We start from the raw sequence: 72,089 nt of genomic DNA, 5'->3' as shown, positions 1-72,089 counted from the left end.
TCCAGGGCGTGAGTCTCTGTATCGGAAATTCTAAAGATATGCTCGTTTTAAAACTATTTTGCGATATTGCTGTTGCACTGGATCTTATGTTTTAAGTGCGAGGAACATGATATTTAATAAAGAAAGTAACATACAAAATGTTAAAAAACGCCCCTTTGGACGTAATTTAAAATCTGAAACATTTCAGATTTTTTTTTTTTTTTAGTCCAAAGGGATTTGAATCCCGAAGGATTATTAGTTTCGTTTTTGCATTTTGCGTCGGACTCATAAATGTCGGTTCACTTTTCAAACTGTTGCCATAAAATGTTAGAGCCCTGCATTATATTTGAAGAAATTAAATAATGAAAAATCTGCATAAATGTATGTATATTTCTCGTATTGTGAGAAAACAACGGTACATAGAGTCATCGAATTTTGAATAACGTAATCCGCCAACGAATATGAGCATGTGGAAGACCAAATTTGAAATTTGAAATTTGTTTTATGATCGATTTCCTATTTTTTAAAACTTTGACGAATTTTTGATTAACAAACTCAAGGATTTCAAAGCGAGCAATGGCAACGTTGTGCAGAAAAAACATTTTTATCTCCAGCGCGTGAGTCTCTGTATCGGAAATTCTAAAGATATGCTCGTTTTAAAATTATTTTGCGATATTGCTGTTGCACTGGATCTTATGGTTTAAGTGCGAGGAACATGATATTTAATAAAGAAAGGTAACACACAAAATGTTAAAAAACGCTCCTTTGGACGTAATTTTAAATCTGAAACATTTCAGATTTTTTTTTTTTTTTTTTTTTAGTCCAAAGGGATTTGAATCCCGAAAGATTATTAGTTTCGTTTTGGCATTTTGCGTCGGACTCATAAATGTCGGTTCACTTTTCAAACTGTTGCCATAAAATGTTAGAGTCCTGCATTATATTTGAAGAAATTAAATAAAGAAAATCTGCGTAAATGTATGTATATTTCTCGCATTGTCATAAAATAACGGTACATAGAGTCATCGAATTTTGAATAACGTAATCCTCCAACGAATATGAGCATGTGGAAGACCAAATTTGAAATTTGAAATTTGTTTTATGATCGATTTCCTATTTTTTAAAACTTTGACGAATTTTTAATTAACAAACTTAAGGATTTCAAAGCGAGCAATGGCAACGTTGTGCAGAAAAACATTTTTATCTCCAGCGCGTGAGTCTCTGTATCGGAAATTCTAAAGATATGCTCGTTTTAAAACTATTTTGCGATATTGCTGTTGCACTGAATCTTATGTTTTAAGTGCGAGGAAAATGATATTTATTAAAGAAAGTAACATACAAAATGTTAAAAAACGCCCCTTTGGACGTAATTGAAAATCTGAAACATTTCAGATTTTTTTTTTTTTTTTAGTCCAAAGAGATTTGAATCCCGAAGGACTATTAGTTTCGTTTTGGCATTTTTCGTCGGACGGATAAATGTCGGTTCACTTTTCAAACTGTTGCCATAAAATGTTAGAGTCCTGCATTATATTTGAAGAAATTAAATAATGAAAATCTGCGTAAATGTATGTATATTTCTCGCATTGTCATAAAATAACGGTACATAGAGTCATCGAATTTTGAATAACGTAATCCTCCAACGAATATGAGCATGTGGAAGACCAAATTTGAAATTTGAAATTTGTTTTATGATCGATTTCTTATTTTTTAAAACTTTGACGAATTTTTGATTAACAAACTCAATGATTTCAAAGCGAGCAATGGCAACGTTGTGCAGAAAAAACATTTTTATCTCCAGCACGTGAGTCTCTGTATCGGAAATTCTAAAGATATGCTCGTTTTAAAATTATTTTGGGATATTGCTGTTGCACTGGATCTTATGGTTTAAGTGCGAGGAACATGATATTTAATAAAGAAAGGTAATATACAAAATGTTAAAAAACGCCCTTTGGACATAATTTAAAATCTGAAATATTTCAGATTTTTTTTTTTTTTTAGTCCAATGGGATTTGAATCCCGAAGAATTATTAGTTTCGTTTTGGCATTTTGCGTCGGACTCATAAATGTCGGATCACTTTTCAAACTGTTGCCATAAAATGTTAGAGTCCTGCATTATATTTGAAGAAATTAAATAATGAAAATCTGCGTAAATGTATGTATATTTCTCGCATTGTCATAAAATAACGGTACATAGAGACATCGAATTTTGAATAACGTAATCCTCCAACGAATATGAGCATGTGGAAGACCAAATTTGAAATTTGAAATTTGTTTTATGATCGATTTCCTATTTTTTAAAACTTTGACGAATTTTTAATTAACAAACTTAAGGATTTCAAAGCGAGCAATGGCAACGTTGTGCAGAAAAACATTTTTATCTCCAGCGCGTGAGTCTCTGTATCGGAAATTCTAAAGATATGCTCGTTTTAAAACTATTTTGCGATATTGCTGTTGCACTGAATCTTATGTTTTAAGTGCGAGGAAAATGATATTTATTAAAGAAAGTAACATACAAAATGTTAAAAAACGCCCCTTTGGACGTAATTGAAAATCTGAAACATTTCAGATTTTTTTTTTTTTTTAGTCCAAAGAGATTTGAATCCCGAAGGACTATTAGTTTCGTTTTGGCATTTTTCGTCGGACGGATAAATGTCGGTTCACTTTTCAAACTGTTGCCATAAAATGTTAGAGTCCTGCATTATATTTGAAGAAATTAAATAATGAAAATCTGCGTAAATGTATGTATATTTCTCGCATTGTCATAAAATAACGGTACATAGAGTCATCGAATTTTGAATAACGTAATCCTCCAACGAATATGAGCATGTGGAAGACCAAATTTGAAATTTGAAATTTGTTTTATGATCGATTTCTTATTTTTTAAAACTTTGACGAATTTTTGATTAACAAACTCAATGATTTCAAAGCGAGCAATGGCAACGTTGTGCAGAAAAAACATTTTTATCTCCAGCACGTGAGTCTCTGTATCGGAAATTCTAAAGATATGCTCGTTTTAAAATTATTTTGGGATATTGCTGTTGCACTGGATCTTATGGTTTAAGTGCGAGGAACATGATATTTAATAAAGAAAGGTAATATACAAAATGTTAAAAAACGCCCCTTTGGACATAATTTAAAATCTGAAATATTTCAGATTTTTTTTTTTTTTTTTTTTATTCCAAAGGGATTTGTATCCCGAAGGATTATTAGACTCGTTTTGGCATTTTGCGTCGGACTCATAAATGTCGGTTCACTTTTCAAACTGTTGCAATAACATGTTAGAGTCCTGCATTATATTTGAAGAAATTAAATAATGAAAATCTGCGTAAATGTATGTATATTTCTCAGATTGTCATAAAATAACGGTACAAAGAGTCATCGAATTTTGAATAACGTAATCCTCCAACGAATATGAGCATGTGGAAGACCAAATTTGAAATTTGTTTTATCATCGATTTCCTATTTTTTAAAACTTTGACGAATTTTTGATTAACAAACTCAGATTTCAAAGCGAGCAATGGCAACGTTGTGCAGAAAAAACATTTTTATCTCCAGCACGTGAATCTCTGTATCGGAAATTCTAAAGATATGCTCGTTTTAAAATTATTTTGGGATATTGCTGTTGCACTGGATCTTATGGTTTAAGTGCGAGGAACATGATATTTAATAAAGAAAGGTAACACACAAAATGTTAAAAAAACGCCCCTTTGGACGTAATTTAAAATCTGAAATATTTCAAATTTTTTTTTTTTTTTAGTCCAAAGGGATTTGAATCCCGAAGGATTATTAGTTTCGTTTTGGCATTTTGCGTCGGACTCATAAATGTCGGATCACTTTTCAAACTGTTGCCATAAAATGTTAGAGTCCTGCATTATATTTGAAGAAATTAAATAATGAAAATCTGCGTAAATGTATGTATATTTCTCGCATTGTCATAAAATAACGGTACATAGAGACATCGAATTTTGAATAACGTAATCCTCCAACGAATATGAGCATGTGGAAGACCAAATTTGAAATTTGAAATTTGTTTTATGATCGATTTCCTATTTTTTAAAACTTTGACGAATTTTTAATTAACAAACTTAAGGATTTCAAAGCGAGCAATGGCAACGTTGTGCAGAAAAACATTTTTATCTCCAGCGCGTGAGTCTCTGTATCGGAAATTCTAAAGATATGCTCGTTTTAAAACTATTTTGCGATATTGCTGTTGCACTGAATCTTATGTTTTAAGTGCGAGGAAAATGATATTTATTAAAGAAAGTAACATACAAAATGTTAAAAAACGCCCCTTTGGACGTAATTGAAAATCTGAAACATTTCAGATTTTTTTTTTTTTTTAGTCCAAAGAGATTTGAATCCCGAAGGACTATTAGTTTCGTTTTGGCATTTTGCGTCGGACGGATAAATGTCGGTTCACTTTTCAAACTGTTGCCATAAAATGTTAGAGTCCTGCGTTATATTTGAAGAAATTAAATAATGAAAATCTGCGTAAATGTATGTATATTTCTCGCATTGTCATAAAATAACGGTACATAGAGTCATCGAATTTTGAATAACGTAATCCTCCAACGAATATGAGCATGTGGAAGACCAAATTTGAAATTTGTTTTATCATCGATTTCCTATTTTTTAAAACTTTGACGAATTTTTAATTAACAAACTTAAGGATTTCAAAGCGAGCAATGGCAACGTTGTGCAGAAAAAACATTTTTATCTCCAGGGCGTGAGTCTCTGTATCGGAAATTCTAAAGATATGCTCGTTTTAAAACTATTTTGCGATATTGCTGTTGCACTGGATCTTATGTTTTAAGTGCGAGGAACATGATATTTAATAAAGAAAGTAACATACAAAATGTTAAAAAACGCCCCTTTGGACGTAATTTAAAATCTGAAACATTTCAGATTTTTTTTTTTTTTTAGTCCAAAGGGATTTGAATCCCGAAGGATTATTAGTTTCGTTTTTGCATTTTGCGTCGGACTCATAAATGTCGGTTCACTTTTCAAACTGTTGCCATAAAATGTTAGAGCCCTGCATTATATTTGAAGAAATTAAATAATGAAAAATCTGCATAAATGTATGTATATTTCTCGTATTGTGAGAAAACAACGGTACATAGAGTCATCGAATTTTGAATAACGTAATCCGCCAACGAATATGAGCATGTGGAAGACCAAATTTGAAATTTGAAATTTGTTTTATGATCGATTTCCTATTTTTTAAAACTTTGACGAATTTTTGATTAACAAACTCAAGGATTTCAAAGCGAGCAATGGCAACGTTGTGCAGAAAAAACATTTTTATCTCCAGCGCGTGAGTCTCTGTATCGGAAATTCTAAAGATATGCTCGTTTTAAAATTATTTTGCGATATTGCTGTTGCACTGGATCTTATGGTTTAAGTGCGAGGAACATGATATTTAATAAAGAAAGGTAACACACAAAATGTTAAAAAACGCTCCTTTGGACGTAATTTTAAATCTGAAACATTTCAGATTTTTTTTTTTTTTTTTTTTTAGTCCAAAGGGATTTGAATCCCGAAAGATTATTAGTTTCGTTTTGGCATTTTGCGTCGGACTCATAAATGTCGGTTCACTTTTCAAACTGTTGCCATAAAATGTTAGAGTCCTGCATTATATTTGAAGAAATTAAATAAAGAAAATCTGCGTAAATGTATGTATATTTCTCGCATTGTCATAAAATAACGGTACATAGAGTCATCGAATTTTGAATAACGTAATCCTCCAACGAATATGAGCATGTGGAAGACCAAATTTGAAATTTGAAATTTGTTTTATGATCGATTTCCTATTTTTTAAAACTTTGACGAATTTTTAATTAACAAACTTAAGGATTTCAAAGCGAGCAATGGCAACGTTGTGCAGAAAAACATTTTTATCTCCAGCGCGTGAGTCTCTGTATCGGAAATTCTAAAGATATGCTCGTTTTAAAACTATTTTGCGATATTGCTGTTGCACTGAATCTTATGTTTTAAGTGCGAGGAAAATGATATTTATTAAAGAAAGTAACATACAAAATGTTAAAAAACGCCCCTTTGGACGTAATTGAAAATCTGAAACATTTCAGATTTTTTTTTTTTTTTTAGTCCAAAGAGATTTGAATCCCGAAGGACTATTAGTTTCGTTTTGGCATTTTTCGTCGGACGGATAAATGTCGGTTCACTTTTCAAACTGTTGCCATAAAATGTTAGAGTCCTGCATTATATTTGAAGAAATTAAATAATGAAAATCTGCGTAAATGTATGTATATTTCTCGCATTGTCATAAAATAACGGTACATAGAGTCATCGAATTTTGAATAACGTAATCCTCCAACGAATATGAGCATGTGGAAGACCAAATTTGAAATTTGAAATTTGTTTTATGATCGATTTCTTATTTTTTAAAACTTTGACGAATTTTTGATTAACAAACTCAATGATTTCAAAGCGAGCAATGGCAACGTTGTGCAGAAAAAACATTTTTATCTCCAGCACGTGAGTCTCTGTATCGGAAATTCTAAAGATATGCTCGTTTTAAAATTATTTTGGGATATTGCTGTTGCACTGGATCTTATGGTTTAAGTGCGAGGAACATGATATTTAATAAAGAAAGGTAATATACAAAATGTTAAAAAACGCCCTTTGGACATAATTTAAAATCTGAAATATTTCAGATTTTTTTTTTTTTTTAGTCCAATGGGATTTGAATCCCGAAGAATTATTAGTTTCGTTTTGGCATTTTGCGTCGGACTCATAAATGTCGGATCACTTTTCAAACTGTTGCCATAAAATGTTAGAGTCCTGCATTATATTTGAAGAAATTAAATAATGAAAATCTGCGTAAATGTATGTATATTTCTCGCATTGTCATAAAATAACGGTACATAGAGACATCGAATTTTGAATAACGTAATCCTCCAACGAATATGAGCATGTGGAAGACCAAATTTGAAATTTGAAATTTGTTTTATGATCGATTTCCTATTTTTTAAAACTTTGACGAATTTTTAATTAACAAACTTAAGGATTTCAAAGCGAGCAATGGCAACGTTGTGCAGAAAAACATTTTTATCTCCAGCGCGTGAGTCTCTGTATCGGAAATTCTAAAGATATGCTCGTTTTAAAACTATTTTGCGATATTGCTGTTGCACTGAATCTTATGTTTTAAGTGCGAGGAAAATGATATTTATTAAAGAAAGTAACATACAAAATGTTAAAAAACGCCCCTTTGGACGTAATTGAAAATCTGAAACATTTCAGATTTTTTTTTTTTTTTAGTCCAAAGAGATTTGAATCCCGAAGGACTATTAGTTTCGTTTTGGCATTTTTCGTCGGACGGATAAATGTCGGTTCACTTTTCAAACTGTTGCCATAAAATGTTAGAGTCCTGCATTATATTTGAAGAAATTAAATAATGAAAATCTGCGTAAATGTATGTATATTTCTCGCATTGTCATAAAATAACGGTACATAGAGTCATCGAATTTTGAATAACGTAATCCTCCAACGAATATGAGCATGTGGAAGACCAAATTTGAAATTTGAAATTTGTTTTATGATCGATTTCTTATTTTTTAAAACTTTGACGAATTTTTGATTAACAAACTCAATGATTTCAAAGCGAGCAATGGCAACGTTGTGCAGAAAAAACATTTTTATCTCCAGCACGTGAGTCTCTGTATCGGAAATTCTAAAGATATGCTCGTTTTAAAATTATTTTGGGATATTGCTGTTGCACTGGATCTTATGGTTTAAGTGCGAGGAACATGATATTTAATAAAGAAAGGTAATATACAAAATGTTAAAAAACGCCCCTTTGGACATAATTTAAAATCTGAAATATTTCAGATTTTTTTTTTTTTTTTTTTTATTCCAAAGGGATTTGAATCCCGAAGGATTATTAGACTCGTTTTGGCATTTTGCGTCGGACTCATAAATGTCGGTTCACTTTTCAAACTGTTGCAATAACATGTTAGAGTCCTGCATTATATTTGAAGAAATTAAATAATGAAAATCTGCGTAAATGTATGTATATTTCTCAGATTGTCATAAAATAACGGTACAAAGAGTCATCGAATTTTGAATAACGTAATCCTCCAACGAATATGAGCATGTGGAAGACCAAATTTGAAATTTGTTTTATCATCGATTTCCTATTTTTTAAAACTTTGACGAATTTTTGATTAACAAACTCAGATTTCAAAGCGAGCAATGGCAACGTTGTGCAGAAAAAACATTTTTATCTCCAGCACGTGAATCTCTGTATCGGAAATTCTAAAGATATGCTCGTTTTAAAATTATTTTGGGATATTGCTGTTGCACTGGATCTTATGGTTTAAGTGCGAGGAACATGATATTTAATAAAGAAAGGTAACACACAAAATGTTAAAAAAACGCCCCTTTGGACGTAATTTAAAATCTGAAATATTTCAAATTTTTTTTTTTTTTAGTCCAAAGGGATTTGAATCCCGAAGGATTATTAGTTTCGTTTTGGCATTTTGCGTCGGACTCATAAATGTCGGATCACTTTTCAAACTGTTGCCATAAAATGTTAGAGTCCTGCATTATATTTGAAGAAATTAAATAATGAAAATCTGCGTAAATGTATGTATATTTCTCGCATTGTCATAAAATAACGGTACATAGAGACATCGAATTTTGAAAAACGTAATCCTCCAACGAATATGAGCATGTGGAAGACCAAATTTGAAATTTGTTTTATCATCGATTTCCTATTTTTTAAAACTTTGACGAATTTTTAATTAACAAACTTAAGGATTTCAAAGCGAGCAATGGCAACGTTGTGCAGAAAAAACATTTTTATCTCCAGGGCGTGAGTCTCTGTATCGGAAATTCTAAAGATATGCTCGTTTTAAAACTATTTTGCGATATTGCTGTTGCACTGGATCTTATGTTTTAAGTGCGAGGAACATGATATTTAATAAAGAAAGTAACATACAAAATGTTAAAAAACGCCCCTTTGGACGTAATTTAAAATCTGAAACATTTCAGATTTTTTTTTTTTTTTTTAGTCCAAAGGGATTTGAATCCCGAAGGATTATTAGTTTCGTTTTTGCATTTTGCGTCGGACTCATAAATGTCGGTTCACTTTTCAAACTGTTGCCATAAAATGTTAGAGCCCTGCATTATATTTGAAGAAATTAAATAATGAAAAATCTGCATAAATGTATGTATATTTCTCGTATTGTGAGAAAACAACGGTACATAGAGTCATCGAATTTTGAATAACGTAATCCGCCAACGAATATGAGCATGTGGAAGACCAAATTTGAAATTTGAAATTTGTTTTATGATCGATTTCCTATTTTTTAAAACTTTGACGAATTTTTGATTAACAAACTCAAGGATTTCAAAGCGAGCAATGGCAACGTTGTGCAGAAAAAACATTTTTATCTCCAGCGCGTGAGTCTCTGTATCGGAAATTCTAAAGATATGCTCGTTTTAAAATTATTTTGCGATATTGCTGTTGCACTGGATCTTATGGTTTAAGTGCGAGGAACATGATATTTAATAAAGAAAGGTAACACACAAAATGTTAAAAAACGCTCCTTTGGACGTAATTTTAAATCTGAAACATTTCAGATTTTTTTTTTTTTTTTTTTTTAGTCCAAAGGGATTTGAATCCCGAAAGATTATTAGTTTCGTTTTGGCATTTTGCGTCGGACTCATAAATGTCGGTTCACTTTTCAAACTGTTGCCATAAAATGTTAGAGTCCTGCATTATATTTGAAGAAATTAAATAAAGAAAATCTGCGTAAATGTATGTATATTTCTCGCATTGTCATAAAATAACGGTACATAGAGTCATCGAATTTTGAATAACGTAATCCTCCAACGAATATGAGCATGTGGAAGACCAAATTTGAAATTTGAAATTTGTTTTATGATCGATTTCTTATTTTTTAAAACTTTGACGAATTTTTGATTAACAAACTCAATGATTTCAAAGCGAGCAATGGCAACGTTGTGCAGAAAAAACATTTTTATCTCCAGCACGTGAGTCTCTGTATCGGAAATTCTAAAGATATGCTCGTTTTAAAATTATTTTGGGATATTGCTGTTGCACTGGATCTTATGGTTTAAGTGCGAGGAACATGATATTTAATAAAGAAAGGTAATATACAAAATGTTAAAAAACGCCCCTTTGGACATAATTTAAAATCTGAAATATTTCAGATTTTTTTTTTTTTTTTTTATTCCAAAGGGATTTGAATCCCGAAGGATTATTAGACTCGTTTTGGCATTTTGCGTCGGACTCATAAATGTCGGTTCACTTTTCAAACTGTTGCAATAACATGTTAGAGTCCTGCATTATATTTGAAGAAATTAAATAATGAAAATCTGCGTAAATGTATGTATATTTCTCAGATTGTCATAAAATAACGGTACAAAGAGTCATCGAATTTTGAATAACGTAATCCTCCAACGAATATGAGCATGTGGAAGACCAAATTTGAAATTTGTTTTATCATCGATTTCCTATTTTTTAAAACTTTGACGAATTTTTGATTAACAAACTCAATGATTTCAAAGCGAGCAATGGCAATGTTGTGCAGAAAAAACATTTTTATCTCCAGCACGTGAGTCTCTGTATCGGAAATTCTAAAGATATGCTCGTTTTAAAATTATTTTGGGATATTGCTGTTGCACTGGATCTTATGGTTTAAGTGCGAGGAACATGATATTTAATAAAGAAAGGTAACACACAAAATGTTAAAAAAACGCCCCTTTGGACGTAATTTAAAATCTGAAATATTTCAAATTTTTTTTTTTTTTTTACTCCAAAGGGATTTGAATCCCGAAGGATTATTAGTTTCGTTTTGGCATTTTGCGTCGGACTCATAAATGTCGGATCACTTTTCAAACTGTTGCCATAAAATGTTAGAGTCCTGCATTATATTTGAAGAAATTAAATAATGAAAATCTGCGTAAATGTATGTATATTTCTCGCATTGTCATAAAATAACGGTACATAGAGACATCGAATTTTGAATAACGTAATCCTCCAACGAATATGAGCATGTGGAAGACCAAATTTGAAATTTGAAATTTGTTTTATGATCGATTTCCTATTTTTTAAAACTTTGACGAATTTTTAATTAACAAACTTAAGGATTTCAAAGCGAGCAATGGCAACGTTGTGCAGAAAAACATTTTTATCTCCAGCGCGTGAGTCTCTGTATCGGAAATTCTAAAGATATGCTCGTTTTAAAACTATTTTGCGATATTGCTGTTGCACTGAATCTTATGTTTTAAGTGCGAGGAACATGATATTTATTAAAGAAAGTAACATACAAAATGTTAAAAAACGCCCCTTTGGACGTAATTGAAAATCTGAAACATTTCAGATTTTTTTTTTTTTTTTAGTCCAAAGAGATTTGAATCCCGAAGGACTATTAGTTTCGTTTTGGCATTTTGCGTCGGACGGATAAATGTCGGTTCACTTTTCAAACTGTTGCCATAAAATGTTAGAGTCCTGCATTATATTTGAAGAAATTAAATAATGAAAATCTGCGTAAATGTATGTATATTTCTCAGATTGTCATAAAATAACGGTACATAGAGTCATCGAATTTTGAATAACGTAATCCTCCAACGAATATGAGCATGTGGAAGACCAAATTTGAAATTTGAAATTTGTTTTATGATCGATTTCCTATTTTTTAAAACTTTGACGAATTTTTAATTAACAAACTTAAGGATTTCAAAGCGAGCAATGGCAACGTTGTGCAGAAAAACATTTTTATCTCCAGCGCGTGAGTCTCTGTATCGGAAATTCTAAAGATATGCTCGTTTTAAAACTATTTTGCGATATTGCTGTTGCACTGAATCTTATGTTTTAAGTGCGAGGAACATGATATTTAATAAAGAAAGGTAATATACAAAATGTTAAAAAACGCCCCTTTGGACATAATTTAAAATCTGAAATATTTCAGATTTTTTTTTTTTTTTTTTTTTTTTTTAGTCCAAAGGGATTTGAATCCCGAAGGATTATTAGACTCGTTTTGGCATTTTGCGTCGGACTCATAAATGTCGGTTCACTTTTCAAACTGTTGCAATAACATGTTAGAGTCCTGCATTATATTTGAAGAAATTAAATAATGAAAATCTGCGTAAATGTATGTATATTTCTCGCATTGTCATAAAATAACGGTACATAGAGTCATCGAATTTTGAATAACGTAATCCTCCAACGAATATGAGCATGTGGAAGACCAAATTTGAAATTTGAAATTTGTTTTATGATCGATTTCTTATTTTTTAAAACTTTGACGAATTTTTGATTAACAAACTCAATGATTTCAAAGCGAGCAATGGCAACGTTGTGCAGAAAAAACATTTTTATCTCCAGCACGTGAGTCTCTGTATCGGAAATTCTAAAGATATGCTCGTTTTAAAATTATTTTGGGATATTGCTGTTGCACTGGATCTTATGGTTTAAGTGCGAGGAACATGATATTTAATAAAGAAAGGTAACACACAAAATGTTAAAAAACGCTCCTTTGGACGTAATTTTAAATCTGAAACATTTCAGATTTTTTTTTTTTTTTTTTTTTTTTTTTAGTCCAAAGGGATTTGAATCCCGAAGGATTATTAGACTCGTTTTGGCAATTTGCGTCGGACTCATAAATGTCGGTTCACTTTTCAAACTGTTGCAATAACATGTTAGATTCCTGCATTATATTTGAAGAAATTAAATAATGAAAATCTGCGTAAATGTATGTATATTTCTCAGATTGTCATAAAATAACGGTACATAGAGTCATCGAATTTTGAATAACGTAATCCTCCAACGAATATGAGCATGTGGAAGACCAAATTTGAAATTTGAAATTTGTTTTATGATCGATTTCCTATTTTTTAAAACTTTGACGAATTTTTAATTAACAAACTTAAGGATTTCAAAGCGAGCAATGGCAACGTTGTGCAGAAAAAACATTTTTATCTCCAGGGCGTGAATCTCTGTATCGGAAATTCTAAAGATATGCTCGTTTTAAAACTATTTTGCGATATTGCTGTTGCACTGGATCTTATGTTTTAAGTGCGAGGAACATGATATTTAATAAAGAAAGTAACATACAAAATGTTAAAAAACGCCCCTTTGGACGTAATTTAAAATCTGAAACATTTCAGATTTTTTTTTTTTTTAGTCCAAAGGGATTTGAATCCCGAAGGATTATTAGTTTCGTTTTTGCATTTTGCGTCGGACTCATAAATGTCGGTTCACTTTTCAAACTGTTGCCATAAAATGTTAGAGCCCTGCATTATATTTGAAGAAATTAAATAATGAAAAATCTGCATAAATGTATGTATATTTCTCGTATTGTGAGAAAACAACGGTACATAGAGTCATCGAATTTTGAATAACGTAATCCGCCAACGAATATGAGCATGTGGAAGACCAAATTTGAAATTTGAAATTTGTTTTATGATCGATTTCTTATTTTTTAAAACTTTGACGAATTTTTGATTAACAAACTCAATGATTTCAAAGCGAGCAATGGCAACGTTGTGCAGAAAAAACATTTTTATCTCCAGCACGTGAGTCTCTGTATCGGAAATTCTAAAGATATGCTCGTTTTAAAATTATTTTGGGATATTGCTGTTGCACTGGATCTTATGGTTTAAGTGCGAGGAACATGATATTTAATAAAGAAAGGTAACACACAAAATGTTAAAAAACGCTCCTTTGGACGTAATTTTAAATCTGAAACATTTCAGATTTTTTTTTTTTTTTTTTTTTTTTTTAGTCCAAAGGGATTTGAATCCCGAAGGATTATTAGACTCGTTTTGGCATTTTGCGTCGGACTCATAAATGTCGGTTCACTTTTCAAACTGTTGCAATAACATGTTAGAGTCCTGCATTATATTTGAAGAAATTAAATAATGAAAATCTGCGTAAATGTATGTATATTTCTCAGATTGTCATAAAATAACGGTACATAGAGTCATCGAATTTTGAATAACGTAATCCTCCAACGAATATGAGCATGTGGAAGACCAAATTTGAAATTTGAAATTTGTTTTATGATCGATTTCCTATTTTTTAAAACTTTGACGAATTTTTAATTAACAAACTTAAGGATTTCAAAGCGAGCAATGGCAACGTTGTGCAGAAAAAACATTTTTATCTCCAGGGCGTGAGTCTCTGTATCGGAAATTCTAAAGATATGCTCGTTTTAAAACTATTTTGCGATATTGCTGTTGCACTGGATCTTATGTTTTAAGTGCGAGGAACATGATATTTAATAAAGAAAGTAACATACAAAATGTTAAAAAACGCCCCTTTGGACGTAATTTAAAATCTGAAACATTTCAGGTTTTTTTTTTTTTTTAGTCCAAAGGGATTTGAATCCCGAAGGATTATTAGTTTCGTTTTTGCATTTTGCGTCGGACTCATAAATGTCGGTTCACTTTTCAAACTGTTGCCATAAAATGTTAGAGCCCTGCATTATATTTGAAGAAATTAAATAATGAAAAATCTGCATAAATGTATGTATATTTCTCGTATTGTGAGAAAACAACGGTACATAGAGTCATCGAATTTTGAATAACGTAATCCGCCAACGAATATGAGCATGTGGAAGACCAAATTTGAAATTTGAAATTTGTTTTATGATCGATTTCCTATTTTTTAAAACTTTGACGAATTTTTGATTAACAAACTCAAGGATTTCAAAGCGAGCAATGGCAACGTTGTGCAGAAAAAACATTTTTATCTCCAGCGCGTGAGTCTCTGTATCGGAAATTCTAAAGATATGCTCGTTTTAAAATTATTTTGCGATATTGCTGTTGCACTGGATCTTATGGTTTAAGTGCGAGGAACATGATATTTAATAAAGAAAGGTAATATACAAAATGTTAAAAAACGCCCCTTTGGACATAATTTAAAATCTGAAATATTTCAGATTTTTTTTTATTTTTTTTTATTCCAAAGGGATTTGAATCCCGAAGGATTATTAGACTCGTTTTGGCATTTTGCGTCGGACTCATAAATGTCGGTTCACTTTTCAAACTGTTGCAATAACATGTTAGAGTCCTGCATTATATTTGAAGAAATTAAATAATGAAAATCTGCGTAAATGTATGTATATTTCTCAGATTGTCATAAAATAACGGTACAAAGAGTCATCGAATTTTGAATAACGTAATCCTCCAACGAATATGAGCATGTGGAAGACCAAATTTGAAATTTGAAATTTGTTTTATGATCGATTTCTTATTTTTTAAAACTTTGACGAATTTTTGATTAACAAACTCAATGATTTCAAAGCGAGCAATGGCAACGTTGTGCAGAAAAAACATTTTTATCTCCAGCACGTGAGTCTCTGTATCGGAAATTCTAAAGATATGCTCGTTTTAAAATTATTTTGGGATATTGCTGTTGCACTGGATCTTATGGTTTAAGTGCGAGGAACATGATATTTAATAAAGAAAGGTAATATACAAAATGTTAAAAAACGCCCCTTTGGACATAATTTAAAATCTGAAATATTTCAGATTTTTTTTTTTTTTTTATTCCAAAGGGATTTGAATCCCGAAGGATTATTAGACTCGTTTTGGCATTTTGCGTCGGACTCATAAATGTCGGATCACTTTTCAAACTGTTGCCATAAAATGTTAGAGTCCTGCATTATATTTGAAGAAATTAAATAATGAAAATCTGCGTAAATGTATGTATATTTCTCGCATTGTCATAAAATAACGGTACATAGAGACATCGAATTTTGAATAACGTAATCCTCCAACGAATATGAGCATGTGGAAGACCAAATTTGAAATTTGAAATTTGTTTTATGATCGATTTCCTATTTTTTAAAACTTTGACGAATTTTTAATTAACAAACTTAAGGATTTCAAAGCGAGCAATGGCAACGTTGTGCAGAAAAACATTTTTATCTCCAGCGCGTGAGTCTCTGTATCGGAAATTGTAAAGATATGCTCGTTTTAAAACTATTTTGCGATATTGCTGTTGCACTGAATCTTATGTTTTAAGTGCGAGGAACATGATATTTATTAAAGAAAGTAACATACAAAATGTTAAAAAACGCCCCTTTGGACGTAATTGAAAATCTGAAACATTTCAGATTTTTTTTTTTTTTTAGTCCAAAGAGATTTGAATCCCGAAGGACTATTAGTTTCGTTTTGGCATTTTGCGTCGGACGGATAAATGTCGGTTCACTTTTCAAACTGTTGCCATAAAATGTTAGAGTCCTGCATTATATTTGAAGAAATTAAATAATGAAAACCTGCGTAAATGTATGTATATTTCTCAGATTGTCATAAAATAACGGTACATAGAGTCATCGAATTTTGAATAACGTAATCCTCCAACGAATATGAGCATGTGGAAGACCAAATTTGAAATTTGAAATTTGTTTTATGATCGATTTCCTATTTTTTAAAACTTTGACGAATTTTTAATTAACAAACTTAAGGATTTCAAAGCGAGCAATGGCAACGTTGTGCAGAAAAACATTTTTATCTCCAGCGCGTGAGTCTCTGTATCGGAAATTCTAAAGATATGCTCGTTTTAAAACTATTTTGCGATATTGCTGTTGCACTGAATCTTATGTTTTAAGTGCGAGGAACATGATATTTAATAAAGAAAGGTAATATACAAAATGTTAAAAAACGCCCCTTTGGACATAATTTAAAATCTGAAATATTTCAGATTTTTTTTTTTTTTTTTTTTTTTTTTTTTAGTCCAAAGGGATTTGAATCCCGAAGGATTATTAGACTCGTTTTGGCATTTTGCGTCGGACTCATAAATGTCGGTTCACTTTTCAAACTGTTGCAATAACATGTTAGAGTCCTGCATTATATTTGAAGAAATTAAATAATGAAAATCTGCGTAAATGTATGTATATTTCTCGCATTGTCATAAAATAACGGTACATAGAGTCATCGAATTTTGAATAACGTAATCCTCCAACGAATATGAGCATGTGGAAGACCAAATTTGAAATTTGAAATTTGTTTTATGATCGATTTCTTATTTTTTAAAACTTTGACGAATTTTTGATTAACAAACTCAATGATTTCAAAGCGAGCAATGGCAACGTTGTGCAGAAAAAACATTTTTATCTCCAGCACGTGAGTCTCTGTATCGGAAATTCTAAAGATATGCTCGTTTTAAAATTATTTTGGGATATTGCTGTTGCACTGGATCTTATGGTTTAAGTGCGAGGAACATGATATTTAATAAAGAAAGGTAACACACAAAATGTTAAAAAACGCTCCTTTGGACGTAATTTTAAATCTGAAACATTTCAGATTTTTTTTTTTTTTTTTTTTTTTTTAGTCCAAAGGGATTTGAATCCCGAAGGATTATTAGACTCGTTTTGGCATTTTGCGTCGGACTCATAAATGTCGGTTCACTTTTCAAACTGTTGCAATAACATGTTAGAGTCCTGCATTATATTTGAAGAAATTAAATAATGAAAATCTGCGTAAATGTATGTATATTTCTCAGATTGTCATAAAATAACGGTACATAGAGTCATCGAATTTTGAATAACGTAATCCTCCAACGAATATGAGCATGTGGAAGACCAAATTTGAAATTTGAAATTTGTTTTATGATCGATTTCCTATTTTTTAAAACTTTGACGAATTTTTAATTAACAAACTTAAGGATTTCAAAGCGAGCAATGGCAACGTTGTGCAGAAAAAACATTTTTATCTCCAGGGCGTGAGTCTCTGTATCGGAAATTCTAAAGATATGCTCGTTTTAAAACTATTTTGCGATATTGCTGTTGCACTGGATCTTATGTTTTAAGTGCGAGGAACATGATATTTAATAAAGAAAGTAACATACAAAATGTTAAAAAACGCCCCTTTGGACGTAATTTAAAATCTGAAACATTTCAGATTTTTTTTTTTTTTTAGTCCAAAGGGATTTGAATCCCGAAGGATTATTAGTTTCGTTTTTGCATTTTGCGTCGGACTCATAAATGTCGGTTCACTTTTCAAACTGTTGCCATAAAATGTTAGAGCCCTGCATTATATTTGAAGAAATTAAATAATGAAAAATCTGCATAAATGTATGTATATTTCTCGTATTGTGAGAAAACAACGGTACATAGAGTCATCGAATTTTGAATAACGTAATCCGCCAACGAATATGAGCATGTGGAAGACCAAATTTGAAATTTGAAATTTGTTTTATGATCGATTTCCTATTTTTTAAAACTTTGACGAATTTTTAATTAACAAACTTAAGGATTTCAAAGCGAGCAATGGCAACGTTGTGCAGAAAAAACATTTTTATCTCCAGGGCGTGAGTCTCTGTATCGGAAATTCTAAAGATATGCTCGTTTTAAAACTATTTTGCGATATTGCTGTTGCACTGGATCTTATGTTTTAAGTGCGAGGAACATGATATTTAATAAAGAAAGTAACATACAAAATGTTAAAAAACGCCCCTTTGGACGTAATTTAAAATCTGAAACATTTCAGGTTTTTTTTTTTTTTTAGTCCAAAGGGATTTGAATCCCGAAGGATTATTAGTTTCGTTTTTGCATTTTGCGTCGGACTCATAAATGTCGGTTCACTTTTCAAACTGTTGCCATAAAATGTTAGAGCCCTGCATTATATTTGAAGAAATTAAATAATGAAAAATCTGCATAAATATATGTATATTTCTCGTATTGTGAGAAAACAACGGTACATAGAGTCATCGAATTTTGAATAACGTAATCCGCCAACGAATATGAGCATGTGGAAGACCAAATTTGAAATTTGAAATTTGTTTTATGATCGATTTCCTATTTTTTAAAACTTTGACGAATTTTTGATTAACAAACTCAAGGATTTCAAAGCGAGCAATGGCAACGTTGTGCAGAAAAAACATTTTTATCTCCAGCGCGTGAGTCTCTGTATCGGAAATTCTAAAGATATGCTCGTTTTAAAATTATTTTGCGATATTGCTGTTGCACTGGATCTTATGGTTTAAGTGCGAGGAACATGATATTTAATAAAGAAAGGTAATATACAAAATGTTAAAAAACGCCCCTTTGGACATAATTTAAAATCTGAAATATTTCAGATTTTTTTTTATTTTTTTTTATTCCAAAGGGATTTGAATCCCGAAGGATTATTAGACTCGTTTTGGCATTTTGCGTCGGACTCATAAATGTCGGTTCACTTTTCAAACTGTTGCAATAACATGTTAGAGTCCTGCATTATATTTGAAGAAATTAAATAATGAAAATCTGCGTAAATGTATGTATATTTCTCAGATTGTCATAAAATAACGGTACAAAGAGTCATCGAATTTTGAATAACGTAATCCTCCAACGAATATGAGCATGTGGAAGACCAAATTTGAAATTTGAAATTTGTTTTATGATCGATTTCTTATTTTTTAAAACTTTGACGAATTTTTGATTAACAAACTCAATGATTTCAAAGCGAGCAATGGCAACGTTGTGCAGAAAAAACATTTTTATCTCCAGCACGTGAGTCTCTGTATCGGAAATTCTAAAGATATGCTCGTTTTAAAATTATTTTGGGATATTGCTGTTGCACTGGATCTTATGGTTTAAGTGCGAGGAACATGATATTTAATAAAGAAAGGTAATATACAAAATGTTAAAAAACGCCCCTTTGGACATAATTTAAAATCTGAAATATTTCAGATTTTTTTTTTTTTTTATTCCAAAGGGATTTGAATCCCGAAGGATTATTAGACTCGTTTTGGCATTTTGCGTCGGACTCATAAATGTCGGATCACTTTTCAAACTGTTGCCATAAAATGTTAGAGTCCTGCATTATATTTGAAGAAATTAAATAATGAAAATCTGCGTAAATGTATGTATATTTCTCGCATTGTCATAAAATAACGGTACATAGAGACATCGAATTTTGAATAACGTAATCCTCCAACGAATATGAGCATGTGGAAGACCAAATTTGAAATTTGAAATTTGTTTTATGATCGATTTCCTATTTTTTAAAACTTTGACGAATTTTTAATTAACAAACTTAAGGATTTCAAAGCGAGCAATGGCAACGTTGTGCAGAAAAACATTTTTATCTCCAGCGCGTGAGTCTCTGTATCGGAAATTGTAAAGATATGCTCGTTTTAAAACTATTTTGCGATATTGCTGTTGCACTGAATCTTATGTTTTAAGTGCGAGGAACATGATATTTATTAAAGAAAGTAACATACAAAATGTTAAAAAACGCCCCTTTGGACGTAATTGAAAATCTGAAACATTTCAGATTTTTTTTTTTTTTTAGTCCAAAGAGATTTGAATCCCGAAGGACTATTAGTTTCGTTTTGGCATTTTGCGTCGGACGGATAAATGTCGGTTCACTTTTCAAACTGTTGCCATAAAATGTTAGAGTCCTGCATTATATTTGAAGAAATTAAATAATGAAAACCTGCGTAAATGTATGTATATTTCTCAGATTGTCATAAAATAACGGTACATAGAGTCATCGAATTTTGAATAACGTAATCCTCCAACGGATATGAGCATGTGGAAGACCAAATTTGAAATTTGAAATTTGTTTTATGATCGATTTCCTATTTTTTAAAACTTTGACGAATTTTTAATTAACAAACTTAAGGATTTCAAAGCGAGCAATGGCAACGTTGTGCAGAAAAACATTTTTATCTCCAGCGCGTGAGTCTCTGTATCGGAAATTCTAAAGATATGCTCGTTTTAAAACTATTTTGCGATATTGCTGTTGCACTGAATCTTATGTTTTAAGTGCGAGGAACATGATATTTAATAAAGAAAGGTAATATACAAAATGTTAAAAAACGCCCCTTTGGACATAATTTAAAATCTGAAATATTTCAGATTTTTTTTTTTTTTTTTTTTTTTTTTTGTCCAAAGGGATTTGAATCCCGAAGGATTATTAGACTCGTTTTGGCATTTTGCGTCGGACTCATAAATGTCGGTTCACTTTTCAAACTGTTGCAATAACATGTTAGAGTCCTGCATTATATTTGAAGAAATTAAATAATGAAAATCTGCGTAAATGTATGTATATTTCTCGCATTGTCATAAAATAACGGTACATAGAGTCATCGAATTTTGAATAACGTAATCCTCCAACGAATATGAGCATGTGGAAGACCAAATTTGAAATTTGAAATTTGTTTTATGATCGATTTCTTATTTTTTAAAACTTTGACGAATTTTTGATTAACAAACTCAATGATTTCAAAGCGAGCAATGGCAACGTTGTGCAGAAAAAACATTTTTATCTCCAGCACGTGAGTCTCTGTATCGGAAATTCTAAAGATATGCTCGTTTTAAAATTATTTTGGGATATTGCTGTTGCACTGGATCTTATGGTTTAAGTGCGAGGAACATGATATTTAATAAAGAAAGGTAACACACAAAATGTTAAAAAACGCTCCTTTGGACGTAATTTTAAATCTGAAACATTTCAGATTTTTTTTTTTTTTTTTTTTTTTTTTAGTCCAAAGGGATTTGAATCCCGAAGGATTATTAGACTCGTTTTGGCATTTTGCGTCGGACTCATAAATGTCGGTTCACTTTTCAAACTGTTGCAATAACATGTTAGAGTCCTGCATTATATTTGAAGAAATTAAATAATGAAAATCTGCGTAAATGTATGTATATTTCTCAGATTGTCATAAAATAACGGTACATAGAGTCATCGAATTTTGAATAACGTAATCCTCCAACGAATATGAGCATGTGGAAGACCAAATTTGAAATTTGAAATTTGTTTTATGATCGATTTCCTATTTTTTAAAACTTTGACGAATTTTTAATTAACAAACTTAAGGATTTCAAAGCGAGCAATGGCAACGTTGTGCAGAAAAAACATTTTTATCTCCAGGGCGTGAGTCTCTGTATCGGAAATTCTAAAGATATGCTCGTTTTAAAACTATTTTGCGATATTGCTGTTGCACTGGATCTTATGTTTTAAGTGCGAGGAACATGATATTTAATAAAGAAAGTAACATACAAAATGTTAAAAAACGCCCCTTTGGACGTAATTTAAAATCTGAAACATTTCAGATTTTTTTTTTTTTTTAGTCCAAAGGGATTTGAATCCCGAAGGATTATTAGTTTCGTTTTTGCATTTTGCGTCGGACTCATAAATGTCGGTTCACTTTTCAAACTGTTGCCATAAAATGTTAGAGCCCTGCATTATATTTGAAGAAATTAAATAATGAAAAATCTGCATAAATGTATGTATATTTCTCGTATTGTGAGAAAACAACGGTACATAGAGTCATCGAATTTTGAATAACGTAATCCGCCAACGAATATGAGCATGTGGAAGACCAAATTTGAAATTTGAAATTTGTTTTATGATCGATTTCCTATTTTTTAAAACTTTGACGAATTTTTAATTAACAAACTTAAGGATTTCAAAGCGAGCAATGGCAACGTTGTGCAGAAAAAACATTTTTATCTCCAGGGCGTGAGTCTCTGTATCGGAAATTCTAAAGATATGCTCGTTTTAAAACTATTTTGCGATATTGCTGTTGCACTGGATCTTATGTTTTAAGTGCGAGGAACATGATATTTAATAAAGAAAGTAACATACAAAATGTTAAAAAACGCCCCTTTGGACGTAATTTAAAATCTGAAACATTTCAGATTTTTTTTTTTTTTTAGTCCAAAGGGATTTGAATCCCGAAGGATTATTAGTTTCGTTTTTGCATTTTGCGTCGGACTCATAAATGTCGGTTCACTTTTCAAACTGTTGCCATAAAATGTTAGAGCCCTGCATTATATTTGAAGAAATTAAATAATGAAAAATCTGCATAAATGTATGTATATTTCTCGTATTGTGAGAAAACAACGGTACATAGAGTCATCGAATTTTGAATAACGTAATCCGCCAACGAATATGAGCATGTGGAAGACCAAATTTGAAATTTGAAATTTGTTTTATGATCGATTTCCTATTTTTTAAAACTTTGACGAATTTTTAATTAACAAACTTAAGGATTTCAAAGCGAGCAATGGCAACGTTGTGCAGAAAAACATTTTTATCTCCAGCGCGTGAGTCTCTGTATCAGAAATTCTAAAGATATGCTCGTTTTAAAACTATTTTGCGATATTGCTGTTGCACTGAATCTTATGTTTTAAGTGCGAGGAACATGATATTTAATAAAGAAAGTAACATACAAAATGTTAAAAAACGCCCCTTTGGACGTAATTGAAAATCTGAAACATTTCAGATTTTTTTTTTTTTTTTTTAGTCCAAAGAGATTTGAATCCCGAAGGACTATTAGTTTCGTTTTGGCATTTTGCGTCGGACGGATAAATGTCGGTTCACTTTTCAAACTGTTGCAATAACATGTTAGAGTCCTGCATTATATTTGAAGAAATTAAATAATGAAAATCTGCGTAAATGTATGTATATTTCTCAGATTGTCATAAAATAACGGTACAAAGAGTCATCGAATTTTGAATAACGTAATCCTCCAACGAATATGAGCATGTGGAAGACCAAATTTGAAATTTGTTTTATCATCGATTTCCTATTTTTTAAAACTTTGACGAATTTTTGATTAACAAACTCAATGATTTCAAAGCGAGCAATGGCAACGTTGTGCAGAAAAAACATTTTTATCTCCAGCACGTGAGTCTCTGTATCGGAAATTCTAAAGATATGCTCGTTTTAAAATTATTTTGGGATATTGCTGTTGCACTGGATCTTATGGTTTAAGTGCGAGGAACATGATATTTAATAAAGAAAGGTAACACACAAAATGTTAAAAAAAACGCCCCTTTGGACGTAATTTAAAATCTGAAATATTTCAAATTTTTTTTTTTTTTTAGTCCAAAGGGATTTGAATCCCGAAGGATTATTAGTTTCGTTTTGGCATTTTGCGTCGGACTCATAAATGTCGGATCACTTTTCAAACTGTTGCCATAAAATGTTAGAGTCCTGCATTATATTTGAAGAAATTAAATAATGAAAATCTGCGTAAATGTATGTATATTTCTCGCATTGTCATAAAATAACGGTACATAGAGACATCGAATTTTGAATAACGTAATCCTCCAACGAATATGAGCATGTGGAAGACCAAATTTGAAATTTGAAATTTGTTTTATGATCGATTTCCTATTTTTTAAAACTTTGACGAATTTTTAATTAACAAACTTAAGGATTTCAAAGCGAGCAATGGCAACGTTGTGCAGAAAAACATTTTTATCTCCAGCGCGTGAGTCTCTGTATCGGAAATTCTAAAGATATGCTCGTTTTAAAACTATTTTGCGATATTGCTGTTGCACTGAATCTTATGTTTTAAGTGCGAGGAACATGATATTTAATAAAGAAAGTAACATACAAAATGTTAAAAAACGCCCCTTTGGACGTAATTTAAAATCTGAAACATTTCAGATTTTTTTTTTTTTTTAGTCCAAAGGGATTTGAATCCCGAAGGATTATTAGTTTCGTTTTTGCATTTTGCGTCGGACTCATAAATGTCGGTTCACTTTTCAAACTGTTGCCATAAAATGTTAGAGCCCTGCATTATATTTGAAGAAATTAAATAATGAAAAATCTGCATAAATGTATGTATATTTCTCGTATTGTGAGAAAACAACGGTACATAGAGTCATCGAATTTTGAATAACGTAATCCGCCAACGAATATGAGCATGTGGAAGACCAAATTTGAAATTTGAAATTTGTTTTATGATCGATTTCCTATTTTTAAAACTTTGACGAATTTTTAATTAACAAACTTAAGGATTTCAAAGCGAGCAATGGCAACGTTGTGCAGAAAAAACATTTTTATCTCCAGGGCGTGAGTCTCTGTATCGGAAATTCTAAAGATATGCTCGTTTTAAAACTATTTTGCGATATTGCTGTTGCACTGGATCTTATGTTTTAAGTGCGAGGAACATGATATTTAATAAAGAAAGTAACATACAAAATGTTAAAAAACGCCCCTTTGGACGTAATTTAAAATCTGAAACATTTCAGATTTTTTTTTTTTTTTAGTCCAAAGGGATTTGAATCCCGAAGGATTATTAGTTTCGTTTTTGCATTTTGCGTCGGACTCATAAATGTCGGTTCACTTTTCAAACTGTTGCCATAAAATGTTAGAGCCCTGCATTATATTTGAAGAAATTAAATAATGAAAAATCTGCATAAATGTATGTATATTTCTCGTATTGTGAGAAAACAACGGTACATAGAGTCATCGAATTTTGAATAACGTAATCCGCCAACGAATATGAGCATGTGGAAGACCAAATTTGAAATTTGAAATTTGTTTTATGATCGATTTCCTATTTTTTAAAACTTTGACGAATTTTTAATTAACAAACTTAAGGATTTCAAAGCGAGCAATGGCAACGTTGTGCAGAAAAACATTTTTATCTCCAGCGCGTGAGTCTCTGTATCAGAAATTCTAAAGATATGCTCGTTTTAAAACTATTTTGCGATATTGCTGTTGCACTGAATCTTATGTTTTAAGTGCGAGGAACATGATATTTAATAAAGAAAGTAACATACAAAATGTTAAAAAACGCCCCTTTGGACGTAATTGAAAATCTGAAACATTTCAGATTTTTTTTTTTTTTTTTTAGTCCAAAGAGATTTGAATCCCGAAGGACTATTAGTTTCGTTTTGGCATTTTGCGTCGGACGGATAAATGTCGGTTCACTTTTCAAACTGTTGCAATAACATGTTAGAGTCCTGCATTATATTTGAAGAAATTAAATAATGAAAATCTGCGTAAATGTATGTATATTTCTCAGATTGTCATAAAATAACGGTACAAAGAGTCATCGAATTTTGAATAACGTAATCCTCCAACGAATATGAGCATGTGGAAGACCAAATTTGAAATTTGTTTTATCATCGATTTCCTATTTTTTAAAACTTTGACGAATTTTTGATTAACAAACTCAATGATTTCAAAGCGAGCAATGGCAACGTTGTGCAGAAAAAACATTTTTATCTCCAGCACGTGAGTCTCTGTATCGGAAATTCTAAAGATATGCTCGTTTTAAAATTATTTTGGGATATTGCTGTTGCACTGGATCTTATGGTTTAAGTGCGAGGAACATGATATTTAATAAAGAAAGGTAACACACAAAATGTTAAAAAAACGCCCCTTTGGACGTAATTTAAAATCTGAAATATTTCAAATTTTTTTTTTTTTTTAGTCCAAAGGGATTTGAATCCCGAAGGATTATTAGTTTCGTTTTGGCATTTTGCGTCGGACTCATAAATGTCGGATCACTTTTCAAACTGTTGCCATAAAATGTTAGAGTCCTGCATTATATTTGAAGAAATTAAATAATGAAAATCTGCGTAAATGTATGTATATTTCTCGCATTGTCATAAAATAACGGTACATAGAGACATCGAATTTTGAATAACGTAATCCTCCAACGAATATGAGCATGTGGAAGACCAAATTTGAAATTTGAAATTTGTTTTATGATCGATTTCCTATTTTTTAAAACTTTGACGAATTTTTAATTAACAAACTTAAGGATTTCAAAGCGAGCAATGGCAACGTTGTGCAGAAAAACATTTTTATCTCCAGCGCGTGAGTCTCTGTATCGGAAATTCTAAAGATATGCTCGTTTTAAAACTATTTTGCGATATTGCTGTTGCACTGAATCTTATGTTTTAAGTGCGAGGAACATGATATTTATTAAAGAAAGTAACATACAAAATGTTAAAAAACGCCCCTTTGGACGTAATTGAAAATCTGAAACATTTCAGATTTTTTTTTTTTTTTAGTCCAAAGAGATTTGAATCCCGAAGGACTATTAGTTTCGTTTTGGCATTTTGCGTCGGACGGATAAATGTCGGTTCACTTTTCAAACTGTTGCCATAAAATGTTAGAGTCCTGCATTATATTTGAAGAAATTAAATAATGAAAATCTGCGTAAATGTATGTATATTTCTCAGATTGTCATAAAATAACGGTACATAGAGTCATCGAATTTTGAATAACGTAATCCTCCAACGAATATGAGCATGTGGAAGACCAAATTTGAAATTTGAAATTTGTTTTATGATCGATTTCCTATTTTTTAAAACTTTGACGAATTTTTAATTAACAAACTTAAGGATTTCAAAGCGAGCAATGGCAACGTTGTGCAGAAAAACATTTTTATCTCCAGCGCGTGAGTCTCTGTATCGGAAATTCTAAAGATATGCTCGTTTTAAAACTATTTTGCGATATTGCTGTTGCACTGAATCTTATGTTTTAAGTGCGAGGAACATGATATTTATTAAAGAAAGTAACATACAAAATGTTAAAAAACGCCCCTTTGGACGTAATTGAAAATCTGAAACATTTCAGATTTTTTTTTTTTTTTTTTAGTCCAAAGAGATTTGAATCCCGAAGGACTATTAGTTTCGTTTTGGCATTTTGCGTCGGACGGATAAATGTCGGTTCACTTTTCAAACTGTTGCCATAAAATGTTAGAGTCCTGCATTATATTTGAAGAAATTAAATAATGAAAATCTGCGTAAATGTATGTATATTTCTCAGATTGTCATAAAATAACGGTACATAGAGTCATCGAATTTTGAATAACGTAATCCTCCAACGAATATGAGCATGTGGAAGACCAAATTTGAAATTTGAAATTTGTTTTATGATCGATTTCCTATTTTTTAAAACTTTGACGAATTTTTAATTAACAAACTTAAGGATTTCAAAGCGAGCAATGGCAACGTTGTGCAGAAAAACATTTTTATCTCCAGCGCGTGAGTCTCTGTATCGGAAATTCTAAAGATATGCTCGTTTTAAAACTATTTTGCGATATTGCTGTTGCACTGAATCTTATGTTTTAAGTGCGAGGAACATGATATTTAATAAAGAAAGTAACATACAAAATGTTAAAAAACGCCCCTTTGGACGTAATTGAAAATCTGAAACATTTCAGATTTTTTTTTTTTTTTTTTTAGTCCAAAGAGATTTGAATCCCGAAGGACTATTAGTTTCGTTTTGGCATTTTGCGTCGGACGGATAAATGTCGGTTCACTTTTCAAACTGTTGCCATAAAATGTTAAAGTCCTGTATTATATTTGAAGAAATTAAACAATGAAAATCTGCGTAAATGTATGTATATTTCTCAGATTGTCATAAAATAACGGTACATAGAGTCATCGAATTTTGAATAACGTTATCCTCCAACGAATATGAGCATGTGGAAGACCAAATTTGAAATTTGTTTTATCATCGATTTCCTATTTTTTAAAACTTTGACGAATTTTTGATTAACAAACTCAAGGATTTGAAAGCGAGCAATGGCAACGTTGTGCAGAAAAACATTTTTATCTCCAGCGCGTGAGTCTCTGTATCGGAAATTCTAAAGATATGCTCGTTTTAAAACTATTTTGCAATATTGCTGTTGCACTGAATCTTATGTTTTAAGTGTGAGGAACATGATATTTAATAAAGAAAGGTAATATACAAAATGTTAAAAAACGCCCCTTTGGACATAATTTAAAATCTGAAATATTTCAGATTTTTTTTTTTTTTTTTTTTTTTTTTTTTTTTTTAGTCCAAAGGGATTTGAATCCCGAAGGATTATTAGACTCGTTTTGGCATTTTGCGTCGGACTCATAAATGTCGGTTCACTTTTCAAACTGTTGCAATAACATGTTAGAGTCCTGCATTATATTTGAAGAAATTAAATAATGAAAATCTGCGTAAATGTATGTATATTTCTCAGATTGTCATAAAATAACGGTACATAGAGTCATCGAATTTTGAATAACGTAATCCTCGAACGAATATGAGCATGCGGAAGACCAAATTTGAAATTTGTTTTATCATCGATTTCCTATTTTTTAAAACTTTGACGAATTTTTGATTAACAAACTCAAGGATTTGAAAGCGAGCAATGGCAACGTTGTGCAGAAAAACATTTTTATCTCCAGCGCGTGAGTCTCTGTATCGGAAATTCTAAAGATATGCTCGTTTTAAAACTATTTTGCAATATTGCTGTTGCACTGAATCTTATGTTTTAAGTGTGAGGAACATGATATTTAATAAAGAAAGTAACATACAAAATGTTAAAAAACGCCCCTTTGGACGTAATTGAAAATCTGAAACATTTCAGATTTTTTTTTTTTTTTTAGTCCAAAGAGATTTGAATCCCGAAGGACTATTAGTTTCGTTTTGGCATTTTGCGTCGGACGGATAAATGTCGGTTCACTTTTCAAACTGTTGCCATAAAATGTTAAAGTCCTGCATTATATTTGAAGAAATTAAACGATGAAAATCTGCGTAAATGTATGTATATTTCTCAGATTGTCATAAAATAACGGTACATAGAGTCATCGAATTTTGAATAACGTTATCCTCCAACGAATATGAGCATGTGGAAGACCAAATTTGAAATTTGTTTTATCATCGATTTCCTATTTTTTAAAACTTTGACGAATTTTTAATTAACAAACTTAAGGATTTCAAAGCGAGCAATGGCAACGTTGTGCAGAAAAACATTTTTATCTCCAGCGCGTGAGTCTCTGTATCGGAAATTCTAAAGATATGCTCGTTTTAAAACTATTTTGCAATATTGCTGTTGCACTGAATCTTATGTTTTAAGTGTGAGGAACATGATATTTAATAAAGAAAGGTAATATACAAAATGTTAAAAAACGCCCCTTTGGACATAATTTAAAATCTGAAATATTTCAGATTTTTTTTTTTTTTTTTTTTTTTTTTTAGTCCAAAGGGATTTGAATCCCGAAGGATTATTAGACTCGTTTTGGCATTTTGCGTCGGACTCATAAATGTCGGTTCACTTTTCAAACTGTTGCAATAACATGTTAGAGTCCTGCATTATATTTGAAGAAATTAAATAATGAAAATCTGCGTAAATGTATGTATATTTCTCAGATTGTCATAAAATAACGGTACATAGAGTCATCGAATTTTGAATAACGTAATCCTCGAACGAATATGAGCATGCGGAAGACCAAATTTGAAATTTGTTTTATCATCGATTTCCTATTTTTTAAAACTTTGACGAATTTTTGATTAACAAACTCAAGGATTTGAAAGCGAGCAATGGCAACGTTGTGCAGAAAAACATTTTTATCTCCAGCGCGTGAGTCTCTGTATCGGAAATTCTAAAGATATGCTCGTTTTAAAACTATTTTGCAATATTGCTGTTGCACTGAATCTTATGTTTTAAGTGTGAGGAACATGATATTTAATAAAGAAAGTAACATACAAAATGTTAAAAAACGCCCCTTTGGACGTAATTGAAAATCTGAAACATTTCAGATTTTTTTTTTTTTTTAGTCCAAAGAGATTTGAATCCCGAAGGACTATTAGTTTCGTTTTGGCATTTTGCGTCGGACGGATAAATGTCGGTTCACTTTTCAAACTGTTGCCATAAAATGTTAAAGTCCTGCATTATATTTGAAGAAATTAAACGATGAAAATCTGCGTAAATGTATGTATATTTCTCAGATTGTCATAAAATAACGGTACATAGAGTCATCGAATTTTGAATAACGTAATCCTCCAACGAATATGAGCACGTGGAAGACCAAATTTGAAATTTGATATTTGTTTTATGATCGATTCCCTATTTTTTAAAACTTTGACGAATTTTTAATTAACAAACTTAAGGATTTCCAAGCGAGCAATGGCTACGTTGTGCAGAAAAAACATTTTTATCTCCAGCGCGTGAGTCTCTGTATCGGAAATTCTAAAGATATGCTCGTTTTAAAATTATTTTGCGATATTGCTGTTGCACTGGATCTTATGTTTTAAGTGCGAGGAACATGATATTTAATAAAGAAAGTAACATACAAAATGTTAAAAAACGCCCCTTTGGACGTAATTTAAAATCTGAAACATTTCAGATTTTTTTTTTTTTTTAGTCCAAAGGGATTTGAATCCCGAAGGATTATTAGTTTCGTTTTTGCATTTTGCGTCGGACTCATAAATGTCGGTTCACTTTTCAAACTGTTGCCATAAAATGTTAGAGTCCTGCATTATATTTGAAGAAATTAAATAATGAAAAATCTGCATAAATGTATCTATATTTCTCGTATTGTGAGAAAACAACGGTACATAGAGTCATCGAATTTTGAATAACGTAATCCGCCAACGAATATGAGCATGTGGAAGACCAAATTTGAAATTTGAAATTTGTTTTATGATCGATTTCCTATTTTTTAAAACTTTGACGAATTTTTGATTAACAAACTCAAGGATTTCAAAGCGAGCAATGGCAACGTTGTGCAGAAAAAACATTTTTATCTCCAGCGCGTGAGTCTCTGTATCGGAAATTCTAAAGATATGCTCGTTTTAAAATTATTTTGCGATATTGCTGTTGCACTGGATCTTATGGTTTAAGTGCGAGGAACATGATATTTAATAAAGAAAGGTAACACACAAAATGTTAAAAAACGCTCCTTTGGACGTAATTTTAAATCTGAAACATTTCAGATTTTTTTTTTTTTTTTTTTTTTTTTTTTTTTTTAGTCCAAAGGGATTTGAATCCCGAAAGATTATTAGTTTCGTTTTGGCATTTTGCGTCGGACTCATAAATGTCGGTTCACTTTTCAAACTGTTGCCATAAAATGTTAGAGTCCTGCATTATATTTGAAGAAATATAATAATGAAAATCTGCGTAAATGTAAATATATTTCTCGCAATGTCATAAAATAACGGTACATAGCAGTCATCGAATTTTGAATAACGTAATCCTCCAACGAATATGAGCATGTGGAAGACCAAATTTGAAATTTGATATTTGTTTTATGATCGATTTCCTATTTTTTAAAACTTTGACGAATTTTCAATTAACAAACTTAAGGATTTCAAAGCGATCAATGGCAACGTTGTGCAGAAAAACATTTTTATCTCCAGCGCATGAGTCTCTGGATCGGAAATTCTAAAGATATGCTCGTTTTAAAACTATTTTGCGATATTGCTGTTGCACTGAATCTTATGTTTTAAGTGCGAGGAACATGATATTTAATAAAGAAAGTAACATACAAAATGTTAAAAAACGCCCCTTTGGACATAATTTAAAATCTGAAATATTTCAGATTTTTTTTTTTTTTTTTTTTTTTTTTTAGTCCAAAGGGATTTGAATCCCGAAGGATTATTAGACTCGTTTTGGCATTTTGCGTCGGACTCATAAATGTCGGTTCACTTTTCAAACTGTTGCAATAACATGTTAGAGTCCTGCATTATATTTGAAGAAATTAAATAATGAAAATCTGCGTAAATGTATGTATATTTCTCAGATTGTCATAAAATAACGGTACATAGAGTCATCGAATTTTGAATAACGTAATCCTCGAACGAATATGAGCATGCGGAAGACCAAATTTGAAATTTGTTTTATCATCGATTTCCTATTTTTTAAAACTTTGACGAATTTTTGATTAACAAACTCAAGGATTTGAAAGCGAGCAATGGCAACGTTGTGCAGAAAAACATTTTTATCTCCAGCGCGTGAGTCTCTGTATCAGAAATTCTAAAGATATGCTCGTTTTAAAACTATTTTGCGATATCGCTGTTGCACTGAATCTTATGTTTTAAGTGTGAGGAACATGATATTTAATAAAGAAAGGTAATATACAAAATGTTAAAAAACGCCCCTTTGGACATAATTTAAAATCTGAAATATTTCAGATTTTTTTTTTTTTTTTTTTTTTTTTTTAGTCCAAAGGGATTTGAATCCCGAAGGATTATTAGACTCGTTTTGGCATTTTGCGTCGGACTCATAAATGTCGGTTCACTTTTCAAACTGTTGCAATAACATGTTAGAGTCCTGCATTATATTTGAAGAAATTAAATAATGAAAATCTGCGTAAATGTATGTATATTTCTCAGATTGTCATAAAATAACGGTACATAGAGTCATCGAATTTTGAATAACGTAATCCTCGAACGAATATGAGCATGCGGAAGACCAAATTTGAAATTTGTTTTATCATCGATTTCCTATTTTTTAAAACTTTGACGAATTTTTGATTAACAAACTCAAGGATTTGAAAGCGAGCAATGGCAACGTTGTGCAGAAAAACATTTTTATCTCCAGCGCGTGAGTCTCTGTATCGGAAATTCTAAAGATATGCTCGTTTTAAAACTATTTTGCAATATTGCTGTTGCACTGAATCTTATGTTTTAAGTGTGAGGAACATGATATTTAATAAAGAAAGTAACATACAAAATGTTAAAAAACGCCCCTTTGGACGTAATTGAAAATCTGAAACATTTCAGATTTTTTTTTTTTTTTTAGTCCAAAGAGATTTGAATCCCGAAGGACTATTAGTTTCGTTTTGGCATTTTGCGTCGGACGGATAAATGTCGGTTCACTTTTCAAACTGTTGCCATAAAATGTTAAAGTCCTGCATTATATTTGAAGAAATTAAACGATGAAAATCTGCGTAAATGTATGTATATTTCTCAGATTGTCATAAAATAACGGTACATAGAGTCATCGAATTTTGAATAACGTAATCCTCCAACGAATATGAGCACGTGGAAGACCAAATTTGAAATTTGATATTTGTTTTATGATCGATTTCCTATTTTTTAAAACTTTGACGAATTTTTAATTAACAAACTTAAGGATTTCCAAGCGAGCAATGGCTACGTTGTGCAGAAAAAACATTTTTATCTCCAGCGCGTGAGTCTCTGTATCGGAAATTCTAAAGATATGCTCGTTTTAAAATTATTTTGCGATATTGCTGTTGCACTGGATCTTATGTTTTAAGTGCGAGGAACATGATATTTAATAAAGAAAGTAACATACAAAATGTTAAAAAACGCCCCTTTGGACGTAATTTAAAATCTGAAACATTTCAGATTTTTTTTTTTTTTTAGTCCAAAGGGATTTGAATCCCGAAGGATTATTAGTTTCGTTTTTGCATTTTGCGTCGGACTCATAAATGTCGGTTCACTTTTCAAACTGTTGCCATAAAATGTTAGAGTCCTGCATTATATTTGAAGAAATTAAATAATGAAAAATCTGCATAAATGTATCTATATTTCTCGTATTGTGAGAAAACAACGGTACATAGAGTCATCGAATTTTGAATAACGTAATCCGCCAACGAATATGAGCATGTGGAAGACCAAATTTGAAATTTGAAATTTGTTTTATGATCGATTTCCTATTTTTTAAAACTTTGACGAATTTTTGATTAACAAACTCAAGGATTTCAAAGCGAGCAATGGCAACGTTGTGCAGAAAAAACATTTTTATCTCCAGCGCGTGAGTCTCTGTATCGGAAATTCTAAAGATATGCTCGTTTTAAAATTATTTTGCGATATTGCTGTTGCACTGGATCTTATGGTTTAAGTGCGAGGAACATGATATTTAATAAAGAAAGGTAACACACAAAATGTTAAAAAACGCTCCTTTGGACGTAATTTTAAATCTGAAACATTTCAGATTTTTTTTTTTTTTTTTTTTTTTTTTTTTTTTTTAGTCCAAAGGGATTTGAATCCCGAAAGATTATTAGTTTCGTTTTGGCATTTTGCGTCGGACTCATAAATGTCGGTTCACTTTTCAAACTGTTGCCATAAAATGTTAGAGTCCTGCATTATATTTGAAGAAATATAATAATGAAAATCTGCGTAAATGTAAATATATTTCTCGCAATGTCATAAAATAACGGTACATAGCAGTCATCGAATTTTGAATAACGTAATCCTCCAACGAATATGAGCATGTGGAAGACCAAATTTGAAATTTGATATTTGTTTTATGATCGATTTCCTATTTTTTAAAACTTTGACGAATTTTCAATTAACAAACTTAAGGATTTCAAAGCGATCAATGGCAACGTTGTGCAGAAAAACATTTTTATCTCCAGCGCATGAGTCTCTGGATCGGAAATTCTAAAGATATGCTCGTTTTAAAACTATTTTGCGATATTGCTGTTGCACTGAATCTTATGTTTTAAGTGCGAGGAACATGATATTTAATAAAGAAAGTAACATACAAAATGTTAAAAAACGCCCCTTTGGACATAATTTAAAATCTGAAATATTTCAGATTTTTTTTTTTTTTTTTTTTTTTTTTTTAGTCCAAAGGGATTTGAATCCCGAAGGATTATTAGACTCGTTTTGGCATTTTGCGTCGGACTCATAAATGTCGGTTCACTTTTCAAACTGTTGCAATAACATGTTAGAGTCCTGCATTATATTTGAAGAAATTAAATAATGAAAATCTGCGTAAATGTATGTATATTTCTCAGATTGTCATAAAATAACGGTACATAGAGTCATCGAATTTTGAATAACGTAATCCTCGAACGAATATGAGCATGCGGAAGACCAAATTTGAAATTTGTTTTATCATCGATTTCCTATTTTTTAAAACTTTGACGAATTTTTGATTAACAAACTCAAGGATTTGAAAGCGAGCAATGGCAACGTTGTGCAGAAAAACATTTTTATCTCCAGCGCGTGAGTCTCTGTATCAGAAATTCTAAAGATATGCTCGTTTTAAAACTATTTTGCGATATCGCTGTTGCACTGAATCTTATGTTTTAAGTGCGAGGAACATGATATTTAATAAAGAAAGGTAATATACAAAATGTTAAAAAACGCCCCTTTGGACATAATTTAAAATCTGAAATATTTTGAGATTTTTTTTTTTTTTTTTTTTTAGTCCAAAGGGATTTGAATCCCGAAGGATTATTAGACTCGTTTTGGCATTTTGCGTCGGACTCATAAATGTCGGTTCACTTTTCAAACTGTTGCAATAACATGTTAGAGTCCTGCATTATATTTGAAGAAATTAAATAATGAAAATCTGCGTAAATGTATGTATATTTCTCGTATTGTGAGAAAACAACGGTACATAGAGTCATCGAATTTTGAATAACGTAATCCGCCAACGAATATGAGCATGTGGAAGACCAAATTTGAAATTTGAAATTTGTTTTATGATCGATTTCCTATTTTTTAAAACTTTGACGAATTTTTAATTAAGAAACTTAAGGATTTCAAAGCGAGCAATGGCAACGTTGTGCAGAAAAAACATTTTTATCTCCAGCGCGTGAGTCTCTGTATCGGAAATTCTAAAGATATGCTCGTTTTAAAATTATTTTGCGATATTGCTGTTGCACTGGATCTTATGTTTTAAGTGCGAGGAACATGATATTTAATAAAGAAAGTAACATACAAAATGTTAAAAAACGCCCCTTTGGACGTAATTTAAAATCTGAAACATTTCAGATTTTTTTTTTTTTTTAGTCCAAAGGGATTTGAATCCCGAAGGATTATTAGTTTCGTTTTTGCATTTTTCGTCGGACTCATAAATGTCGGTTCACTTTTCAAACTGTTGCCATAAAATGTTAGAGTCCTGCATTATATTTGAAGAAATATAATAATGAAAATCTGCGTAAATGTAAATATATTTCTCGCAATGTCATAAAATAACGGTACATAGCAGTCATCGAATTTTGAATAACGTAATCCTCCAACGAATATGAGCATGTGGAAGACCAAATTTGAAATTTGAAATTTGTTTTATGATCGATTTCCTATTTTTTAAAACTTTGACGAATTTTTAATTAACAAACTTAAGGATTTCAAAGCGAGCAATGGCAACGTTGTGCAGAAAAAACATTTTTATCTCCAGCGCGTGAGTCTCTGTATCGGAAATTCTAAAGATATGCTCGTTTTAAAATTATTTTGCGATATTGCTGTTGCACTGGATCTTATGGTTTAAGTGCGAGGAACATGATATTTAATAAAGAAAGGTTACACACAAAATGTTAAAAAAACGCCCCTTTGGACGTAATTTAAAATCTGAAACATTTCAAATTTTTTTTTTTTTTTTTTAGTCCAAAGGGATTTGAATCCCGAAGGATTATTAGTTTCGTTTTGGCATTTTGCGTCGGACTCATAAATGTCGGTTCACTTTTCAAACTGTTGCCTTAAAATGTTAGAGTCCTGCATTATATTTGAAGAAATTAAATAATGAAAATCTGCGTAAATGTATGTATATTTCTCGCATTGTCATAAAATAACGGTACATAGAGTCATCGAATTTTAAATAATGTAATCCTCCAACGAATATGAGCATGTGGAAGACCAAATTTGAAATTTGAAATTTGTTTTATGATCGATTTCCTATTTTATAAAACTTTGACGAATTTTTAATTAACAAACTTAAGGATTTCAAAGCGAGCAATGGCAACGTTGTGCAGAAAAAACATTTTTATCTCCAGCGCGTGAGTCTCTGTATCGGAAATTCTAAAGATATGCTCGTTTTAAAATTATTTTGCGATATTGCTGTTGCACTGGATCTTATGTTTTAAGTGCGAGGAACATGATATTTAATAAAGAAAGTAACATACAAAATGTTAAAAAACGCCCCTTTGGACGTAATTTAAAATCTGAAACATTTCAGATTTTTTTTTTTTTTTAGTCCAAAGGGATTTGAATCCCGAAGGATTATTAGTTTCGTTTTTGCATTTTGCGTCGGACTCATAAATGTCGGTTCACTTTTCAAACTGTTGCCATAAAATGTTAGAGTCCTGCATTATATTTGAAGAAATTAAATAATGAAAAATCTGCATAAATGTATGTATATTTCTCGTATTGTGAGAAAACAACGGTACATAGAGTCATCGAATTTTGAATAACGTAATCCGCCAACGAATATGAGCATGTGGAAGACCAAATTTGAAATTTGAAATTTGTTTTATGATCGATTTCCTATTTTTTAAAACTTTGACGAATTTTTGATTAACAAACTCAAGGATTTCAAAGCGAGCAATGGCAACGTTGTGCAGAAAAAACATTTTTATCTCCAGCGCGTGAGTCTCTGTATCGGAAATTCTAAAGATATGCTCGTTTTAAAATTATTTTGCGATATTGCTGTTGCACTGGATCTTATGGTTTAAGTGCGAGGAACATGATATTTAATAAAGAAAGGTAACACACAAAATGTTAAAAAACGCTCCTTTGGACGTAATTTTAAATCTGAAACATTTCAGATTTTTTTTTTTTTTTTTTTTTTTTTTTTTTTTTTTTTTTTTTTTTTTAGTCCAAAGGGATTTGAATCCCGAAAGATTATTAGTTTCGTTTTGGCATTTTGCGTCGGACTCATAAATGTCGGTTCACTTTTCAAACTGTTGCCATAAAATGTTAGAGTCCTGCATTATATTTGAAGAAATATAATAATGAAAATCTGCGTAAATGTAAATATATTTCTCGCAATGTCATAAAATAACGGTACATAGCAGTCATCGAATTTTGAATAACGTAATCCTCCAAGGAATATGAGCATGTGGAAGACCAAATTTGAAATTTGAAATTTGTTTTATGATCGATTTCCTATTTTTTAAAACTTTGACGAATTTTTAATTAACAAACTTAAGGATTTCAAAGCGAGCAATGGCAACGTTGTGCAGAAAAAACATTTTTATCTCCAGCGCGTGAGTCTCTGTATCGGAAATTCTAAAGATATGCTCGTTTTAAAATTATTTTGCGATATTGCTGTTGCACTGGATCTTATGGTTTAAGTGCGAGGAACATGATATTTAATAAAGAAAGGTTACACACAAAATGTTAAAAAAAACGCCCCTTTGGACGTAATTTAAAATCTGAAACATTTCAATTTTTTTTTTTTTTTTTTAGTCCAAAGGGATTTGAATCCCGAAGGATTATTAGTTTCGTTTTGGCATTTTGCGTCGGACTCATAAATGTCGGTTCACTTTTCAAACTGTTGCCTTAAAATGTTAGAGTCCTGCATTATATTTGAAGAAATTAAATAATGAAAATCTGCGTAAATGTATGTATATTTCTCGCATTGTCATAAAATAACGGTACATAGAGTCATCGAATTTTGAATAATGTAATCCTCCAACGAATATGAGCATGTGGAAGACCAAATTTGAAATTTGAAATTTGTTTTATGATCGATTTCCTATTTTATAAAACTTTGACGAATTTTTAATTAACAAACTTAAGGATTTCAAAGCGAGCAATGGCAACGTTGTGCAGAAAAACATTTTTATCTCCAGCGCGTGAGTCTCTGTATCGGAAATTCTAAAGATATGCTCGTTTTAAAACTATTTTGCGATATTGCTGTTGCACTGAATCTTATGTTTTAAGTGCGAGGAACATGATATTTAATAAAGAAAGTAACATACAAAATGTTAAAAAACGCCCCTTTGGACGTAATTGAAAATCTGAAACATTTCAGATTTTTTTTTTTTTTAGTCCAAAGAGATTTGAATCCCGAAGGACTATTAGTTTCGTTTTGGCATTTTGCGTCGGACGGATAAATGTCGGTTCACTTTTCAAACTGTCGCCATAAAATGTTAGAGTCCTGCATTATATTTAAAGAAATTAAATAATGAAAATCTGCGTAAATGTATGTATATTTCTCGCATTGTCATAAAATAACGGTACATAGAGTCATCGAATTTTGAATAACGTAATCCTCCAACGAATATGAGCATGTGGAAGACCAAATTTGAAATTTGAAATTTGTTTTATGATCGATTTCTTATTTTTTAAAACTTTGACGAATTTTTGATTAACAAACTCAATGATTTCAAAGCGAGCAATGGCAACGTTGTGCAGAAAAAACATTTTTATCTCCAGCACGTGAGTCTCTGTATCGGAAATTCTAAAGATATGCTCGTTTTAAAATTATTTTGGGATATTGCTGTTGCACTGGATCTTATGGTTTAAGTGCGAGGAACATGATATTTAATAAAGAAAGGTAACACACAAAATGTTAAAAAACGCTCCTTTGGACGTAATTTTAAATCTGAAATATTTCAGATTTTTTTTTTTTTTTAGTCCAAAGGGATTTGAATCCCGAAGGATTATTAGTTTCGTTTTTGCATTTTGCGTCGGACTCATAAATGTCGGTTCACTTTTCAAACTGTTGCCATAAAATGTTAGAGTCCTGCATTATATTTGAAGAAATATAATAATGAAAATCTGCGTAAATGTAAATATATTTCTCGCAATGTCATAAAATAACGGTACATAGCAGTCATCGAATTTTGAATAACGTAATCCTCCAACGAATATGAGCATGTGGAAGACCAAATTTGAAATTTGAAATTTGTTTTATGATCGATTTCCTATTTTTTAAAACTTTGACGAATTTTTAATTAACAAACTTAAGGATTTCAAAGCGAGCAATGGCAACGTTGTGCAGAAAAAACATTTTTATCTCCAGCGCGTGAGTCTCTGTATCGGAAATTCTAAAGATATGCTCGTTTTAAAATTATTTTGCGATATTGCTGTTGCACTGGATCTTATGGTTTAAGTGCGAGGAACATGATATTTAATAAAGAAAGGTTACACACAAAATGTTAAAAAAAACGCCCTTTGGACGTAATTTAAAATCTGAAACATTTCAAATTTTTTTTTTTTTTTTAGTCCAAAGGGATTTGAATCCCGAAGGATTATTAGTTTCGTTTTGGCATTTTGCGTCGGACTCATAAATGTCGGTTCACTTTTCAAACTGTTGCCTTAAAATGTTAGAGTCCTGCATTATATTTGAAGAAATTAAATAATGAAAATCTGCGTAAATGTATGTATATTTCTCGCATTGTCATAAAATAACGGTACATAGAGTCATCGAATTTTAAATAATGTAATCCTCCAACGAATATGAGCATGTGGAAGACCAAATTTGAAATTTGAAATTTGTTTTATGATCGATTTCCTATTTTATAAAACTTTGACGAATTTTTAATTAACAAACTTAAGGATTTCAAAGCGAGCAATGGCAACGTTGTGCAGAAAAAACATTTTTATCTCCAGCGCGTGAGTCTCTGTATCGGAAATTCTAAAGATATGCTCGTTTTAAAATTATTTTGCGATATTGCTGTTGCACTGGATCTTATGTTTTAAGTGCGAGGAACATGATATTTAATAAAGAAAGTAACATACAAAATGTTAAAAAACGCCCCTTTGGACGTAATTTAAAATCTGAAACATTTCAGATTTTTTTTTTTTTTTAGTCCAAAGGGATTTGAATCCCGAAGGATTATTAGTTTCGTTTTTGCATTTTGCGTCGGACTCATAAATGTCGGTTCACTTTTCAAACTGTTGCCATAAAATGTTAGAGTCCTGCATTATATTTGAAGAAATTAAATAATGAAAAATCTGCATAAATGTATGTATATTTCTCGTATTGTGAGAAAACAACGGTACATAGAGTCATCGAATTTTGAATAACGTAATCCGCCAACGAATATGAGCATGTGGAAGACCAAATTTGAAATTTGAAATTTGTTTTATGATCGATTTCCTATTTTTTAAAACTTTGACGAATTTTTGATTAACAAACTCAAGGATTTCAAAGCGAGCAATGGCAACGTTGTGCAGAAAAAACATTTTTATCTCCAGCGCGTGAGTCTCTGTATCGGAAATTCTAAAGATATGCTCGTTTTAAAATTATTTTGCGATATTGCTGTTGCACTGGATCTTATGGTTTAAGTGCGAGGAACATGATATTTAATAAAGAAAGGTAACACACAAAATGTTAAAAAACGCTCCTTTGGACGTAATTTTAAATCTGAAACATTTCAGATTTTTTTTTTTTTTTTTTTTTTTTTTTTTTTTTTTTTTTTTAGTCCAAAGGGATTTGAATCCCGAAAGATTATTAGTTTCGTTTTGGCATTTTGCGTCGGACTCATAAATGTCGGTTCACTTTTCAAACTGTTGCCATAAAATGTTAGAGTCCTGCATTATATTTGAAGAAATATAATAATGAAAATCTGCGTAAATGTAAATATATTTCTCGCAATGTCATAAAATAACGGTACATAGCAGTCATCGAATTTTGAATAACGTAATCCTCCAAGGAATATGAGCATGTGGAAGACCAAATTTGAAATTTGAAATTTGTTTTATGATCGATTTCCTATTTTTTAAAACTTTGACGAATTTTTAATTAACAAACTTAAGGATTTCAAAGCGAGCAATGGCAACGTTGTGCAGAAAAAACATTTTTATCTCCAGCGCGTGAGTCTCTGTATCGGAAATTCTAAAGATATGCTCGTTTTAAAATTATTTTGCGATATTGCTGTTGCACTGGATCTTATGGTTTAAGTGCGAGGAACATGATATTTAATAAAGAAAGGTTACACACAAAATGTTAAAAAAAACGCCCCTTTGGACGTAATTTAAAATCTGAAACATTTCAATTTTTTTTTTTTTTTTTTAGTCCAAAGGGATTTGAATCCCGAAGGATTATTAGTTTCGTTTTGGCATTTTGCGTCGGACTCATAAATGTCGGTTCACTTTTCAAACTGTTGCCTTAAAATGTTAGAGTCCTGCATTATATTTGAAGAAATTAAATAATGAAAATCTGCGTAAATGTATGTATATTTCTCGCATTGTCATAAAATAACGGTACATAGAGTCATCGAATTTTGAATAATGTAATCCTCCAACGAATATGAGCATGTGGAAGACCAAATTTGAAATTTGAAATTTGTTTTATGATCGATTTCCTATTTTATAAAACTTTGACGAATTTTTAATTAACAAACTTAAGGATTTCAAAGCGAGCAATGGCAACGTTGTGCAGAAAAACATTTTTATCTCCAGCGCGTGAGTCTCTGTATCGGAAATTCTAAAGATATGCTCGTTTTAAAACTATTTTGCGATATTGCTGTTGCACTGAATCTTATGTTTTAAGTGCGAGGAACATGATATTTAATAAAGAAAGTAACATACAAAATGTTAAAAAACGCCCCTTTGGACGTAATTGAAAATCTGAAACATTTCAGATTTTTTTTTTTTTTAGTCCAAAGAGATTTGAATCCCGAAGGACTATTAGTTTCGTTTTGGCATTTTGCGTCGGACGGATAAATGTCGGTTCACTTTTCAAACTGTCGCCATAAAATGTTAGAGTCCTGCATTATATTTAAAGAAATTAAATAATGAAAATCTGCGTAAATGTATGTATATTTCTCGCATTGTCATAAAATAACGGTACATAGAGTCATCGAATTTTGAATAACGTAATCCTCCAACGAATATGAGCATGTGGAAGACCAAATTTGAAATTTGAAATTTGTTTTATGATCGATTTCTTATTTTTTAAAACTTTGACGAATTTTTGATTAACAAACTCAATGATTTCAAAGCGAGCAATGGCAACGTTGTGCAGAAAAAACATTTTTATCTCCAGCACGTGAGTCTCTGTATCGGAAATTCTAAAGATATGCTCGTTTTAAAATTATTTTGGGATATTGCTGTTGCACTGGATCTTATGGTTTAAGTGCGAGGAACATGATATTTAATAAAGAAAGGTAACACACAAAATGTTAAAAAACGCTCCTTTGGACGTAATTTTAAATCTGAAATATTTCAGATTTTTTTTTTTTTTTTTTTTTTTTTTTAGTCCAAAGGGATTTGAATCCCGAAAGATTATTAGTTTCGTTTTGGCATTTTGCGTCGGACTCATAAATGTCGGTTCACTTTTCAAACTGTTGCCATAAAATGTTAGAGTCCTGCATTATATTTGAAGAAATATAATAATGAAAATCTGCGTAAATGTAAATATATTTCTCGCAATGTCATAAAATAACGGTACATAGAGTCATCGAATTTTGAATAACGTAATCCTCCAACGAATATGAGCATGTGGAAGACCAAATTTGAAATTTGAAATTTGTTTTATGATCGATTTCCTATTTTTTAAAACTTTGACGAATTTTTAATTAACAAACTTAAGGATTTCAAAGCGAGCAATGGCAACGTTGTGCAGAAAAACATTTTTATCTCCAGCGCGTGAGTCTCTGTATCGGAAATTCTAAAGATATGCTCGTTTTAAAACTATTTTGCGATATTGCTGTTGCACTGAATCTTATGTTTTAAGTGCGAGGAACATGATATTTAATAAAGAAAGTAACATACAAAATGTTAAAAAACGCCCCTTTGGACGTAATTGAAAATCTGAAACATTTCAGATTTTTTTTTTTTTTTTTTAGTCCAAAGAGATTTGAATCCCGAAGGACTATTAGTTTCGTTTTGGCATTTTGCGTCGGACGGATAAATGTCGGTTCACTTTTCAAACTGTTGCCATAAAATGTTAAAGTCCTGTATTATATTTGAAGAAATTAAACAATGAAAATCTGCGTAAATGTATGTATATTTCTCAGATTGTCATAAAATAACGGTACATAGAGTCATCGAATTTTGAATAACGTTATCCTCCAACGAATATGAGCATGTGGAAGACCAAATTTGAAATTTGTTTTATCATCGATTTCCTATTTTTTAAAACTTTGACGAATTTTTGATTAACAAACTCAAGGATTTGAAAGCGAGCAATGGCAACGTTGTGCAGAAAAACATTTTTATCTCCAGCGCGTGAGTCTCTGTATCGGAAATTCTAAAGATATGCTCGTTTTAAAACTATTTTGCGATATTGCTGTTGCACTGAATCTTATGTTTTAAGTGCGAGGAACATGATATTTAATAAAGAAAGTAACATACAAAATGTTAAAAAACGCCCCTTTGGACGTAATTTAAAATCTGAAACATTTCAGGTTTTTTTTTTTTTTTTTTTTTTTTTAATTTTGGAGCTCCAAATGTCAAAGGTACGAATCGAAACGAGTCTTTACTCGTTTTTAGTCCAAAGGGATTTGAATCCCGAAGGACTATTAGTTTCGTTTTGGCATTTTGCGTCGGACTCATAAATGTCGGTTCACTTTTCAAACTGTTGCCATAAAATGTTAGAGTCCTGCATTATATTTGAAGAAATTAAATAATGAAAATCTGCGTAAATGTATGTATATTTCTCGCATTGTCATAAAATAACGGTACATAGAGTCATCGAATTTTGAATAATGTAATCCTCCAACGAATATGAGCATGTGGAAGACCAAATTTGAAATTTGAAATTTGTTTTATGATCGATTTCCTATTTTATAAAACTTTGACGAATTTTTAATTAACAAACTTAAGGATTTCAAAGCGAGCAATGGCAACGTTGTGCAGAAAAACATTTTTATCTCCAGCGCGTGAGTCTCTGTATCGGAAATTCTAAAGATATGCTCGTTTTAAAACTATTTTGCGATATTGCTGTTGCACTGAATCTTATGTTTTAAGTGCGAGGAACATGATATTTAATAAAGAAAGTAACATACAAAATGTTAAAAAACGCCCCTTTGGACGTAATTGAAAATCTGAAACATTTCAAATTTTTTTTTTTTTTTAGTCCAAAGAGATTTGAATCCCGAAGGACTATTAGTTTCGTTTTGGCATTTTGCGTCGGACGGATAAATGTCGGTTCACTTTTCAAACTGTCGCCATAAAATGTTAGAGTCCTGCATTATATTTGAAGAAATTAAATAATGAAAATCTGCGTAAATGTATGTATATTTCTCGCATTGTCATAAAATAACGGTACATAAAGTCATCGAATTTTGAATAACGTAATCCTCCAACGAATATGAGCATGTGGAAGACCAAATTTGAAATTTGAAATTTGTTTTATGATCGATTTCCTATTTTATAAAACTTTGACGAATTTTTAATTAACAAACTCAAGGATTTCAAAGCGAGCAATGGCAACGTTGTGCAGAAAAACATTTTTATCTCCAGCGCGTGAGTCTCTGTATCGGAAATTCTAAAGATATGCTCGTTTTAAAACTATTTTGCGATATTGCTGTTGCACTGAATCTTATGTTTTAAGTGCGAGGAACATGATATTTAATAAAGAAAGTAACATACAAAATGTTAAAAAACGCCCCTTTGGACGTAATTGAAAATCTGAAACATTTCAGATTTTTTTTTTTTTTAGTCCAAAGAGATTTGAATCCCGAAGGACTATTAGTTTCGTTTTGGCATTTTGCGTCGGACGGATAAATGTCGGTTCACTTTTCAAACTGTCGCCATAAAATGTTAGAGTCCTGCATTATATTTAAAGAAATTAAATAATGAAAATCTGCGTAAATGTATGTATATTTCTCGCATTGTCATAAAATAACGGTACATAGAGTCATCGAATTTTGAATAACGTAATCCTCCAACGAATATGAGCATGTGGAAGACCAAATTTGAAATTTGAAATTTGTTTTATGATCGATTTCTTATTTTTTAAAACTTTGACGAATTTTTGATTAACAAACTCAATGATTTCAAAGCGAGCAATGGCAACGTTGTGCAGAAAAAACATTTTTATCTCCAGCACGTGAGTCTCTGTATCGGAAATTCTAAAGATATGCTCGTTTTAAAATTATTTTGGGATATTGCTGTTGCACTGGATCTTATGTTTTAAGTGCGAGGAACATGATATTTAATAAAGAAAGTAACATACAAAATGTTAAAAAACGCCCCTTTGGACGTAATTTAAAATCTGAAACATTTCAGATTTTTTTTTTTTTTTAGTCCAAAGGGATTTGAATCCCGAAAGATTATTAGTTTCGTTTTGGCATTTTGCGTCGGACTCATAAATGTCGGTTCACTTTTCAAACTGTTGCCATAAAATGTTAGAGTCCTGCATTATATTTGAAGAAATATAATAATGAAAATCTGCGTAAATGTAAATATATTTCTCGCAATGTCATAAAATAACGGTACATAGCAGTCATCGAATTTTGAATAACGTAATCCTCCAACGAATATGAGCATGTGGAAGACCAAATTTGAAATTTGAAATTTGTTTTATGATCGATTTCCTATTTTATAAAACTTTGACGAATTTTTAATTAACAAACTTAAGGATTTCAAAGCGAGCAATGGCAACGTTGTGCAGAAAAATCATTTTTATCTCCAGCGCGTGAGTCTCTGTATCGGAAATTCTAAAGATATGCTCGTTTTAAAATTATTTTGCGATATTGCTGTTGCACTGGATCTTATGTTTTAAGTGCGAGGAACATGATATTTAATAAAGAAAGTAACATACAAAATGTTAAAAAACGCCCCTTTGGACGTAATTTAAAATCTGAAACATTTCAGATTTTTTTTTTTTTTTAGTCCAAAGGGATTTGAATCCCGAAGGATTATTAGTTTCGTTTTTGCATTTTGCGTCGGACTCATAAATGTCGGTTCACTTTTCAAACTGTTGCCATAAAATGTTAGAGTCCTGCATTATATTTGAAGAAATTAAATAATGAAAAATCTGCATAAATGTATGTATATTTCTCGTATTGTGAGAAAACAACGGTACATAGAGTCATCGAATTTTGAATAACGTAATCCGCCAACGAATATGAGCATGTGGAAGACCAAATTTGAAATTTGAAATTTGTTTTATGATCGATTTCCTATTTTTTAAAACTTTGACGAATTTTTGATTAACAAACTCAAGGATTTCAAAGCGAGCAATGGCAACGTTGTGCAGAAAAAACATATTTATCTCCAGCGCGTGAGTCTCTGTATCGGAAATTCTAAAGATATGCTCGTTTTAAAATTATTTTGCGATATTGCTGTTGCACTGGATCTTATGGTTTAAGTGCGAGGAACATGATATTTAATAAAGAAAGGTAACACACAAAATGTTAAAAAACGCTCCTTTGGACGTAATTTTAAATCTGAAACATTTCAGATTTTTTTTTTTTTTTTTTTTTTTTTTTTTTTTTTTTTTTTAGTCCAAAGGGATTTGAATCCCGAAAGATTATTAGTTTCGTTTTGGCATTTTGCGTCGGACTCATAAATGTCGGTTCACTTTTCAAACTGTTGCCATAAAATGTTAGAGTCCTGCATTATATTTGAAGAAATATAATAATGAAAATCTGCGTAAATGTAAATATATTTCTCGCAATGTCATATAATAACGGTACATAGCAGTCATCGAATTTTGAATAACGTAATCCTCCAACGAATATGAGCATGTGGAAGACCAAATTTGAAATTTGAAATTTGTTTTATGATCGATTTCCTATTTTTTAAAACTTTGACGAATTTTTAATTAACAAACTTAAGGATTTCAAAGCGAGCAATGGCAACGTTGTGCAGAAAAAACATTTTTATCTCCAGCGCGTGAGTCTCTGTATCGGAAATTCTAAAGATATGCTCGTTTTAAAATTATTTTGCGATATTGCTGTTGCACTGGATCTTATGGTTTAAGTGCGAGGAACATGATATTTAATAAAGAAAGGTTACACACAAAACATTAAAAAAAACGCCCCTTTGGACGTAATTTAAAATCTGAAACATTTCAAATTTTTTTTTTTTTTTTTAGTCCAAAGGGATTTGAATCCCGAAGGATTATTAGTTTCGTTTTGGCATTTTGCGTCGGACTCATAAATGTCGGTTCACTTTTCAAACTGTTGCCTTAAAATGTTAGAGTCCTGCATTATATTTGAAGAAATTAAATAATGAAAATCTGCGTAAATGTATGTATATTTCTCGCATTGTCATAAAATAACGGTACATAGAGTCATCGAATTTTGAATAATGTAATCCTCCAACGAATATGAGCATGTGGAAGACCAAATTTGAAATTTGAAATTTGTTTTATGATCGATTTCCTATTTTATAAAACTTTGACGAATTTTTAATTAACAAACTTAAGGATTTCAAAGCGAGCAATGGCAACGTTGTGCAGAAAAACATTTTTATCTCCAGCGCGTGAGTCTCTGTATCGGAAATTCTAAAGATATGCTCGTTTTAAAACTATTTTGCGATATTGCTGTTGCACTGAATCTTATGTTTTAAGTGCGAGGAACATGATATTTAATAAAGAAAGTAACATACAAAATGTTAAAAAACGCCCCTTTGGACGTAATTGAAAATCTGAAACATTTCAGATTTTTTTTTTTTTTAGTCCAAAGAGATTTGAATCCCGAAGGACTATTAGTTTCGTTTTGGCATTTTGCGTCGGACGGATAAATGTCGGTTCACTTTTCAAACTGTCGCCATAAAATGTTAGAGTCCTGCATTATATTTAAAGAAATTAAATAATGAAAATCTGCGTAAATGTATGTATATTTCTCGCATTGTCATAAAATAACGGTACATAGAGTCATCGAATTTTGAATAACGTAATCCTCCAACGAATATGAGCATGTGGAAGACCAAATTTGAAATTTGAAATTTGTTTTATGATCGATTTCTTATTTTTTAAAACTTTGACGAATTTTTGATTAACAAACTCAATGATTTCAAAGCGAGCAATGGCAACGTTGTGCAGAAAAAACATTTTTATCTCCAGCACGTGAGTCTCTGTATCGGAAATTCTAAAGATATGCTCGTTTTAAAATTATTTTGGGATATTGCTGTTGCACTGGATCTTATGGTTTAAGTGCGAGGAACATGATATTTAATAAAGAAAGGTAACACACAAAATGTTAAAAAACGCTCCTTTGGACGTAATTTTAAATCTGAAATATTTCAGATTTTTTTTTTTTTTTTTTTTTTTTTTTTTAGTCCAAAGGGATTTGAATCCCGAAAGATTATTAGTTTCGTTTTAGCATTTTGCGTCGGACTCATAAATGTCGGTTCACTTTTCAAACTGTTGCCATAAAATGTTAGAGTCCTGCATTATATTTGAAGAAATATAATAATGAAAATCTGCGTAAATGTAAATATATTTCTCGCAATGTCATAAAATAACGGTACATAGCAGTCATCGAATTTTGAATAACGTAATCCTCCAACGAATATGAGCATGTGGAAGACCAAATTTGAAATTTGAAATTTGTTTTATGATCGATTTCCTATTTTTTAAAACTTTGACGAATTTTTAATTAACAAACTTAAGGATTTCAAAGCGAGCAATGGCAACGTTGTGCAGAAAAAACATTTTTATCTCCAGCGCGTGAGTCTCTGTATCGGAAATTCTAAAGATATGCTCGTTTTAAAATTATTTTGCGATATTGCTGTTGCACTGGATCTTATGGTTTAAGTGCGAGGAACATGATATTTAATAAAGAAAGGTTACACACAAAATATTAAAAAAAACGCCCCTTTGGACGTAATTTAAAATCTGAAACATTTCAAATTTTTTTTTTTTTTTTAGTCCAAAGGGATTTGAATCCCGAAGGATTATTTGTTTCGTTTTGGCATTTTGCGTCGGACTCATAAATGTCGGTTCACTTTTCAAACTGTTGCCTTAAAATGTTAGAGTCCTGCATTATATTTGAAGAAATTAAATAATGAAAATCTGCGTAAATGTATGTATATTTCTCACATTGTCATAAAATAACGGTACATAGAGTCATCGAATTTTGAATAACGTAATCCTCCAACGAATATGAGCATGTGGAAGACCAAATTTGAAATTTGAAATTTGTTTTATGATCGATTTCCTATTTTTTAAAACTTTGACGAATTTTTAATTAACAAACTTAAGGATTTCAAAGCGAGCAATGGCAACGTTGTGCAGAAAAACATTTTTATCTCCAGCGCGTGAGTCTCTGTATCGGAAATTCTAAAGATATGCTCGTTTTAAAACTATTTTGCGATATTGCTGTTGCACTGAATCTTATGTTTTAAGTGCGAGGAACATGATATTTAATAAAGAAAGTAACATACAAAATGTTAAAAAACGCCCCTTTGGACGTAATTGAAAATCTGAAACATTTCAGATTTTTTTTTTTTTTTTTTAGTCCAAAGAGATTTGAATCCCGAAGGACTATTAGTTTCGTTTTGGCATTTTGCGTCGGACGGATAAATGTCGGTTCACTTTTCAAACTGTTGCCATAAAATGTTAAAGTCCTGTATTATATTTGAAGAAATTAAACAATGAAAATCTGCGTAAATGTATGTATATTTCTCAGATTGTCATAAAATAACGGTACATAGAGTCATCGAATTTTGAATAACGTTATCCTCCAACGAATATGAGCATGTGGAAGACCAAATTTGAAATTTGTTTTATCATCGATTTCCTATTTTTTAAAACTTTGACGAATTTTTGATTAACAAACTCAAGGATTTGAAAGCGAGCAATGGCAACGTTGTGCAGAAAAACATTTTTATCTCCAGCGCGTGAGTCTCTGTATCGGAAATTCTAAAGATATGCTCGTTTTAAAACTATTTTGCGATATTGCTGTTGCACTGAATCTTATGTTTTAAGTGCGAGGAACATGATATTTAATAAAGAAAGTAACATACAAAATGTTAAAAAACGCCCCTTTGGACGTAATTTAAAATCTGAAACATTTCAGGTTTTTTTTTTTTTTTTTTTTTTTTTTTTTTTAATTTTGGAGCTCCAAATGTCAAAGGTACGAATCGAAACGAGTCTTTACTCGTTTTTAGTCCAAAGGGATTTGAATCCCGAAGGACTATTAGTTTCGTTTTGGCATTTTGCGTCGGACGGATAAATGTCGGTTCACTTTTCAAACTGTTGCCATAAAATGTTAGAGTCCTGCATTATATTTGAAGAAATTAAATAATGAAAATCTGCGTAAATGTATGTATATTTCTCGCATTGTCATAAAATAACGGTACATAGAGTCATCGAATTTTGAATAATGTAATCCTCCAACGAATATGAGCATGTGGAAGACCAAATTTGAAATTTGAAATTTGTTTTATGATCGATTTCCTATTTTATAAAACTTTGACGAATTTTTAATTAACAAACTTAAGGATTTCAAAGCGAGCAATGGCAACGTTGTGCAGAAAAACATTTTTATCTCCAGCGCGTGAGTCTCTGTATCGGAAATTCTAAAGATATGCTCGTTTTAAAACTATTTTGCGATATTGCTGTTGCACTGAATCTTATGTTTTAAGTGCGAGGAACATGATATTTAATAAAGAAAGTAACATACAAAATGTTAAAAAACGCCCCTTTGGACGTAATTGAAAATCTGAAACATTTCAGATTTTTTTTTTTTTTTTAGTCCAAAGAGATTTGAATCCCGAAGGACTATTAGTTTCGTTTTGGCATTTTGCGTCGGACGGATAAATGTCGGTTCACTTTTCAAACTGTTGCCATAAAATGTTAGAGTCCTGCATTATATTTGAAGAAATTAAATAATGAAAATCTGCGTAAATGTATGTATATTTCTCGCATTGTCATAAAATAACGGTACATAGAGTCATCGAATTTTGAATAATGTAATCCTCCAACGAATATGAGCATGTGGAAGACCAAATTTGAAATTTGAAATTTGTTTTATGATCGATTTCCTATTTTATAAAACTTTGACGAATTTTTAATTAACAAACTTAAGGATTTCAAAGCGAGCAATGGCAACGTTGTGCAGAAAAATCATTTTTATCTCCAGCGCGTGAGTCTCTGTATCGGAAATTCTAAAGATATGCTCGTTTTAAAATTATTTTGCGATATTGCTGTTGCACTGGATCTTATGTTTTAAGTGCGAGGAACATGATATTTAATAAAGAAAGTAACATACAAAATGTTAAAAAACGCCCCTTTGGACGTAATTTAAAATCTGAAACATTTCAGATTTTTTTTTTTTTTTAGTCCAAAGGGATTTGAATCCCGAAGGATTATTAGTTTCGTTTTTGCATTTTGCGTCGGACTCATAAATGTCGGTTCACTTTTCAAACCGTTGCCATAAAATGTTAGAGTCCTGCATTATATTTGAAGAAATTAAATAATGAAAAATCTGCATAAATGTATGTATATTTCTCGTATTGTGAGAAAACAACGGTACATAGCAGTCATCGAATTTTGAATAACGTAATCCTCCAACGAATATGAGCATGTGGAAGACCAAATTTGAAATTTGAAATTTGTTTTATGATCGATTTCCTATTTTTTAAAACTTTGACGAATTTTTAATTAACAAACTTAAGGATTTCAAAGCGAGCAATGGCAACGTTGTGCAGAAAAAACATTTTTATCTCCAGCGCGTGAGTCTCTGTATCGGAAATTCTAAAGATATGCTCGTTTTAAAATTATTTTGCGATATTGCTGTTGCACTGGATCTTATGGTTTAAGTGCGAGGAACATGATATTTAATAAAGAAAGGTTACACACAAAATATTAAAAAAAACGCCCCTTTGGACGTAATTTAAAATCTGAAACATTTCAAATTTTTTTTTTTTTTTTAGTCCAAAGGGATTTGAATCCCGAAGGATTATTAGTTTCGTTTTGGCATTTTGCGTCGGACTCATAAATGTCGGTTCACTTTTCAAACTGTTGCCTTAAAATGTTAGAGTCCTGCATTATATTTGAAGAAATTAAATAATGAAAATCTGCTTAAATGTATGTATATTTCTCGCATTGTCATAAAATAACGGTACATAGAGTCATCGAATTTTGAATAATGTAATCCTCCAACGAATATGAGCATGTGGAAGACCAAATTTGAAATTTGAAATTTGTTTTATGATCGATTTCCTATTTTATAAAACTTTGACGAATTTTTAATTAACAAACTTAAGGATTTCAAAGCGAGCAATGGCAACGTTGTGCAGAAAAACATTTTTATCTCCAGCGCGTGAGTCTCTGTATCGGAAATTCTAAAGATATGCTCGTTTTAAAACTATTTTGCGATATTGCTGTTGCACTGAATCTTATGTTTTAAGTGCGAGGAACATGATATTTAATAAAGAAAGTAACATACAAAATGTTAAAAAACGCCCCTTTGGACGTAATTGAAAATCTGAAACATTTCAGATTTTTTTTTTTTTTTTTTAGTCCAAAGAGATTTGAATCCCGAAGGACTATTAGTTTCGTTTTGGCATTTTGCGTCGGACGGATAAATGTCGGTTCACTTTTCAAACTGTTGCCATAAAATGTTAAAGTCCTGTATTATATTTGAAGAAATTAAACAATGAAAATCTGCGTAAATGTATGTATATTTCTCAGATTGTCATAAAATAACGGTACATAGAGTCATCGAATTTTGAATAACGTTATCCTCCAACGAATATGAGCATGTGGAAGACCAAATTTGAAATTTGTTTTATCATCGATTTCCTATTTTTTAAAACTTTGACGAATTTTTGATTAACAAACTCAAGGATTTGAAAGCGAGCAATGGCAACGTTGTGCAGAAAAACATTTTTATCTCCAGCGCGTGAGTCTCTGTATCGGAAATTCTAAAGATATGCTCGTTTTAAAACTATTTTGCGATATTGCTGTTGCACTGAATCTTATGTTTTAAGTGCGAGGAACATGATATTTAATAAAGAAAGTAACATACAAAATGTTAAAAAACGCCCCTTTGGACGTAATTTAAAATCTGAAACATTTCAGGTTTTTTTTTTTTTTTTTTTTTTTTTTTTTTTAATTTTGGAGCTCCAAATGTCAAAGGTACGAATCGAAACGAGTCTTTACTCGTTTTTAGTCCAAAGGGATTTGAATCCCGAAGGACTATTAGTTTCGTTTTGGCATTTTGCGTCGGACGGATAAATGTCGGTTCACTTTTCAAACTGTTGCCATAAAATGTTAGAGTCCTGCATTATATTTGAAGAAATTAAATAATGAAAATCTGCGTAAATGTATGTATATTTCTCGCATTGTCATAAAATAACGGTACATAGAGTCATCGAATTTTGAATAATGTAATCCTCCAACGAATATGAGCATGTGGAAGACCAAATTTGAAATTTGAAATTTGTTTTATGATCGATTTCCTATTTTATAAAACTTTGACGAATTTTTAATTAACAAACTTAAGGATTTCAAAGCGAGCAATGGCAACGTTGTGCAGAAAAACATTTTTATCTCCAGCGCGTGAGTCTCTGTATCGGAAATTCTAAAGATATGCTCGTTTTAAAACTATTTTGCGATATTGCTGTTGCACTGAATCTTATGTTTTAAGTGCGAGGAACATGATATTTAATAAAGAAAGTAACATACAAAATGTTAAAAAACGCCCCTTTGGACGTAATTGAAAATCTGAAACATTTCAGATTTTTTTTTTTTTTTTAGTCCAAAGAGATTTGAATCCCGAAGGACTATTAGTTTCGTTTTGGCATTTTGCGTCGGACGGATAAATGTCGGTTCACTTTTCAAACTGTTGCCATAAAATGTTAGAGTCCTGCATTATATTTGAAGAAATTAAATAATGAAAATCTGCGTAAATGTATGTATATTTCTCGCATTGTCATAAAATAACGGTACATAGAGTCATCGAATTTTGAATAATGTAATCCTCCAACGAATATGAGCATGTGGAAGACCAAATTTGAAATTTGAAATTTGTTTTATGATCGATTTCCTATTTTATAAAACTTTGACGAATTTTTAATTAACAAACTTAAGGATTTCAAAGCGAGCAATGGCAACGTTGTGCAGAAAAATCATTTTTATCTCCAGCGCGTGAGTCTCTGTATCGGAAATTCTAAAGATATGCTCGTTTTAAAATTATTTTGCGATATTGCTGTTGCACTGGATCTTATGTTTTAAGTGCGAGGAACATGATATTTAATAAAGAAAGTAACATACAAAATGTTAAAAAACGCCCCTTTGGACGTAATTTAAAATCTGAAACATTTCAGATTTTTTTTTTTTTTTAGTCCAAAGGGATTTGAATCCCGAAGGATTATTAGTTTCGTTTTTGCATTTTGCGTCGGACTCATAAATGTCGGTTCACTTTTCAAACCGTTGCCATAAAATGTTAGAGTCCTGCATTATATTTGAAGAAATTAAATAATGAAAAATCTGCATAAATGTATGTATATTTCTCGTATTGTGAGAAAACAACGGTACATAGCAGTCATCGAATTTTGAATAACGTAATCCTCCAACGAATATGAGCATGTGGAAGACCAAATTTGAAATTTGAAATTTGTTTTATGATCGATTTCCTATTTTTTAAAACTTTGACGAATTTTTAATTAACAAACTTAAGGATTTCAAAGCGAGCAATGGCAACGTTGTGCAGAAAAAACATTTTTATCTCCAGCGCGTGAGTCTCTGTATCGGAAATTCTAAAGATATGCTCGTTTTAAAATTATTTTGCGATATTGCTGTTGCACTGGATCTTATGGTTTAAGTGCGAGGAACATGATATTTAATAAAGAAAGGTTACACACAAAATATTAAAAAAAACGCCCCTTTGGACGTAATTTAAAATCTGAAACATTTCAAATTTTTTTTTTTTTTTTAGTCCAAAGGGATTTGAATCCCGAAGGATTATTAGTTTCGTTTTGGCATTTTGCGTCGGACTCATAAATGTCGGTTCACTTTTCAAACTGTTGCCTTAAAATGTTAGAGTCCTGCATTATATTTGAAGAAATTAAATAATGAAAATCTGCTTAAATGTATGTATATTTCTCGCATTGTCATAAAATAACGGTACATAGAGTCATCGAATTTTGAATAATGTAATCCTCCAACGAATATGAGCATGTGGAAGACCAAATTTGAAATTTGAAATTTGTTTTATGATCGATTTCCTATTTTATAAAACTTTGACGAATTTTTAATTAACAAACTTAAGGATTTCAAAGCGAGCAATGGCAACGTTGTGCAGAAAAACATTTTTATCTCCAGCGCGTGAGTCTCTGTATCGGAAATTCTAAAGATATGCTCGTTTTAAAACTATTTTGCGATATTGCTGTTGCACTGAATCTTATGTTTTAAGTGCGAGGAACATGATATTTAATAAAGAAAGTAACATACAAAATGTTAAAAAACGCCCCTTTGGACGTAATTGAAAATCTGAAACATTTCAGATTTTTTTTTTTTTTAGTCCAAAGAGATTTGAATCCCGAAGGACTATTAGTTTCGTTTTGGCATTTTGCGTCGGACGGATAAATGTCGGTTCACTTTTCAAACTGTCGCCATAAAATGTTAGAGTCCTGCATTATATTTAAAGAAATTAAATAATGAAAATCTGCGTAAATGTATGTATATTTCTCGCATTGTCATAAAATAACGGTACATAGAGTCATCGAATTTTGAATAACGTAATCCTCCAACGAATATGAGCATGTGGAAGACCAAATTTGAAATTTGAAATTTGTTTTATGATCGATTTCTTATTTTTTAAAACTTTGACGAATTTTTGATTAACAAACTCAATGATTTCAAAGCGAGCAATGGCAACGTTGTGCAGAAAAAACATTTTTATCTCCAGCACGTGAGTCTCTGTATCGGAAATTCTAAAGATATGCTCGTTTTAAAATTATTTTGGGATATTGCTGTTGCACTGGATCTTATGGTTTAAGTGCGAGGAACATGATATTTAATAAAGAAAGGTAACACACAAAATGTTAAAAAACGCTCCTTTGGACGTAATTTTAAATCTGAAATATTTCAGATTTTTTTTTTTTTTTTTTTTTTTTTTTTAGTCCAAAGGGATTTGAATCCCGAAAGATTATTAGTTTCGTTTTGGCATTTTGCGTCGGACTCATAAATGTCGGTTCACTTTTCAAACTGTTGCCATAAAATGTTAGAGTCCTGCATTATATTTGAAGAAATATAATAATGAAAATCTGCGTAAATGTAAATATATTTCTCGCAATGTCATAAAATAACGGTACATAGCAGTCATCGAATTTTGAATAACGTAATCCTCCAACGAATATGAGCATGTGGAAGACCAAATTTGAAATTTGAAATTTGTTTTATGATCGATTTCCTATTTTTTAAAACTTTGACGAATTTTTAATTAACAAACTTAAGGATTTCAAAGCGAGCAATGGCAACGTTGTGCAGAAAAAACATTTTTATCTCCAGCGCGTGAGTCTCTGTATCGGAAATTCTAAAGATATGCTCGTTTTAAAATTATTTTGCGATATTGCTGTTGCACTGGATCTTATGGTTTAAGTGCGAGGAACATGATATTTAATAAAGAAAGGTTACACACAAAATATTAAAAAAAACGCCCCTTTGGACGTAATTTAAAATCTGAAACATTTCAAATTTTTTTTTTTTTTTTAGTCCAAAGGGATTTGAATCCCGAAGGATTATTAGTTTCGTTTTGGCATTTTGCGTCGGACTCATAAATGTCGGTTCACTTTTCAAACTGTTGCCTTAAAATGTTAGAGTCCTGCATTATATTTGAAGAAATATAATAATGAAAATCTGCGTAAATGTAAATATATTTCTCGCAATGTCATAAAATAACGGTACATAGAGTCATCGAATTTTGAATAACGTAATCCTCCAACGAATATGAGCATGTGGAAGACCAAATTTGAAATTTGAAATTTGTTTTATGATCGATTTCCTATTTTTTAAAACTTTGACGAATTTTTAATTAACAAACTTAAGGATTTCAAAGCGAGCAATGGCAACGTTGTGCAGAAAAACATTTTTATCTCCAGCGCGTGAGTCTCTGTATCGGAAATTCTAAAGATATGCTCGTTTTAAAACTATTTTGCGATATTGCTGTTGCACTGAATCTTATGTTTTAAGTGCGAGGAACATGATATTTAATAAAGAAAGTAACATACAAAATGTTAAAAAACGCCCCTTTGGACGTAATTGAAAATCTGAAACATTTCAGATTTTTTTTTTTTTTTTTTAGTCCAAAGAGATTTGAATCCCGAAGGACTATTAGTTTCGTTTTGGCATTTTGCGTCGGACGGATAAATGTCGGTTCACTTTTCAAACTGTTGCCATAAAATGTTAAAGTCCTGTATTATATTTGAAGAAATTAAACAATGAAAATCTGCGTAAATGTATGTATATTTCTCAGATTGTCATAAAATAACGGTACATAGAGTCATCGAATTTTGAATAACGTTATCCTCCAACGAATATGAGCATGTGGAAGACCAAATTTGAAATTTGTTTTATCATCGATTTCCTATTTTTTAAAACTTTGACGAATTTTTAATTAACAAACTTAAGGATTTCAAAGCGAGCAATGGCAACGTTGTGCAGAAAAAACATTTTTATCTCCAGCGCGTGAGTCTCTGTATCGGAAATTCTAAAGATATGCTCGTTTTAAAATTATTTTGCGATATTGCTGTTGCACTGGATCTTATGGTTTAAGTGCGAGGAACATGATATTTAATAAAGAAAGGTTACACACAAAATATTAAAAAAAACGCCCCTTTGGACGTAATTTAAAATCTGAAACATTTCAAATTTTTTTTTTTTTTTTAGTCCAAAGGGATTTGAATCCCGAAGGATTATTAGTTTCGTTTTGGCATTTTGCGTCGGACTCATAAATGTCGGTTCACTTTTCAAACTGTTGCCTTAAAATGTTAGAGTCCTGCATTATATTTGAAGAAATTAAATAATGAAAATCTGCTTAAATGTATGTATATTTCTCGCATTGTCATAAAATAACGGTACATAGAGTCATCGAATTTTGAATAATGTAATCCTCCAACGAATATGAGCATGTGGAAGACCAAATTTGAAATTTGAAATTTGTTTTATGATCGATTTCCTATTTTATAAAACTTTGACGAATTTTTAATTAACAAACTTAAGGATTTCAAAGCGAGCAATGGCAACGTTGTGCAGAAAAACATTTTTATCTCCAGCGCGTGAGTCTCTGTATCGGAAATTCTAAAGATATGCTCGTTTTAAAACTATTTTGCGATATTGCTGTTGCACTGAATCTTATGTTTTAAGTGCGAGGAACATGATATTTAATAAAGAAAGTAACATACAAAATGTTAAAAAACGCCCCTTTGGACGTAATTGAAAATCTGAAACATTTCAGATTTTTTTTTTTTTTAGTCCAAAGAGATTTGAATCCCGAAGGACTATTAGTTTCGTTTTGGCATTTTGCGTCGGACGGATAAATGTCGGTTCACTTTTCAAACTGTCGCCATAAAATGTTAGAGTCCTGCATTATATTTAAAGAAATTAAATAATGAAAATCTGCGTAAATGTATGTATATTTCTCGCATTGTCATAAAATAACGGTACATAGAGTCATCGAATTTTGAATAACGTAATCCTCCAACGAATATGAGCATGTGGAAGACCAAATTTGAAATTTGAAATTTGTTTTATGATCGATTTCTTATTTTTTAAAACTTTGACGAATTTTTGATTAACAAACTCAATGATTTCAAAGCGAGCAATGGCAACGTTGTGCAGAAAAAACATTTTTATCTCCAGCACGTGAGTCTCTGTATCGGAAATTCTAAAGATATGCTCGTTTTAAAATTATTTTGGGATATTGCTGTTGCACTGGATCTTATGGTTTAAGTGCGAGGAACATGATATTTAATAAAGAAAGGTAACACACAAAATGTTAAAAAACGCTCCTTTGGACGTAATTTTAAATCTGAAATATTTCAGATTTTTTTTTTTTTTTTTTTTTTTTTTTTAGTCCAAAGGGATTTGAATCCCGAAAGATTATTAGTTTCGTTTTGGCATTTTGCGTCGGACTCATAAATGTCGGTTCACTTTTCAAACTGTTGCCATAAAATGTTAGAGTCCTGCATTATATTTGAAGAAATATAATAATGAAAATCTGCGTAAATGTAAATATATTTCTCGCAATGTCATAAAATAACGGTACATAGCAGTCATCGAATTTTGAATAACGTAATCCTCCAACGAATATGAGCATGTGGAAGACCAAATTTGAAATTTGAAATTTGTTTTATGATCGATTTCCTATTTTTTAAAACTTTGACGAATTTTTAATTAACAAACTTAAGGATTTCAAAGCGAGCAATGGCAACGTTGTGCAGAAAAAACATTTTTATCTCCAGCGCGTGAGTCTCTGTATCGGAAATTCTAAAGATATGCTCGTTTTAAAATTATTTTGCGATATTGCTGTTGCACTGGATCTTATGGTTTAAGTGCGAGGAACATGATATTTAATAAAGAAAGGTTACACACAAAATATTAAAAAAAACGCCCCTTTGGACGTAATTTAAAATCTGAAACATTTCAAATTTTTTTTTTTTTTTTAGTCCAAAGGGATTTGAATCCCGAAGGATTATTAGTTTCGTTTTGGCATTTTGCGTCGGACTCATAAATGTCGGTTCACTTTTCAAACTGTTGCCTTAAAATGTTAGAGTCCTGCATTATATTTGAAGAAATATAATAATGAAAATCTGCGTAAATGTAAATATATTTCTCGCAATGTCATAAAATAACGGTACATAGAGTCATCGAATTTTGAATAACGTAATCCTCCAACGAATATGAGCATGTGGAAGACCAAATTTGAAATTTGAAATTTGTTTTATGATCGATTTCCTATTTTTTAAAACTTTGACGAATTTTTAATTAACAAACTTAAGGATTTCAAAGCGAGCAATGGCAACGTTGTGCAGAAAAACATTTTTATCTCCAGCGCGTGAGTCTCTGTATCGGAAATTCTAAAGATATGCTCGTTTTAAAACTATTTTGCGATATTGCTGTTGCACTGAATCTTATGTTTTAAGTGCGAGGAACATGATATTTAATAAAGAAAGTAACATACAAAATGTTAAAAAACGCCCCTTTGGACGTAATTGAAAATCTGAAACATTTCAGATTTTTTTTTTTTTTTTTTAGTCCAAAGAGATTTGAATCCCGAAGGACTATTAGTTTCGTTTTGGCATTTTGCGTCGGACGGATAAATGTCGGTTCACTTTTCAAACTGTTGCCATAAAATGTTAAAGTCCTGTATTATATTTGAAGAAATTAAACAATGAAAATCTGCGTAAATGTATGTATATTTCTCAGATTGTCATAAAATAACGGTACATAGAGTCATCGAATTTTGAATAACGTTATCCTCCAACGAATATGAGCATGTGGAAGACCAAATTTGAAATTTGTTTTATCATCGATTTCCTATTTTTTAAAACTTTGACGAATTTTTGATTAACAAACTCAAGGATTTGAAAGCGAGCAATGGCAACGTTGTGCAGAAAAACATTTTTATCTCCAGCGCGTGAGTCTCTGTATCGGAAATTCTAAAGATATGCTCGTTTTAAAACTATTTTGCGATATTGCTGTTGCACTGAATCTTATGTTTTAAGTGCGAGGAACATGATATTTAATAAAGAAAGTAACATACAAAATGTTAAAAAACGCCCCTTTGGACGTAATTTAAAATCTGAAACATTTCAGGTTTTTTTTTTTTTTTTTTTTTTTTTTTTTTTTTTTAATTTTGGAGCTCCAAATGTCAAAGGTACGAATCGAAACGAGTCTTTACTCGTTTTTAGTCCAAAGGGATTTGAATCCCGAAGGACTATTAGTTTCGTTTTGGCATTTTGCGTCGGACGGATAAATGTCGGTTCACTTTTCAAACTGTTGCCATAAAATGTTAGAGTCCTGCATTATATTTGAAGAAATTAAATAATGAAAATCTGCGTAAATGTATGTATATTTCTCGCATTGTCATAAAATAACGGTACATAGAGTCATCGAATTTTGAATAATGTAATCCTCCAACGAATATGAGCATGTGGAAGACCAAATTTGAAATTTGAAATTTGTTTTATGATCGATTTCCTATTTTATAAAACTTTGACGAATTTTTAATTAACAAACTTAAGGATTTCAAAGCGAGCAATGGCAACGTTGTGCAGAAAAACATTTTTATCTCCAGCGCGTGAGTCTCTGTATCGGAAATTCTAAAGATATGCTCGTTTTAAAACTATTTTGCGATATTGCTGTTGCACTGAATCTTATGTTTTAAGTGCGAGGAACATGATATTTAATAAAGAAAGTAACATACAAAATGTTAAAAAACGCCCCTTTGGACGTAATTGAAAATCTGAAACATTTCAGATTTTTTTTTTTTTTTAGTCCAAAGAGATTTGAATCCCGAAGGACTATTAGTTTCGTTTTGGCATTTTGCGTCGGACGGATAAATGTCGGTTCACTTTTCAAACTGTTGCCATAAAATGTTAGAGTCCTGCATTATATTTGAAGAAATTAAATAATGAAAATCTGCGTAAATGTATGTATATTTCTCGCATTGTCATAAAATAACGGTACATAGAGTCATCGAATTTTGAATAATGTAATCCTCCAACGAATATGAGCATGTGGAAGACCAAATTTGAAATTTGAAATTTGTTTTATGATCGATTTCCTATTTCATAAAACTTTGACGAATTTTTAATTAACAAACTTAAGGATTTCAAAGCGAGCAATGGCAACGTTGTGCAGAAAAACATTTTTATCTCCAGCGCGTGAGTCTCTGTATCGGAAATTCTAAAGATATGCTCGTTTTAAAACTATTTTGCGATATTGCTGTTGCACTGAATCTTATGTTTTAAGTGCGAGGAACATGATATTTAATAAAGAAAGTAACATACAAAATGTTAAAAAACGCCCCTTTGGACGTAATTGAAAATCTGAAACATTTCAGATTTTTTTTTTTTTTTAGTCCAAAGAGATTTGAATCCCGAAGGACTATTAGTTTCGTTTTGGCATTTTGCGTCGGACGGATAAATGTCGGTTCACTTTTCAAACTGTCGCCATAAAATGTTAGAGTCCTGCATTATATTTGAAGAAATTAAATAATGAAAATCTGCGTAAATGTATGTATATTTCTCAGATTGTCATAAAATAACGGTACATAAAGTCATCGAATTTTGAATAACGTAATCCTCCAACGAATATGAGCATGTGGAAGACCAAATTTGAAATTTGTTTTATCATCGATTTCCTATTTTTTAAAACTTTGACGAATTTTTGATTAACAAACTCAAGCATTTGAAAGCGAGCAATGGCAACGTTGTGCAGAAAAACATTTTTATCTCCAGCGCGTGAGTCTCTGTATCGGAAATTCTAAAGATATGCTCGTTTTAAAACTATTTTGCGATATTGCTGTTGCACTGAATCTTATGTTTTAAGTGCGAGGAACATGATATTTAATAAAGAAAGTAACATACAAAATGTTAAAAAACGCCCCTTTGGACGTAATTGAAAATCTGAAACATTTCAGATTTTTTTTTTTTTTTAGTCCAAAGAGATTTGAATCCCGAAGGACTATTAGTTTCGTTTTGGCATTTTGCGTCGGACGGATAAATGTCGGTTCACTTTTCAAACTGTTGCCATAAAATGTTAGAGTCCTGCATTATATTTGAAGAAATTAAATAATGAAAATCTGCGTAAATGTATGTATATTTCTCGCAATGTCATAAAATAACGGTACATAGCAGTCATCGAATTTTGAATAACGTAATCCTCCAACGAATATGAGCACGTGGAAGACCAAATTTGAAATTTGATATTTGTTTTATGATCGATTTCCTATTTCTTAAAACTTTGACGAATTTTTAATTAACAAACTTAAGGATTTCCAAGCGAGCAATGGCAACGTTGTGCAGAAAAACATTTTTATCTCCAGCGCGTGAGTCTCTGTATCGGAAATTCTAAAGATATGCTCGTTTTAAAACTATTTTGCGATATTGCTGTTGCACTGAATCTTATGGTTTAAGTGCGAGGAACATGATATTTAATAAAGAAAGGTAACACACAAAATGTTAAAAAACGCCCCTTTGGACGTAATTTAAAATCTGAAACATTTCAGATTTTTTTTTTTTTTTAGTCCAAAGAGATTTGAATCCCGAAGGACTATTAGTTTCGTTTTGGCATTTTGCGTCGGACGGATAAATGTCGGTTCACTTTTCAAACTGTTGCCATAAAATGTTAGAGTCCTGCATTATATTTGAAGAAATTAAATCATGAAAATCTGCGTAAATGTATGTATATTTCTCGCAATGTCATAAAATAACGGTACATAGCAGTCATCGAATTTTGAATAACGTAATCCTCCAACGAATATGAGCATGTGGAAGACCAAATTTGAAATTTGAAATTTGTTTTATGATCGATTTCTTATTTTTTAAAATTTTGACGAATTTTTGATTAACAAACTCAATGATTTAAAAGCGAGCAATGGCAACGTTGTGCAGAAAAAACATTTTTATCTCCAGCACGTGAGTCTCTGTATCGGAAGTTCTAAAGATATGCTCGTTTTAAATTTATTTTCGGATATTGCTGTTGCACTGGATCTTATGGTTTAAGTGCGAGGAACATGATATTTAATAAAGAAAGGTTACACACAAAATGTTGAAAAAAACGCCCCTTTGGACGTAATTTAAAATCTGAAACATTTCAAATTTTTTTTTTTTTTTAGTCCAAAGGGATTTGAATCCCGAAGGATTATTAGTTTCGTTTTGGCATTTTGCGTCGGACTCATAAATGTCGGTTCACTTTTCAAACTGTTGCCATAAAATATTAGAGTCCTGGATTATATTTGAAGAAATTAAATAATGAAAATCTGCGTAAATGTATGTATATTTCTCGCATTGTCATAAAATAACAGTACATAGAGTCATCGAATTTTGAATAATGTAATCCTCCAACGAATATGAGCATGTGTGTAAAGATCATGACTTATAAAGATCGAGACTTAAAGAGAACGTGAAATATAAATAATAGGACAAGAACTTGCATTTTACGGTGTGGCAACAAGAAGAGGATTCGAAAGATTTTGATATATTTTGTTTTAGAGAGTTTAAGATTTTTTTAATATTTTAATAGTTGTAAGAGTTTTAACTGCAGTAGTTAACAGTTTAAAATTTTGATAGTTTAGAGCTGCAGTATTTATTTTTTTTGGTTCTGTTTTAAAATTTAAATAAAAGTATTTTGTTTATTCTGAAAAATTAGCTTTATTCTTCCTACAAGATTCAATATTCATTATATTGAAATGAGGAAAGGATTTTTACTGGCGCAGCCGGTAGGATCGGAGTTTCCCCGCATATAATTACGAACCAAAATAACTCAGGTGAGAGCTCAATTTACCTTGGAAACGTAAAATAGTTCATTAAGATTATGAAAAGTTAATTATTGTTTCCGTCATGGAATCTTAGTTTATTTACTTGTCAAAGTAATGAATACGCCAGTGTTCAAATGTAATTTTCAAAGTAATGAATACGCCAGTGTTCAAATGTAATTTTCAAAGTAATGAATACGCCAGTGTTCAAATGTAATTTTCAAAGTAATGAATACGCCAGTGTTCAAATGTAATTTCGTTTGACTCGCCAGAGTAGGTGAACAACACATTAAGTATTGATTCTACTGATTGATTTTCGTGTCGAATAAAATTAAATTCATTGTGAATTATATTTAAATAGAAAAAGAAAAGAAAAAAATAGCTTTTCATAAAACTAAGAGTCTATTGGCTGAATAAAATCGAGACATGGCTTTTATGGGACGTGGGAAAAAAGAGGATTTGCTGGCTTTAGCTGCTGAATTAGAAATTCAAGTAGATCCAAGTATGAAAATCGTGGCGATAAAAAATGAAATAATTCAAAGTGATACATATGGTGAAGCATTTGCTAAAGAAGTGTTTTTAACGATTATTGAAGAGAGGAAAAGAAAAGAAGAGGAACAGCGAAGAAAGGAGAAAGAAGAGATTGAGGAACAGCGAAGAAAGGAAAAAGAAGAGATTGAGGAACAGCGAAGAAAGGAGAAAGAAGAGATTGAGGAACAGCGAAGAAAGGAAAAAGAAGAGATTGAGGAACAGCGGAGAAAGGAGAAAGAAGAGCTTGAGGAAAGGCGAAGGAAAGAAGAATTAGAAGCACAGCAGAAAAGAGAGCAAATGGAGTTTGAATTGAGGAAACTCGAAATTGAATCTCGTGTTCGACTAACACAAACTCCACCAACAAATGAAAATGGACATCATAATTTTGATTTAATTAAGCTTATTCCCAAATTCAATTTAAGACACGATGATATTGTGATTTATTTATCCTTATTTGAAAGACAAGCTAAAAGGACAAAGATTAATCCTAAAGATTGGGTTTCATGTTTATTGACTTTAATGCCATCTGAAATCATTCAATTAATTGGTAGGGAATCTGAAGAAAATTTTGAAGATTATGAGTACATTAAGGCCATTTTATTGAAGAGATTTAAATTAAATCCTGAAAGCTTTAGAAAAAAATTTGTGATGCACCAAAAGAGCGCTGAAAAATCATGGAGAGATTTTTGCTACGAAATTACAAGTTATTTTGAAGAATGGATCAATGGTCTTGAAATCACAAATTTTGCCGCGTTAAAAGACTTGATTATTACTGACCAAATTAAGAAAAGAGTACCCTATGAAGTAAGAGACCATCTTCTGGACGACTGGGCGAAGTTCGTTTCTCCAACCAAATTAGCTGATAAACTTGACGAATATGACAGTGTTCGTAATATCTCAAAACGGACTGGTGGTAATCCATCAGCAGACAGAACTAATAAAAAATGGCAACCTCATTCTCCTCTTCCAGAAAGAGCTTTCAGAAATAAATCGCTGTCCGCTGAAAACACGCCAAGAGTGTACCCATCCCGTAAGAGTGACGAACCACAAAAGCCTAGTTTCAAACTAACTTGCTATAATTGTGGAAAAGAAGGTCATACATCTAAGTTATGTACCAAAAATCGGATACCAACAAGTGCTTCTGTAACAGCACAAAACAACTTAATACAAACACAAGCACCCCTTACAGAAAAAGAAAAACCAGAAGTGCTAACTGCCAAGATCTCTATTCCTGTCTCAAAATCAGTAGACGTATCTAGAAACATAGATGAATTAAAACTGGTCAAAGTTAAATGTGGAGATATTATTCTAAATGGAATCGTAGACACGGGAGCACAAATTTCAGTAGTCCGTGAGAAATTGGTTGACAACATACCTTGCGAAGGAGAAAGTAAAATAGAGATATCTTCTGCTTTTGGTGAAAACGAAATTACTCCACTAAAGATTTTCCAGATGAAAATTGACGATGATTTTCACGGTAGAGTGTCCATTACGTGTGCTGTTTCAAAAAAGCTAGTTACCGACTTGCTATTGAGTTCTTCAGCTTATGAAACACTCTGTGGAAATATCGAACTGTGGAACTGTGATCGTCATTGGGATGCATCCCCCTTAGAGTACAAAGAGACAGATGATAAACCGTTACCAGTTGAAGAAAATACTACCAATTTGGCTGTTGTTAATCAGCTTTCCCAAGAAAACATAGAGTCTGGGAAAACAACGAATAGAGTAAGACTAGAATTCAAGACACATCAAGAACAAAACGAAACTCTGAAAAAATGCTTTGAATGGGCAAATAAAAATCAAAATTCATATACTTTCGATGATGGCATATTACTTCATTCCGAATATATCTGTGGTGAAAACATTAAGCAAGTTGTGTTACCTTTAGAAAAAAGAAGGGAAGTCCTAAGAATGGCACATGAAATCCCTCTTGCCGGCCACCTCGGTGAGAAAAAGACAATTCAACGAATCAAGTACTCATTCTTTTGGCCTACTATTAAGCAAGATGTTAAAAAATTATGTGAAAGTTGTAAAGAACTGCCCTTTACAGAAATAGAGAAAACAGAAATGATAGAAGATAAAATTGTTGAACAGGAAGCACAGAAGGAAGAAATTATAACTGAAGAAACTAAGAGGGTAGAAACAGAAGATGAACTCAAAGAGGAAAAGTTAATTGACAGCAAAATAACAGATGTAGAAATTATTCCACCTGAAAGTAAAAACGAATTTATGGGTGAGACTGAAATCCCAGTTGAAAAAGAAACTGTCAATGAAAGTGAAACTAAAGTGAAGCCAGTAACCAAAACAGAAAATACTGATGATGCTGAAACTGCAGCTGAAAAAGAAATAATTGCAGATGACAATAAAACACAAGTAAATCTTGATTATGAAAACATAGAAGAGAAAGAATATATTGCTGAAATTGGAAACGAGAAGGAAAAAGTAGATGATAAAAAGAATGACTTAATAATCCATAAGGAAAGTGTGAAAGCTGACTTAGTAACTGAAAATGAAAATGTAAATCACACAGAAGCTGCAGATCTTAAAACTGAAAATAAACTTGGAGATAACAGTGAACTATTACAATTTACTGAAAAAGAAATTCTGGATGATAACAGAAACAAAAAGTACAATAAGGGCAGCATAGATACTGTTGAACTGGAAGATGAAAAAGAAAGTCTGGATTATAGAACAAAAGTTGAAACTGAAAAGGAAAATGTCATCCACAATGAAACTGAAAACCACAGAAACCTTTCAAGTTTAAGGGTGAAAACATGGAAGATTGAACAGAAAGTTATTCGGATGACAGCGAAGAACTGGAAGACGAGAAAGAAACGGAAGGAATTGCTGAATTAATAGAAGAGCCCGAGTCCGAGGTAGACGATCTACATCATGTTGATGAAGAATTATTAGAAAAAGCAGTAAAAAAAATTGCTGAGATTTTTTTAGTTTATAGGACTTTCAGCAAGCACAGAAATCCCATATTTGAAGAAATTGATAAAGCTGAAACAATTGATAAATGGTATGAGCTACTTGACAAAGCCATTGGAAAGATAGAACAGAGGAAAGATGATAAGGAACAACAGCTACTAGGATTGCCTACCATAGGTGAGAATGATAATAAACATAGGCCATTTACAAAAGAACTGCCCATAGCATTTTTCAGCAAGAAACTAACGCCCTGTCAACAATGATGATCAACCGTCGAACGAGAAGCATTTTGTGTCATCGAAGCCTTGAAAAAATTTGACACATGGATTTTCGGTGCCAAAGTGCAGATTGTGTCTGATCACAATCCCCTCACCTACTTGACCCAAAGCGACCCTCATGGTGCTAAACTGTCTCGTTGGGCCTTAGCGTTACAACGGTATAACATGACTGTGACATACCGCAAAGGGAGTTCACATGGGAATGCTGATGCTTTGTCAAGGTTAGCTGTTAACTCTTTCTCTCTCAATGAACTCTGAGCAACATTGTCTCTACGGTGACGAATGTGCTTCTTGTGGGGGGACTTGTAAAGATCATGACTTATAAAGATCGAGACTTAAAGAGAACGTGAAATATAAATAATAGGACAAGAACTTGCATTTTACGGTGTGGCAACAAGAAGAGGATTCGAAAGATTTTGATATATTTTGTTTTAGAGAGTTTAAGATTTTTTTAATATTTTAATAGTTGTAAGAGTTTTAACTGCAGTAGTTAACAGTTTAAAATTTTGATAGTTTAGAGCTGCAGTATTTATTTTTTTTTTGGTTCTGTTTTAAAATTTAAATAAAAGTATTTTGTTTATTCTGAAAAATTAGCTTTATTCTTCCTACAAGATTCAATATTCATTATATTGAAATGAGGAAAGGATTTTTACTATGTGGAAGACCAAATTTGAAATTTGAAATTTGTTTTATGATCGATTTCCTATTTTATAAAACTTTGACGAGATTTTAATTAACAAACTTAAGGATTTCAAAGCGAGCAATGGCAACGTTGTGCAGAAAAACATTTTTATCTCCAGCGCGTGAGTCTCTGTATCGGAAATTCTAAAGATATGCTCGTTTTAAAACTATTTTGCGATATTGCTGTTGCACTGAATCTTATGTTTTAAGTGCGAGGAACATGATATTTAATAAAGAAAGTAACATACAAAATGTTAAAAACGCCCCTTTGGACGTAATTGAAAATCTGAAACATTTCAGATTTTTTTTTTTTTTTTTTAGTCCAAAGAGATTTGAATCCCGAAGGACTATTAGTTTCGTTTTGGCATTTTGCGTCGGACGGATAAATGTCGGTTCACTTTTCAAACTGTCGCCATAAAATGTTAGAGTCCTGCATTATATTTGAAGAAATTAAATAATGAAAATCTGCGTAAATGTATGTATATTTCTCAGATTGTCATAAAATAACGGTACATAGAGTCATCGAATTTTGAATAACGTAATCCTCCAACGAATATGAGCATGTGGAAGACCAAATTTGAAATTTGTTTTATCATCGATTTCCTATTTTTTAAAACTTTGACGAATTTTTGATTAACAAACTCAAGGATTTGAAAGCGAGCAATGGCAACGTTGTGCAGAAAAACATTTTTATCTCCAGCGCGTGAGTCTCTGTATCGGAAATTCTAAAGATATGCTCGTTTTAAAACTATTTTGCGATATTGCTGTTGCACTGGATCTTATGTTTTAAGTGCGAGGAACATGATATTTAATAAAGAAAGTAACATACAAAATGTTAAAAAACGCCCCTTTGGACGTAATTTAAAATCTGAAACATTTCAGATTTTTTTTTTTTTTTAGTCCAAAGAGATTTGAATCCCGAAGGACTATTAGTTTCGTTTTGGCATTTTGCGTCGGACGGATAAATGTCGGTTCACTTTTCAAACTGTTGCCATAAAATGTTAGAGTCCTGCATTATATTTGAAGAAATTAAATAATGAAAATCTGCGTAAATGTATGTATATTTCTCGCAATGTCATAAAATAACGGTACATAGCAGTCATCGAATTTTGAATAACGTAATCCTCCAACGAATATGAGCACGTGGAAGACCAAATTTGAAATTTGATATTTGTTTTATGATCGATTTCCTATTTTTTAAAACTTTGACGAATTTTTAATTAACAAACTTAAGGATTTCCAAGCGAGCAATGGCAACGTTGTGCAGAAAAACATTTTTATCTCCAGCGCGTGAGTCTCTGTATCGGAAATTCTAAAGATATGCTCGTTTTAAAACTATTTTGCGATATTGCTGTTGCACTGAATCTTATGTTTTAAGTGCGAGGAACATGATATTTAATAAAGAAAGTAACATACAAAATGTTAAAAAACGCCCCTTTGGACGTAATTTAAAATCTGAAACATTTCAGATTTTTTTTTTTTTTTAGTCCAAAGAGATTTGAATCCCGAAGGACTATTAGTTTCGTTTTGGCATTTTGCGTCGGACGGATAAATGTCGGTTCACTTTTCAAACTGTTGCCATAAAATGTTAGAGTCCTGCATTATATTTGAAGAAATTAAATAATGAAAATCTGCGTAAATGTATGTATATTTCTCGCAATGTCATAAAATAACGGTACATAGCAGTCATCGAATTTTGAATAACGTAATCCTCCAACGAATATGAGCACGTGGAAGACCAAATTTGAAATTTGATATTTGTTTTATGATCGATTTCCTATTTTTTAAAACTTTGACGAATTTTTAATTAACAAACTTAAGGATTTCCAAGCGAGCAATGGCAACGTTGTGCAGAAAAACATTTTTATCTCCAGCGCGTGAGTCTCTGTATCGGAAATTCTAAAGATATGCTCGTTTTAAAACTATTTTGCGATATTGCTGTTGCACTGAATCTTATGTTTTAAGTGCGAGGAACATGATATTTAATAAAGAAAGGTAATATACAAAATGTTAAAAAACTCCCCTTTGGACATAATTTAAAATCTGAAACATTTCAGATTTTTTTTTTTTTTTTAGTCCAAAGGGATTTGAATCCCGAAGGATTATTAGTCTCGTTTTGGCATTTTGTGTCGGACTCATAAATGTCGGTTCACTTTTCAAACTGTTGCCATAACATGTTAGAGTCCTGCATTATATTTGAAGAAATTAAATAATGAAAATC

Source organism: Stegodyphus dumicola, chromosome 11, assembly GCF_044657685.1.
Source record: "Stegodyphus dumicola isolate Sdum_Otavi_A_Nest chromosome 11, ASM4465768v1".
NCBI lineage: Eukaryota > Metazoa > Arthropoda > Arachnida > Araneae > Eresidae > Stegodyphus > Stegodyphus dumicola.
Note: the sequence above shows the minus strand (reverse complement) of the source record.